At 38.8% G+C, this 61079-nt stretch overlaps 2 protein-coding genes across 5 annotated transcripts; both read left to right on the forward strand.

The window, feature by feature from the left end:
* Nucleotides 1–38747: 38747 nt before the first annotated feature.
* Nucleotides 38748–46793, forward strand: LOC107818339 (7-deoxyloganetin glucosyltransferase). Its single transcript, XM_075248914.1, is given in 6 exon segments — nucleotides 38748–39249; nucleotides 39371–39468; nucleotides 45571–45647; nucleotides 45649–46043; nucleotides 46046–46111; nucleotides 46114–46793. Coding segments are annotated over 6 exon segments (1338 nt in total). The 5' UTR covers nucleotides 38748–38780; the 3' UTR covers nucleotides 46347–46793.
* Nucleotides 46794–47659: 866 nt separating this feature from the next.
* Nucleotides 47660–58158, forward strand: LOC107771443 (uncharacterized). 4 transcript variants are annotated; one of them, XR_012707212.1, is made up of 2 exons: nucleotides 47660–48312; nucleotides 48437–49738. XR_012707212.1 is itself a non-coding variant. In XM_075248913.1 (2 exons), exon 2 carries the CDS (start codon nucleotides 55431–55433, stop codon nucleotides 56202–56204), a length of 774 nt encoding a protein of 257 aa, XP_075105014.1. In that variant the 5' UTR covers nucleotides 47685–48312; nucleotides 53871–55430; the 3' UTR covers nucleotides 56205–58158. The 4 variants fall into 4 exon arrangements, 1 of the variants encoding a protein (XP_075105014.1); XR_012707213.1 differs by having other exon boundaries at nucleotides 48843–49738; XR_012707214.1 differs by having other exon boundaries at nucleotides 48849–49738.
* Nucleotides 58159–61079: the final 2921 nt, after the last annotated feature.

Genomic DNA, 61079 nt, shown 5'->3' on the forward strand with positions numbered 1-61079 from the left:
TTAGCGAAAAGGAAGATTTTTACCTTTCTTAGAATTGTGCCTAGGGTAAAACTCCCCTACTATATAAAGGGCAAGCGGATTATTCAATAGACACACTGTAACACGCACATCAGGGCAATGTACATTTATTTTCTCTATTTCTAAAGGTCATTCAATGTTCTTAATTTTGTTCATAATTCTTCATAAGTGTTTGGCTTTGAACCGAAGGCAGGCTAACTGTTAGGCTCACAACTGAGCTCGGAATCGATACTACCACTGGTTTGGCAATTTATTCTATCTTTAACCTGTTCATCCAACGTTATTAATCGCTTGTATTGAATTAGTCCACATATCCTTAAAACCCCGTATAAATTCAATTGTTATCCATTTTTAAGGGTAAACAGTTTGGCACTCACCGTGGGGCTAAGGATAATAATGGTAATTTGATACAAATTTTCATAATACACTCTATTTTATGCTTGTTCTTTGAGATTTTAATTTCAGGTCAACCTAAAAATGTCAAACTCTCAGTTTACTCATTTGAACATTGACGCCGAATCTTGCCATCACGGCGAAAACAACAATATCGTGCCTAGCAACAAGGTACCCCCTGCCGATCCCAATGGAGCCCCAGTTGCAAACCCAGTTGACGCCAACTCGCATGTGGCCAATGACGTTAACCTGCCAACCAACCCTGAGAAGAGTGTTCACGGAGGAGCCCGACCTACGACTCAAGGTACGCCCGAAGGTGAAGGCGAAAGAATCAATATGCGGGTGATCTTCGAAATGTTATAGACCCAACAAGCGGCAATAGCACAACTGCAAAATCAAAGCCTCGCCCCTAGCAGAGTTGAGCCTGAACCATCCCAGCAAAGCACCCGAAGGAGTGATCACGCCACAGAAAGGCCGGGTGAAGTTGAGCCCCGGGCCAACCCCAAAATAATTAAAGATGCTTGAGGAACTGACAAAGCGGGTGGAATCGGGGGATAAGAAAATTGAGGCCAACGACAAAAAAGTGGAGACCTATAACTCCATAGTCGATCAAATCCCAGGAGCACCCCCGATATTGAAAGGCCTGGATTTAAAGAAATTTGTCCAAAAGCTTTCCCTCCGAGTGCGGCACCAAAGGCAATCCCGAAGACGTTCCGCATGCTCGAAATCTGAAGTATAATGGAACTACATACCCAAATGAGCACGTGACCTCCTACGTGTGCCATCAAGGGAAATGACCAAGAAGATGACGAAATCGAGTCGGTTTTGCTAAAAATGTTCGGGGAAACCCTATCCAAAAGAGTAATGATATAGTATCACAACTTACCCCCAAATTCTATTGATTCGTTTGATATGCTTGCAGACGCCTTTGTGAAAGCGCATGTCGGGGCCATCAAGGTTGAGACGAGAAAATCGGACATTTTCAAGGTAAAACAAAGAGATCACGAAATGCTTAGGGAATTCGTATCGATGTTTCAAATGGAACGGATGGATCTACCCCCGGTTGCGTATGATTGGGCCGTTCAGGCGTTCACTCAATGACTCAACCCCTGAAGCTCCTTGGTTTCATAGAATTTAATAGATTACCCGGTGGTAACTTGGGTCGACGTCCGTAACAGCTACCAGTCAAAAATTAGAATTGAGGATGATCATCTCAGGGCCCCGTTCGGGTCCGTTTATCCCATCAGAACTAGTGACAGGCCTAAGAGAGTCGTCGATCATGAACCGAGACCGAACAGAGATCGGTATCAACTGTATAGTGGGGATCGAAGGGGCAACGGATATTGGCATAACCCCACGAGAAACGAAAAGAGGAAAGATCGAGGCCGGGGACTTATGAGCAAAAACGATTTTGACAGGCCACTCGAGGCACCAAGGTTATCGGAATATAACTTCAATGTCGATGCTACCAGCATTATATATAGCATTGCAGACTGACCCTTCCGAAAGAGACCCTAACTTAATGTGTAAGTATCATGGCACTCATGGCTATAGAATCGAGGACTGCCGACAATTAAGAGAAGAAGTGGCCTGGTTATTCAATAACGTGCATCTCCGGAATTTCTGAGTGATCGAGCCAAAAATCACTTCAGGAATAGGGACTCAAACAAACAAACCGAACCAGAAAACCTCAGCACGTCATCAACATGATCATTGATAGAGTCTACATCCCCCAGGGACCAATGCTATAGCTCACCAAGGTGTCCATCACAAGGGAAAAACAAAACCAAGATTATATCCCGGTATATCTCGGAGGGAACCATTTCGTTCAACGATGAGGACGTTGAAGGCATCGTACAACCGCCTAATGATGCACTGGTAATATTTGTACTTATAAATAAATCTCGAGTTAAGCGTATATTGATTAATCCAGGTAGCTCGGTCAATATCATCAGATCGAGGGTCGTAGAGCAGTTGGGTCCACAAGACCAAATAGTGTCGGCAGTCCGAGTTTTAAACAAATTCAACATGGCTTGCGAAACTACTAAAACGGAGATAACCCTATCGGTGAACACCACCGAGACCTTTCAGGAAACGAAGTTCTATGCGATCGAAGGGGATATGAGATATAATGCTATATTCGAAAGGCCATGGATTCACAACATGAGGACATTACCCTCGACACTACACCAGACACTGAAGTTCCCCACACCGGGAGGGATCAAGATGGTTTACGGAGAGCAGCCGTCCACAATAGAAATGTTAGCAATCGATGAGGTGATCTTGATGTACGCACTCTCGACATCAAAGAACACGGAGCCGGTTAGGAAGGAAGAAACTAAATATAAATCATCGATACCGGATCCGACCGAATCGGATAAGCAAAGAGCAGGCGAGGATGATGATTACGGAGTTCCTAGGTCGTTCATCACCCCTGATGATTCCGATTCCACCAAATCAACGGTCGATGAGCTATAGCAAGTCATATTGATCGAACACTTGCCCGATCGGAAGGTATACCTGGGCACGGGGTTAACTCCCGAGCTCAGGAAAAAACTCATTAAATTCGTTATAGCTAACATAGATTGTTTCTCTTGGTCCCATCTTGATATGATATGGATCCCGCCAGAAATAACCACTCATAAGCTGAGCTTGGATCCGAAGTTCCATCCGGTTAAACAGAAGATGAGCCCTCATTCCGAAGTCAAGCACGCATTCATCAAAGTCGAGGTATACAAACTCCTTAAAATAGGTTCCACTAGGGAAGTTAAGTATCCTTATTGGTTAGCTAACATAGTGGTAGCACCTAAAAAGGGAAATAAGTTAAGAATGTGCATAGATTACAAAGACTTGAACAAGGCGTGCCCCAAGGACTCTTTTCCTTTTCCTAACATCGATATTATGACCGATGTGACGGCCGAGCATGAGATACTCAGCTTTATCGACACCTATTCCGGGTATAACCAAATCCGGATGGACCGGGCAATCAAGAAAAAACTTCCTTTATCACTAAATTCAGCACCTACTATAATAACGTAATGTCGTTCGGACTAAAGAACGATGTTGCCACTTTTTAACGTCTAGTAAACCGGATGTTCGAAGAACAAATAGAAAAATCAATGGAAGTTTATATTGACGACATCTTAGTTTAGTCTGTGCGAGTAGAGAACCATTGGAAAAATTTGCAGGAAACCTTTTACATACTGAATAGATACAATATGAAGCTGAACCCGGAGAAATGCGCATTCAGGTTTGGATCCGGGAAGTTCCTTGGATTCATGGTGTCCAACCGAAGGATTGCGATCAATCCCAATAAAATTAAAGTTATAAAGGACATCACCATGGTGGACATTGTCAAGGTCGTTCATAGGCTAACCGGGCGCAGAGTCGCCTTAGGCTGGTTCATATCGAGGTCCTCCGATAAGAGCCATCGGTTCTTCTCAATATTGAAGAAGAAGAAGAATAACTTTTCTTGGACCCTGGAATACCAACAAGCTTTGGAAGAACTCAAACGGTACCTTTCGAGTCAACCATTGCTTCATACTCCAAAGGCGGATGAGTAGTTGTACCTGTACTTGGGGGTATCCGAGGTAGCGGTAAGTGGAGTCCTAGTCCGGGAGGAGGAAGGTACGTAATTTCCTATTTACTATGTTAGTAAAATTCTGGGGGAGGCCGAAATAAGGTGTAATGACCTGGACGGTCGATTTGAGAATTTAAGTCAGGTACGGCGGCATAAGGACCTGAGCAGCTTCGTATTATGTATATTGACTGAGTGCATGGTTGAATTCAGTTACCGGATGTTTCGGAGTGATTTGGGACACTTAGTCCCTAAAACGGAAACTTAAGTCTTCGGATTTTGAAACCGTAATTGGAACTATGTGAAGACGACTCCGGAATGGAGTTATGTCGGTTCTGTTAGCTCCGTTGGGTATTTTGGACTTAGGAGTGTGTCCGGACTGTAAATCTGAGGTCTGTAGCTGATTTAGGCTTGAAATGGCGAAAGTCGAATTTTTGGAGATTTGGACCGGAAGTACACTTTTTGATATCGAGGCCGGAATGCGATTTTCGAGAGTTGGAACAGCTCCGTTATGTTATTTGGGACTTGCCTATAAAATTTGACGTCATACCGGGTTGATTTGATAGGTTTCGGCATCAGTTGTAGGAATTTGAAGTTTCAAGTTCTTTAAGATTGAATTGGAGGGTGATTCGTGATTTTAGCGTTAGTTTATGTGATTTGTGGTCTCGACTAAGTTCGTATGGTGTTTTAGGATTGGTTGGTATGTTTGATTGATGTCCCGGGGGCCTCGGGTGAATTTCGAGTGCTTAACGGATCAAAAGTTGGATTTGAGTTGTTGCTGAAGTCTTCAGGCATCTGTCATTTTCGCACCTGCGGTGGAGAGACCGCACGTGCGTGATCGCACGTGCGGAGAGTCAAGTGCAGAAGCGGAAAAATGGAGGAGTGCCAGGGGTCGCAGGTGCGAGGTGAATTCCACATCTGCGATGCCCGCAGATGCGGTAGGGTCATCGCAGGTGCGCAATGTCCGCAGAAGCGGAAGGGATTTCCGCAGGCGCGCACGCACAGGTACGGCCCTTTCATCGTAGGTGCGAAGGCAGAGGGGGTAAGTGATTTGCACAGATGCGCACATTTTTCCACACAAGCGCACCCGCAGGTGCGAGCCCAGGCTCCGCAGGTGTGGAAATACCTGGCAGTGGTTAAAACCGAAGGGCTTCGCGATTTTTGTCATTTTTGGACTTTGTAACTCGGTTTAGGGAGATTTTGTGAGAGCACTTTCGAGCGATTTCTTGAGGTAAGTCCCTTATGCTTATTTTTTTATCAATAATCATGCTTCCCCATGTATTTTCCCACCTAGTTAGTGTGTATTTAAGGTAAAAATTAGAAGTTGGAGGCTAGGAATTTGGGAGTTTGAATTGTGGATTTGGAGGACCATTTGGTGTCGGATTTTAGTAAATTTGATGTGGTTAGACTCGTGAGTGAATAGGCTTTCGGATTTTGTGACTTTTACCCGATTCCGAGTCGTGGGCCCGTGTTCAAGTACCCGAATTTCTGATTTTTTGTTAAAGTATTGATTTAATTAATTAGATGAGTCTATTATGATTGTAATTATGATATGTAATTGCTTTTGGTAAGATTTGGGCCATTTAGAGCTAGATATTCGTGGAAAGGGAATTCTTACGGATTGATTGAGCTTGACTCGAGGTAAGTATCTTGCCTAACCTTGTATGGGGGATTTTTCCCTTAGAATTTGAGTCATCTATGTTGATTATAGTCTGTGTACGTGAGGTGACGAATGCGTGCTCGGACTTATTTGTGGAAAGTTGGCCTTTAAGGGTACTTATGTCCTTATATTCAACGTGTATGATATTTTTCTTGATACGCTTGAATTCCTATTTTCTAGTTTCACCTCTACATGTTTTGATCGGAGATAAATGCTTTAGGATTCACTCTTACTGTCTATTTGACCCTTATTCGACTTAACCAAAGATTTTACCTCTTTTATCGTTGTGCTATATTTTTCATAACTGCTTATATTTAATTGAAATCATTATTTTCTCGTCCTATAATTATTTAGTCTTAATTGGAGTTATGATTATCTTCCGCTGCTTATCCTTACTTGAATTGTTGAATATTCCTCGTAATTGCTCAACCTCAAAAGGAGTTTAGATAACCTATATCTTAGTTGACTTGCCATTATTTGGAACTATTTGACTCGTGTTGGCTTCTTATTGTTGACTTGAATATTGTGGAATCATTGCTACATTTTTGTTTTGTTTTCCCTTGTTAAGTTGTTCTCCTTGTGCCTAGCATTATTTACTGTGGTTATTCCTTGTGAATGAGTTCTACCGTTCTTGTGATTTAAATTCTTGAGTTGATTTGCTTGTCGTACTTTGCATTTCTGTCATTGTTGTTTCTGCACTCGTTGTGGTGATGTACGAGGTTTATGTCGTGTTATAGTTGTTATCTCTGTTATTTGTGCTGCATATTTAAATTGGGACTACAGACGTATTCCGGGATATCCCTCAGCATTGCATATTTATTTTTGGACTACGAACGTATTCCGGGACATCCCCCAGCACTGCATATTTAAATTTGGACTACGGACGTATTTCGAGAGATCCCCCAACACTGCATATTTATTTTGGGATTGCGGACGTAATCTGGGAGATCTCTCTGCACTGCATATTTAAATCGGGACTACAGACGTATTCCGGGAGATCCCCCTGTCTTGCATAATTACTTTGGGACTACGGACGTATTCCGGGAGATCCCCCAGCACTACATATTTATTTTGGGACTACGGACGTATTCCGGGAGATCCCCCCCTCCCCCCTGTACTGCATAATTAATTCGAGACTACGGGACAATATCCCGGTAGATTTCCCATGTGGTTATATCTATGTTCGGAGCTGCTAATCTTCCATGCTTAGGTGTCACAGGGTGACTTATACTCGAAGGGTATTACTTGAAAAGTTTATATTTGAAAAGTATTTATCTTGAAGGAACTATGTTTGGAGGATATTTATTTGAAGGGGTTATGCTTGAAAAGTATTTATCTTGAAGGAACTATGTTTGAAGGATATTTATTTGAAGGGGTTATGCTTGAAAAGTATTTATCTTGAAGGAACTATGTTTGAAGGATATTTATTTGAAAGGGTTATACTTGAAAAGTATTTATCTTGAAAGAACTATGTTTGAAGGCTAATTATTTGAAAATTTTATATTTTAAAGGTTTTTATCTTGAAAGAACTATATTTGAAAAATATTTATTTGAAGGAAGTATATTTCAAAAATAATTTCTTATTAGAAAGGATTATATTCTAAAGACCTCAATTTAAAAACTTACGGGTGAAAGTTTACACTTGAAGGATTTGACTAATTTATTGGGGTTTGTTGGCTGAGACCTGATGTGAAAACTATTGCAGCTACTGAGTTACTACTTACCTTTACTGTATTGTGATTTTCGGATTTGGGTTGTGTTTCCGTTCATTCTTCTGTGTCTTATTCTAGTGTTTCGCTGTTACTTGTTGTTTTTCCTTCCTTATTGCAATTGCTATGTCGTTAGCCATATCGCTGGGTCCTTAGATAGATGTCATGTTCTGTCATCCCTATACTTATGCTTGTTCAATTTATTAGACCAGTGGGTGTCTTGACTAGTCCTTGTCACTACTTCACCGAGGTTAGTCTTGATACTTACTGGGCACCGCCGTGATGTGCTCATGCTACTCTTCTGCACATTTATTTTGTGCAGATCCAGGTATTTGTTCGTTAGTTAGCTGTGTGGACTTTTGCAGCGGAGACTCAAGGTAAACCTGCCGCTGCGTTCGCAGGCTTCAGAGTCACCTTCAAGTTTTTATTTTGCACTGTTTATTCTTATTTCTAGACAGTTGTATGTAGAAGTTCTCTAGCAAACACTCTGTAGAGCTTATGACTTGTATTACCGGTTTTGGGAATTGTAAGAGATTCTATTTAAATAATGTTGTTGTTTCAATTATTGTTAGGCTTACCTAGTCCCTAAGACTAGGTGCCATCACGATAACCAAACAGAGGGGAAATTGGGTCGTGACACAAGGTATCCTCACCTGGAAAAATTGGCGCTCGCTTTGTTAAGCGTCTCTAGAAAGTTAAAGCCGTATTTTTAATGCCACCCCGTATGTGTCGTAACTTCTTACCCACTAAGGAATATTATGCACAAACCCGGGCTCTCGGGCAGTTGGACAAGTGGGCCATAGAAATTAGCGGGTACAATATCGAATATCGACCCCGAATCGCCATCAAATCACAAATTTTTGCAGATTTTGTGGTCGACTTTATGCCGGCCTTAATACCCGAAGTGAAAAAGGAATTTTTATTAACCTCGGGGACTTACTCGAGAATATGGACTCTCTTTACGGATGGTGTCTCAAACGCAAAGGGGTACGGACTCGGCATCGTGTTGAATCCATCTACGGGTAACATAGTTAGGCAGTCTATTAGAACTGTGAAATTGACTAACATTGAGGCCGGGTATGAGGCCATGATTTCAGATCTCGAATTGGCTAAAAGACTTGGGGCCGAGGTGGTCGAATCTAAGTGTGATTCCCTCCTTGTGGTAAATCAAGTCAATGGGACATTCGAAGTAAAGGAGGAACGAATGCAAAGGTATTTAGACAAATTGCAGGTAACGCTGCATCAATTCAAGGAATGGACCCTACAACACGTACCCCGAGATCAAAATAGCGAGGTCGGTGCTCTGTTTAACTTGGGGTCATCGGTTAATGATGATGAATTCAGCTCACGAATGGTCGTACAGCTCATGAAATCGGTAGTGGAATAAGGCCATGCCGAAATAAACTCAACAAGTTTAACTTGGGATTGGAGAAACAAATACATAGACTATTTGAAGACTGGGAAGTTGCCCTCGGATCCTAAAGAATTGAGAGCTCTACGCATGAAAGCGGCCAGGTTCAGCCTGTCCGAAGGGACTCTGTTCAGAAGAACATTCGATGGCCCACTCGCGATATGTTTGTGGCCGGGAGATACCTAATATGTCTTGAGAGAAGTTCATGAAGGCACCTGCGGGAACTATTTAGGGGCAGAATCTTTGGTTCGGAAGATAATCAGGGGTGACTATTACTGGGTCAACATGGATAAAGATACAAGGGACTGTGTACGAAGATGTGACGGTTGTCAAAGACAGGCAGCGATGATCCATCAACCCGGAGAGCTACTCCATTCGGTCTTGTCCCCATGGCCGTTCATGAAATGGTGAATGGACATCATCGGTCCCCTGCCATTTGCACCTGGTAAGGGTCAATTCATATTGTTTATGACTGATTATTTCTCTAAATTGTTCGAAGCTCAAGCATTCGAGAAAGTACGAGAAAAATAAGTCATTGACTTCATTTGGGATCACATAATATGCTGGTTCAGGATACCGGCCGAGATCGTATATGATAATGGGAAGCAATTCATCGACAGCAAGGTAAACAAATTTTTTTAAGACCACAAAATTAAATAGATACTCTCCATACCCTATCAGCCTAGTGGGAACGGAGAAGTGGAATCTAAAAACAAGACCATACTCCAAAACTTGGAAAAGAGGTTGACCGATGCCGAAGGGAAGTGGAAGAAAATTCTTCCCGGAGTCTTGTGGGCTTACCGTATAATTTTGAAATCTAGTACCAGGGCCACCCAATTTTCATTAGTCTACGGTACCGAAGTAATAATACCGATCGAAGTGGGAGAGCCGAGCCTTAGTTTTCGATATGCGACCGAAAAATCAAACGGTGAGGCCATGAGTACGAGCCTGGAACTATTAGATAAATTATGAGAGGTTTCCCTAGTCCGGTTGGCCACACAGAAATAACGGATAGAAAGATATTACAACAGAAGAGCCAACCTCCAACACTTCAGGATCGGGGACTTTTGTTAAGAAATATAACAGAGCATACCTGAAACTCGAACGAGGGAAAATTGGGACCGAATTGGGAAGGACCATATCGGGTCGTCGGAATTACCGGCAAGAGCTCGTAGAAACTTGAAGCGGGAAACGGTGTACCGCTACCGAACAATTGGAATGTGACGCACTTAAAGAGGTACTACTGCTAAGGTACGATCTCATTTACTTTTTTTTATAATATTAGAAATAATATTAACACTTGCAGGCCGTAGCCAAAGGAGAATGTGACTATTAGGTATAAAAGCACGCGTTGCACCCTTTTTCCCTTGAACCAGTTTTGTCCCAAATGGGTTTTCTAGCAAGGTTTTTAATGAGGCAGCAGTAAATCGTGCTAACTTAGATTCGAAAGCTGGTATTCAATCATAGTCAATGGGCGCATCAACCACATCCGAGCCCTATCAAAATCGACCTCGAATACTGGGGGCCATCACCCTCGGGCTAAGGTTCTTAGCAAGAAATAAACTTTGTACTTGAACAACTTAGGCTCGGTGGTTAAGATTTATTATACGGGATAAATGGTCAAATGAACCATTCCCACATAGGCCACCTTAGACATAATACAGGCTTTTACAAGCTTTCGGTCATATACTTTATATGGAGAAATGAAAGAAAGTTTCCACCTTGCTATTACGTATTTTTGCCTCTTCAAATATAAATCCTAAGGGCTACCCCTATTCGGTGATAGTCGAGCCTAAGGGCTATCCCTATTCGGGACTATCAAGTCCAAGGGCTACCTCTACTCGGGGACCGTCGTCCGAAATAAGTTCGGGCAACTCAGCCTACCAAATCCTGGAGAAACAAAACCTATTAGGATGTGCCTAAACACAAAAGGCTACGGCCCCACTAAAAAATGACTTGAAGACGTCCGAAGCTCGTAATCAAAGCATAAGGCCTTCGTAAAATTTCAAAACTTGCTAAAAGGTTACCCTCAACAAAAGCATCTTGGGAAAACATCCGGCCACTCCGAATTTTTAAAGTCTCGAGAAAATAAGATTGCATTGAAGTCAGGGTCTGTTCGGACCTCCAAAAAACAAACGGCTTATTACTACATCTGATTCTATGCTAAGTCATTAAAAATATTTGCAAGAGAAGAAATTATGAAAAGATGCTGAAAAAGTAGAGACTTGAAATTGCCAAAAAGGGAAATTTTATATATTCCGGAATGTATTTACTAAGGCCCAACAAAAACGGCCTCAAACTAAACAAAAAGTATATACAAAACAAAAACTAAAAAAGCTCCGAGGCATTTATGCCTCATCTTCGTCGGGGCCCGATTCATCGCCAGAACCGTTGGAGCCTTCGGATCCCTTGGATGCCTCTGTGCCCTGGGGCTCGAAAAGTTTCTTTGCCTCGGCCTCAGGCTTTATTGCTTCCTCGACCTCGGTCGACAGATTGAAGCCTCATGCATTAATTTCTTCGAGGGTCTCCCTTCGAGACAGTCACTTCACATATTCAGCATTGGTCTTCAGGCGGGCCTCGGCTGCTTCGACATAGGCCTTGTATTGGGCCACAATCTCCTAGGAATAGGCAGAGGTTGTCTCCATCTTAGACCTCGTCGCTTCAAGATCTTTACCGAGGGCGTCCCGCTCTGCGGAAGCCGAGCTTAGTTGTTCTTGGAGATCTTCATTCAGTTGAGCCCGCTTATCAGCTTTCTCCTTTGTCACCCAAAGCTGAACCTATACCGAAGAAAACTTTGCCTGGGCAGTTTCCTTCCCCGTGGCTAGAAAATCTATCTTGCTCTTCCACCCATCGGCCATGGCTTGGATCTCGTCCATCTCCTTTCGGAGTTGGTCGACCTGGTCGATCTTCTATTGGACCTATGAGGTTTTGTCGTTAGCCACTACGACTAGTTCCTTGTTTCTAACTTCAAAGAACTTTACCTTTTCGACCAAGTCGGAGTGCTCCCGCCTCAAGGCCGATGCTTATTTTTGAGCCCTATCCAGCTTGGCATGAGGGTCCTTAATGACCTTGTCTTGTTGCTCACTGAGGAGCTTGTACGTATCCGTTTTATGAGCCTGCTCCTTGAACTCAATCTCGAGCTAGTTAACCTCGACACGGTATCGTATGAAGCTTTCGTGATGAAGTATCGAGGCGTGCAAAACAATGAAAGTCATGTGAAATATCCAAAACTAAGTAAAATCCAAAAAGATGTAATGATGACTTACCCGGTTCAGCGCCTGTTGCGCCTCGTTGAAAAGACACAGCACGTCCACCTTGTTCATGTTTGCCTGGTCCTCCTCGGTCACCAGGCATCGGAGGTAGCTGGCTACTCCCATGGGAGCAGATAAAACCCAGGTATCCTCCGGAACAGCAAGGATAACCGATCTCTTGTGACCGGGATCCACACTCAGAGCAGGAAACTGATTAATCAGTTTTGGGCTCGAACTCGACCCACAAGATTCCGATGATGTATCCTTCTTCATGACTTCTAGATTGCCCAGCCTAGAAAATTTTTCCAAAGTAGACGATTCCACGCCATTAAAGAAAGAATGAAATGGATTATCCACGCCATGAACCCCTTCATTGGATTTCTTATTCCCTACTTGGGCCTCCTCGAGCATGGACTTGGTGTAGGAGGGCGTCCCTATAATTTCTATTTCAACGGATGCTTACTTCGTAGCGGAGTCGGCATCCCGGAGGGTCCTACCCCCGGTCTCCATATCGACCTCTCGAGTTTGAGGGAGGTCGGCCTTACGAGTCTCCCCCCAGGCTGCCTTCTTCTCTCCTTGAAGGGTCGATCCATGGGCGATAAAAATGTCGTCTTCTTCCGGATCATCCCTGATATGGAGAAGCGAATCAGAGTCTGGCACCCTGGAGTTGGTGCTCTTCCTGGGATTGCGAGCTACCCTCTTATTGGGTTTCACCTCAGGACCCGGGGAGCCCATAGGTTTTATTTTCCTTTTCTTCTTTTCCCCCACGGCAGCCCCGGGCTAACCCATAACAGAGGGATCAGCAAACAAGGATGTGTCCTCGTCCCATTCTAAAGGCCTAAGCTCGGTGGTCTTAGGCAAACCTATGAAAGAAAGAAGAGAAGTTAGTATGTTGTGAGCTAAGGATACAATAATAGCTATTTGGAGGGGACCATGAGAATGGGCCTCCCATCGGCCCTTCGAAATCTTGCGCCATGAGCGCTCGAAGTATGACATCTGTTTGCATATGCCTTCGATCCACTCCTTAATTCGGAGAACTGCATTTGGGAACCGAGCAACAGCTGCACAACCGCATATATAAATGATAAGGAAGGAAATGAAAGGAAATCGACACTTAGGGAAAGGCCGCACTTACGAGATGCATTCTACTTCACGGGGAATGGCATGAACTCGAGAGGGATAAAGTCCTCGGTCTTCACCCTGACGAAACTCTCCTGCCAGCCTCGGTCTCTGTCATGACCCTCGGAATTGCAGAAGCGGCACAAAGGCCGCAGATGCGTGGATCGCGGGACAGAAATATGAGATTCGAGGGTTTTGATTCATAATTTATTTTGGGATTTAAAGCGCTCGGTTTGAGGAAACTTTTCAAAGGATTTTCAGAGAGAGTTTAGGGGTAAGTAATTCTAACTCATTTTTGATTAATTCACATGAATCTATTGATAATTTCTTCATTTAATTAGTGCTTTGGAGTTGAAAATTGGGAAAAAATGGTAGAAACTCCTTAGGCTAAATTTTCGAGTTTTGAAAGGCGAATTGAGGTCGGATTTGAGTAATTCTTATGGGGTTGGACTCGATATCGAATGAGTGTTTGGATTTTTTAATTTTTGTCGGGTTCCGAGATGTCACATGTTGACTTTTTGGGGAGATTTTTCAATTCTTTACAAATAACATAATTTCATTGTTTAAATTAGTTTCCAATAGTTATATTTATATTATGTAATTTCTTTGGCTATATTCGAGTCGTTCGGAGTTAAAAAATCGAGAGAAAGGCTTTCTAGTTAATTGGTTTAGCATGGTTTGAGGTAAGTGACTTGTCTAACCTTATGTGGGGGAATTACCCCTTAGGATTTAATATCGTTGTGATAATTGTGATATGTTATAGTCATCATATTTAGTCTAATTTCACATGTCTACTTGTCATATCTCTTACTTGCTAATTGCTCTACTTGTTTAATTGAAATTCTTGTTTCCTTATTCCGTATTCACTATTTAACTGTTGAATTCTTACTTGAAATTGCACTCCTTGGGATATCTTGTTGTTGAAATTGGTATTGAGTTGCAAAGGTCGCGATTCTTATTGAGGCAAAGTGTTAAGTTGTGAAATATCACTATATTGAGTTATTCTTCTGGTTTTTATTGTTGAAACTTTGTGTACATTGTGGTCGAGCCGTGGGGATCCTTATTGTGAACTTCTGTTGTTGTTTGGTTTCTATGGCAAATTTTGATATTAGGCAATTGTGGCACGATTTGTGACACATTGTGATATTGATACACATGCGGTGGTATAAGGTCTGAGTGTTGAAATACATGCGGTAAGATAAGGTGGGCTTGATACGAGTGACTAATTGTAAAGGCTCCCGCGGTGATATAAGAAAAGAGTGTGATTTATTTTTTTATGATTTGAGACTACGAGGCGGTACCTCAGTAGTGACTCTTGTTGACATTTCCCCATTCTTTACACTTGTCTTTGATTGTTGTTTCCTTAGCATATTATTATTTGTATTTCTCCGTGTTTTACTATTTTCTTAGCTCTGTGTATTAAATCTTGTTACATTATTTTTTGTTTCAATTTCAATACTGTTTTAACACACTGTTTACAATTGGTCACTCTTTTATTTATTTCCAGTAGGACCATGACCTGACCTCGTCACTACTCTACCGAGGTTAGACTTGGCACTTACTAGGTACCGTTGTGGTATACTCATGCTACTCTTCGACATATCTTTTTGTTCAGATCCGGGTACTTCTTACCAGCCCGGGCATTAGTCGGGATCCTACTGCGGAGACTTCAAGGTATACCTACCTGTGTCCGCAGGTCTCGGAGTCCCCTTCTCTCTAGATCTCTTATTTCATTATCCTTTGTATATATAGACACGATGTATATGATTATCCAGTATTCATACTTGGAGCTTGTGACTTGTATTTTCATCGGGTCTCGGGATTTGTATATGCTGAGTTGAAGCGTTGTTTTATATATAGCTGTTGAGTTTGAGGATTTCATTTATTATTATTTCAATTATTCCGCATACTGTTAGGCTTACCTAGTCTTAGAGACTAGGTGCTGTCATGACATCCCACGGGAGGAAATTGGGATCGTGACAAGTTGGTATCCAAGCTCTAGGTTCATAGGTGTTATGAGTAACAAGTAGGTTTAGTAGAATCTCGCGGATCGGTACGAAGACATCTGTACTTATCTTTGGGAGGCTATGGAACTGTTAGGAAAATCTTCACTTCTTTGATTCCTTATCGTGCGAAATTGTTGACTTCGGGATTCTAAACTTCTATCTTTCTATTCTCTCACAGATGGTGAGGACACGCACAGCCGGATCGGATGACCAGAAACCTGCACCCCCTGGTAGAGCCGTGAGAGGCCGGGGTCGGGGTAGAGGCCGAAGACGTCCACGTGGTGCAGCCCGAGCACCTGCACGAGCTACTACTAAGGAGCCACCAGTAACTCCAGTTGGAGAGCAGGCACCTGAGACGCCTGTTACTGCCCCAGCACTCCAGGAGACTCTCACCCAATTTCTGAGCATGTTCGGCACTTTAGCTCAGGCAGGGTTGATCCCACTTGCTCATGCCGTATCTCAGGCCTGGAGAGGAGCACAGACTCCACCGCCCATACCCTAGAGCAGCGGGACAAAAATACAGTCCCATAATTATCTCCCAAAATTTGTTATTGATATTTGTCTGTGAGATATGCAAGAGGTAAAAAAAATTATTTATTGAGGATTATTAAAAAGGCAATAAGTAAGATATATATAGTCAATTGTAAGCTAGTAAAAGATCACATGACAGTATAACAATACTCATTAAATTACAAGTAATGCAATAACTATAAGCAAAGAATAAAAAAAGAAAATAAAATAAAATAGAAATTATGTGTAAAAATATAAAAGGATAAGACTTACTTTATTTGAACTTGAAATGAAAATAAAGTGATAGTAATAATTTTGTTTAAATAACCATGATAATGTGCTGAAAGACGTGACTCGTTTAGTATCTATATATTTATATATATAAATATAAAAAGCTGGGAATAAGAATCCTATGACCAGCATTTGTATTTATCTATTCTCTCCTATTTTTGACAATTTTCAGTTCTCTTCTTTTGAGGTTTTTGTTCTCCTTCACGTGTTTCTACAATTTTGTTTTTCATGTTGACATTAATTACTGCTTTTGATAGGCAATTTTAGATGCTCCAATTTTTCATCAGTTTCCAACTTGATCAAACGGCCATTAGAATCTACTGAGGTTTAGTGGTAACACATTTTTATTTTCCTTATTTGTTGGTGTATGTATACGATGCTGCCTGCGTTTCTTTGTCAGTATTTATCTATCTATCTATCTATATATATATATATATATATATATATATATATATATATATATATATATATATATATAAAGTGGGCAATAGAAAAGTGAGGTGGCACCTCTCTTAAGCCAAGAAACACATTTATTTTTTTCTTCTTTTTCTGGGTTTTTCATCATTTTTTCCATTTATTTTATATTAAAAATTCTATCTTCATAACTCACGCCTCTTTATCTTCATAACCTATATTTTTAATAATCTCAATAACTCATATGCCTTTCATATTCATAATCTCTAAATATTTAATGTGTAAGTTTATGACTATTTATTATATGTTCCTCCATATGTACCTATATAAGGATTTCTATGTTTTGAACAAATATGATTGATAATAACTTTATATTCTGCCTATAATGGTTGAGCTATCTCTATGTCAAAGGTTGTAGTGGAAAAGAAAAATTATACTAAGATATGGTATAATTTCTATTCTTTGTTTTTTGTTCAAGGTAAATTGACGAAGATATTCCATACATGTGTGAATCTTAAGAAGAATGTTTAAGAGGAAGTGTCAAATAATGAGATGAAGGTCGAAGTAAAGCGTATTTCACAATTCTCATTAACGGTCTTTGATTTTGTCATCTTTAGGTTTATGTTGTATAAGTTGAAGTAGTGATTTTTTTCAAATAATACATAGAGATTTTGATATCTATTTTTTGTTGTATATATTTATACTCTACAATTGCAATAACTTTGAGTCGTGATTTATCCGATGTCGAAGTGAGATTCTAATGTGATTTTCTTTTCTTGTTATATATAGATTTAGCATTATATATTTTTCTATATGTTCTTAATATTGTCGCCTCTATTTCTTTTCTTCAATGAACTTTTTTGATATAAGCATTAATCTATGACATTGATAATTTATAGATAACTTTAAGTTAACATATAATGTAATCTAATTAATTAAGAAATTACATGTAATAATAGGTTATTACCGATCAAAAATTTTAACACTGTGAATGGGTTAGGCTTTCAGTAGTTTAAAAATCACTAGGCAGCGAGCTATTAACTTTATGAAATAAAATATTTTTTATTTTCGGGTTATAGTATCGATGATTGAAAACTTAGTGAAGTTCATAATCAACTTGCAATCAATAATCATTATTCTAATGTTAGGATTTACACACAATTATTTATTAAAAAAAAAAATATTCCTGTGAATGCTTGGTGAATTTTATTCTTTAAAGTGTGACATTATCTCTAATTTAGTATTGCAGTTATTCAATTAAATGTATCCCATAAAAGCATGCTTAACTACCAGAATAATACAATAAATTAACGGAATAAAAGTTTTAACATTTATGTTGCAAAGAAGTAAGAGGAGGAGGTCTTCCTAATGATCTTTTGTCAAAAGGTATATATTTTTTCTCATAAAACTTTTCAGCTTCTCAATATATAATTAAAAATAATTTAATTTATTTTAATTGTGTAGTTTTAAGAATCTATGCAACTTTTATTTTAATTTTAGATTTTGTTTTTTTAGTCTTGGACTTTCTTAATTAGATAAAACTTAAGTAATATTCATTGATAATATACAGTTAACTGTACGTCACATAGATTATTTACTACAAATAAACTAAATTTATGAATTAAACCAAATATATTTTATTTATTGGCAATTTGCTTTCTCATAAAAAGAGGGATAATATCTACATTTGTTATTAACACGATAAATTCTTTTTAAAATTTTTATTGATGTTTCTTAAACCCGCGCAAAGCGCGGTTAAGTTTACTAGTTCTTAAATATTGACCGTGAAACGAAAGTAAATGTTAGTACTAAATTTTAAGGGTTGGATTGCTACAGATATAGAAAAGAAAATGAGTTATCCATTATGAAATTTGAGAAATAATTGTATGTCCTGCTTCTTAATTAATATCTAATGATTATCTAATATTTTTATCTAAAAAGTTTAAATGTTGAAGGTAATTTGCACCTTATCCAATTAACTTAAATCATAATTTGATATATTTTGTTTTCGCACATCGTGCTGGTATTAATATTATTAATGATAAATAAAAATATCTTTTTCTTTCTCAAAGTCTCTCTTGGTCCCCGCAAGATTTTATGCCACACAAATTTCCCCATGTGACAAAAATAGAGTCCCATAATTACCTCCCTAAATTTGTTATTGGCATTTGTCGGTGAGATATACAAGAGGTAAAAAATTTATATTTATCGAGGATTATTAAAAAGGCAATAAGCAAGATATTTAGTCAATTGTAAGCTAATAAAAGATCACATGACAGTATAACATTACTCATTAAATTATAAGTAATGCAATAACTATAAGCAAAGAACAAAAAGAGAAAATAAAATAAAATAAAAATTCTATGTAAAAATGTATTAGGATAACACACAAATTGTTTGGATGGTTGTTACCTATTGTATTGTATTATTACCTTAAATACAATATTTTTTTTTATTCTTATTTAAATTTTATTGTATTGTATCGTTAAATCCGTCGTTACGACGAAAAGTGCCACTTTATGTAACGACTGATTTGGTGTGGTCGCGTCGTTACCTTATTTTTTTTACTCTCATCTTGCCCTTACTTATTATTAAATAATTCTATTTTATCCTTTACCCTACCTTTTATATAATAATTCTACCTTTACGTAAAATTGCAAGTTTATTCTTCATATTATTGGTGCATGATATCATAAAACAACGACAAATAATACAATATGTCCAAATATTGCATACACAAAACGATACAATACATATTATACAATACGATACGATACATTATGAAACGATACATAATAACCAACCAAAACAAGTTATTAGCTTATTTGAACTTGAGATGGAAAATAAAGTGGTAGTAAGATATTTATTTAAATCAATATGATAATGTGTTCAAACAAAATAGATTACGATGTAACCAGGGGCGTACACATGATTTTTCGCAAGTGGTATCGATATTTATAGAAGAGAAGAACAAATAATATTAATTTTCATATTACACAACAAGAAATAGCCTTAGTCCATTGGTTTTATAGAGTCTTAATTTTTTCTTTTTTTCTTTTTTTAGTTAGAAGAGATTGTGAGTTTAATTCTACCTTTCCGTAATTTTAACAATAAAAGCTCTCTCAAATATTTGAAAAAAATATGATCTAGTTGTGGTACCTCTGACCTCTTAGAAAACAAATTAGGAACTTAACCAACGCGCCAAGAAATAATATATGTCAACTAATGTCATTTTCTTTATGTTATTATAACCAGACAGTATTATTACATATATTTGAAAAATAATTCGACGAAGTGGGACGCGTGACACCGCTTAGTTCCACATGCATTTGCCCCTGGACATAACATGTTTAGTATTCTTTAATATTGACCGTAAAACGAAAGTAAATGCAAGTACCAAAATCTAAGAGTTGGATTGTTATAGATGTCGAAAAAGAAAATAGGTTATCCATTCTGAGATTTGAGAAATAATTTTATGTCTTGCTTATTAATTAATATCTAATGATTATTTAATATTTTATCTGAAAGTTTAAATGTTTAAGATAATTTGCACCTAATCCAATTAACTCAAATCATAATTTGACATGGTTTTTTTTCACGCATCGTGCGAGTACTGTTACGCGGCGCCTTCCTGAAGTTCTTTGGAAGGGCGACGTAAGGCTAAGAAACCGATGTCAGTGCGATTGATGTCCGCCAATTGAGGTCCCTTCCGTACGCTAGACTAGATTGTCAGTGCCGTACGGAAAAATCAATGTCGTGATCAATTGAAAGAGAGAGCAGAAAAGAGAATTGAGAATGAAATAAAGCTTGATTTTATTGAATGAAAGTTATTACAAAAAATAACACGGTGTCGGGGGGAGAGACACCAGTATAGAGAATTGTTTGTTTGCTTGAAAGTTTGATTGCTTGGTCCCCTTAATAATGCTTAAAATAAATAAACTAAAGTTACATGACTAGACCTATGAAAGCTAGAAAATCACACTTAAAGAAAATGCAGTAAAACTACTCAATATTTACAATGAAAAGGACTTAGTCTTCTATAAAGTAGAAATAAGTCCGTTGGCAGCAACTTTGTCTTTAGCATCAGGGTCTGGGTGCGCGGCGCTATTGGCATCTGCCTGTGGCTGGGCGCTGGCGATGGCTATCGGTGGGGCGACAGAGGGAGATGCGCACTTGTCACTTGGAGCTGCCGAGACCACGGGGCCGACCGTAGCGACGGGCGTTGGGAAGCTTGCCAGGACGCCACGGAGTGCGTCCAAGGGGTCATGGGACATGGCTGGAAAGCCGCCCATGACATTCTCCCCCACCTGAGTTGGAGACGTCCTCGGCGCCTTCCTTGCAAGTTAATCATCAATAAGGCTCTTGTAGGATTTGAGGTTTGTTCCCCTCTCCCAAGTATTCTCCTCTGCATCACATCCCTGCCATTTCACTAAGAACTCCTGGTGATCTTTTCTTGAGGCGTTAATCACTCGATCATCAAGAATAGCTTCAGCACGCCTTTTTCCGGTTGAATTGGGACCTTGAATACTTGGTATTGTGAGTTGGCTTCGTGAAGGATCCTCCATATCTTCCCGAAAAGGTTTCAGGAGACTTACATGGAAAACATGATGGATTTTTCACCAAGCTGGGGTATCCACCCAGTATGCAACTTTTCCAATGCGCCTTTCAATGGACAAGGGTCCAATATATTTTTGCAATAGGCGAGGGTCATGGACCCCTGCAAACAAGTACTGCTTTGGGATTTTGACCATTACTTTGTCTCCCACTTGGTATTCAACAAAGCAGCGATTCTGATCAGCATGCCTCTTCATCCGCTTTTGGGCTTTAACAAGATAGCTCCGCACTATCTCCAAATTTTGCTTCCATTCTTTTGAGAAGCTAGCATCCTGAGGAGATTTTGACATGTTTGGTGCGTTCACTATGTGTGGGAGTAGCGATTGCTGTCCGGTAACAATTTCAAAAGTGCTTTTGTTGGTACTTGAGCTCTTTTGTGAATTGAAACACAGTTGAGCAGCATCCAGAAGCTTCACCCAGTTCTTCTGTGATCCGGTCACAAAGTGCCGGAGATATTCCTCTAGCATGCCATTGAATCGCTCCGTCTGGCCATCACATTGCAGATGAAAACTTGAGCTATGACTCAATTTTGACCCGAGACACTTAAAGAGTTGGGTCCAAAAATTGCTAGTGAAGCGTGAGTCGCGATCACTAACAATGTCTTTAGGTAGGCCCCAATATTTGTCGATATAAGAGAAGAATAGTCGAGTTGTATCTTCTGCTGATATATATTGTGGGGTTGCTATAAAGGTAGCATACTTGGAAAACTGATCCACCACAACCAAGATAGTTGTGAGATCTCCGACCTTGGGCAATCCGATGATGAAGTCCAGGGAAATGCTTTTCCAAGGTCTTTTTGGGACAGCTAGTGGTTCCAAGAGCCCTGCCTGTGTCAAGCGGTATGACTTATCCTTCTGGCATACTAGACAAGTCTTCACATACTGAGCGACGTCATCGACCATTTGAGGCCAATAATATGCACGGCGAAGCAATGCCATGGTGCGTTCCTCACCGGGATGACCGGCCCACAAAGTATCGTGGCATTCTACCAGAAGAGCTCTACGCAGATCTCCTCCTTTAGGAACATAAAATCGGTTCCCTTTCACTTTTAGGAAACCATCTTCGGTGTAGAACTGGCGAGTCTTGCCCTGTCCTACCAAATCAACCAAATACTGTGCAGCAGGATCCTTGATGAGTAGATCCTGTATCTGGTCTTTTATGGTGGTGGTTACTTCGCTTCCCTTTAGGGCGGCGAGTACACACACCGATGCTAGATCAGCTCTTCGACTGAGTGCATCAGCAACATGATTGGTCTTCCCACTTCGGTACTCCAGGTTGAAGTGAAATTCCGCTAGGAGTTCCTGCCACCTAGCCTGTTGCCATTCAGCTTTGGCTGGGTCATGAAATGGCTAACGGCTGTGTTGTCTGTCTTGACCACGAATGGGACTCCCAGTAGATAATGCCTCCAAAGGCGTAAGCAATGAACGACAGCCAATAATTCTTTCTCATGGGCGGCATAGCGCCGCTCTGCATCCTTCAGTTTACGGCTCTCGTACACTACGGGATGCCCTTCTTGTAGCAATACTCCACCAAGTGCATAGTCGGAGGCATCCGTTTGCACTCCGAATGGCTTGGCCAAGTCAGGGAGGGCCAAGACTGGGCTACTAGACATAGCCATTTTCAAGGCGTCGAAGGCCTCTGCCCGTTTGGGGCCCTAATCCCACGGTGTGACCTTCTTGAGAAGTTTTGTTAGCGGCACTGCAGTGAGGGAGTAACTTTTCACAAAACGCCGATAGAAGTTGCATAGGCTAAGGAATGACCTCAAGGCATGGATATCCTTAGAAGGCAGCCATTCTGTGATGGCTTGAATCTTATGCTGGTCCATCTTGATCCGCCCTTCCTCGATGACATGTCCGAGGAAGTCAATTTGTTTCTGAGCAAAGGAGCACTTGGATAGCTTCGCATATAATTCGTGCTCCCGCAATCGGGCTAGGACCTTCCGCAAATGCTCCAGGTGTTCTTCCAGTGTCTGGCTATATACCACAATGTCATCCAAATAAACCACGACGAATTCATCAATGTATTCTCGGAAGATTTGGTTCATCAAGGTGCAAAATGTGGCTGGCGCGTTAGTCAAGCCAAAGGGCATAACCAGGAAGTCGTACGACCCATATCTTGTCACACAGGTCGTCTTGTGCTCATCATCCTCTTCAATCCGAACTTGCCAATAACCTGTCCTCATGTCTATTTTGGTGAATACCGTCGCACCCCCAGTCTATCAAACAAGTCTGTCATTAGCGGAATCGGGTACTTGTTTTTCACAGTGATTTTGTTTAGAGCCCGGTAATCCACGCAGAGTCGTAAACTACCATCATGTTTCTTTTGGAATAGCACAGGGGACCCGTATGAGGACTTGAAGGGCACAATGATCCCTGTGTCTAGCATTTCCGTTAATTGTCTCTGAAGCTCGGTGAGTTCGGGTTGTGACATTATGTACGGTGCCCGGGCAGGTGGCTTCGCACCCGGCACCAACTCAATCTCATGGTCCACAGTTCGCCTAGGCGGAAGACGCTTTGGCATGTCTTGTGGCATGATGTCTTCAAATTCAAGAAGCAACTCCTTCATGGGTGCAGGAATGGGACCCGAGGAGCGTTCTATATCTTCTATGCAGAGGGTAGCCAGGAACGTGGGTTCATGTCTTTTTACCCCATTCTTCAACTGCAAGGCCGAGATGTTCTTGGCAGCCATCTTCATGGGAATGCACTGAATAATGCAGGGCTTAACTCCATTTTCTTCCATCATCAGTAGCAAGTCTGCATACGGTGCGGGCATGGTATTGGTCTGTCTCAGGAATTCCAACCCCACTATCAACTCGAAGTCATCTATGATCACCACGCGTAGGTTGAACTTTCCTTCATAAGGGCCAAGTTTCACCGGTACTTCTTTGGCTATTCCACCCACTGGCTGAGGTGGTGAGTTGATAGCCTTGACACGACTTTTTCCCTTTCCTACAACTAGGCCAAGGCGCTCCACCTGAGTCGAGGCTAAGTAGTTGTGGGCAGCACCCGTGTCTATCATCGACCGAATGGGCTTTCCATTTACCTTCATATCAACGAACATTAAGGTCCTCTCTTGATGAGGAGGAGTCCTCTCGTTCACCTTCTTTTTCCCTTTCTTGGCGATTGGACAGGGGTCCTTCTTCTTACGGATAATAGCACTGGTTCCCGCTATGGTCTTATAAATAGAGCCAACAATGGCATTGAATGCACCAATTGGTTCAGTATGGTCCGCATCATCGGCATCGTCATCCATCTCATCCTCAAAATCTTGATGGGCGTTCATCTGTGCATGTGGGCATTCATTATTCCAATGTGGTCTGCCGCAATGACAGCATCCTGAGGGGGGTTTCCTCCCTCAATCATTGTTGTTAGATGCAGTGCTAGTACTGTCTGGGGAGGGAGCCTTAGATTTGGTTGCACTCTGGTCTCCTCCACTTCTGCTAGGGCCACCAGTGTTCGGCTGGCCTCCTTTGTATCCTCCTCGGATAGGCTGTTGTGGCCTGTCCTTCCGGGCTTCCACTTGATAATCCCCAAGGCACTCTGCTATTTGGATTGCCTTAGGTAACGTGTGTACCCTTTGTCTTTACAACTCCATGTGGGCATAAGGTTTCAACCCTTCCAGGAAGGTGAAGAGTTTGTCTTTGTCCCCTATTTCACGGATGTTCAGCATAAGCGCAGAGAATTCCCGCACGTAATCCCGCACTGATTTGGTCTGGCGGAGCTCGCGTAGCTTTCTCCTAGCATTGTACTCAACATTTTCGGGGAAGAACTGTAGGCGTATGGCAGCCTTCAGTTCTGCCCATGTCTCGAGGGCATCTTCACCAGCCTTGATGGCTTCGTATTTCACCCGCCACCAGAGTTTGGCATCACCCTGAATATACATGGCAACAGTTGCTACCTTCTTAGCTTCTTCTAGGCCCCCCACGGCATCGAAGTATTGTTCGATGTCGAAGATGAAGTTTTCCACTTCTTTGGCATTCCGAGATCCACTGTATGGCTTTGGCTCAGGAATTTTCAGTTTTTGGGCCACATGGGCGAGGTTCACAATACCCTCGATTTGGTTTTCACCTCCTCGAAGCAGGCCTTGTAAAGTAGCATTGACAATGTTGAGCTGGCCTGTCAAGTTGTCTATAGTTTGTTGCATGGCAGTCACCCCGTCTGCCTCTTATGCCCTGTTGGCTAAATCCTCGGCGCGCTCCTGTTGGAGGACCTCAAATTTACCAAAATTTTGGCTGCCTCTGTGGCTGCCATTTGCCGGTCTTCTTCAGAGTCGCGACTGATGTTTTCTATGTCAACTTCGACCTGGATCAGTCCGCGGTCTAGGTCATCCAACCTTCGCACTAAGCTGGTCTTTAGGTCATGCACCATTTCCACGATGGGCCGTAATGCGTCAACCGTTCCCTCAAGGGCCGCGATGCGATCCCCAAAATTCACCATGGTCAGAAATGGTGGTAATTGCAATGTAATCCCTCGTCCGATGTCAAGCCTAGGCTCTGATACCAACTGTTACGCGGCGCCTTCCAGAAGTTCCTTGGAAGGGCGACGTAAGACTAAGCAACTGATGTCAGTGCGATTGATGTCCGCCAACTGAGGTCCCCTCCGTACGCTAGACTAGATTGTCAATGTCGTACGGAAAAACCAATGTCGTGATCAATTGAAAGAGAGAGCAGAAAAGAGAATTGAGAATGAAAGAAATCTTGATTGCATTGAATGAAAGCTATTACAGAAAAACAACACGGTGTGGGGGGGGGGAGAGACACCAGTACAGAGAATTGTTTGCTTGCTTGAAAGTTTGATTGCTTGGTCCCCCTTAATAATGCTTAAAAAAATAAACCAAAGTTACATGACTAGACCTATGAAAGCTGGAAAATCATACTTAAAGAAAATGCAGTAAAACTACTCTATATTTACAATGAAAAGGACTTAGTCTTCTACAAAGCAGAAACAAGTCTATTGGCAGCTACTTTTCTTTAGCATCAGGGTCTGCGCGCGTGGCATTGTCTACGTGCGCAGCGCTGTTGTCATCTGCATGTGGTTGGGTGCTGGTGATGGCTATCAGTGGGGCGACAGAGGCACATGCGCGCTTGTCACTTGGAGATGCCGAGACCACGGGGCCGACCGTGGCGACGGGCGTTGGGAAGCTTGCCAGGACGCCACGGGGCGCGTCCAAGGGGTCATGGGGTATGGCTGGAAAGCCGCCCATGACATTCTCCCCCACAAAAATGGAGTCCCATAAGTCCCCAAAATTTATTATTTGTTATAAAATAAAGACTGTAAAGTAAAGACAAGTATAGAGAGAAACTGATATATTATTCAAATTTCAAACTTATGTACATAATGAACTGAATTCTCCTCTATTTATAGAAGAAAGGAAGCTGCTGTGTAAGCTGCTACTGCAAGCTGCTGTGTAAGCTGCTTGTAAGCTGCTGTGTAAGCTGCTTGTAAGCTGCTACTATAAATTGTTGTGCCAGATATAGATAATCTTCTATCATGGGTAATATTTATCCATAACGGAGTACCGAAAGGATAAGCTTCTTCAGGAGGCTTATTTTCAATAGAGTACTAAATATATTTATGGCGGAGTTTCATATGGATAAACTTCTTCAGGAAGCTTATTTACAACGGAGTACTAAATGAACATCCATAATATAATATATTCATAACACTCCCCCTTGGATGTTCATTAAAAGATAATGTGCCTCGTTAAAACCTTACTAGGAAAAACCCCGTGGGAAAAAATCCTAGTGAAGGAAAAAGAGTACACATATTTAGTAATACGCATTGCTAGCTGCCTCATTAAAAACCTTATAAGGAAAACCCTGTGGGAAAAAACCTTAATAAGGAAAAAAGAGTACATCGCGTATTTTAATTCCCCTGATAAAAACCTTATTTCAAATATTTAAGTCTCCGCATTCCAATCTTGTATACCATCTTCTCAAAAGTTGAAGTTGGTAAAGATTTGGTGAATAAATCTGCCGGATTGTCACTTGAACGGATTTGTTGCACATCAATGTCACTATTTTTCTGAAGATCGTGTGTGTAGAATAATTTTGGTGAAATGTGCTTCGTTCTATCTCCTTTTATAAATCCTCCCTTCAATTGGGCTATGCATGCAATATTGTCTTTGTATAAAATTGTGGATCTTTTCTCACATTCCAAATCACATTTTTCTCGAATAAAATGAATTATTGATCTCAACCATATGCATTCCCTACTTGCTTCATGAATGGCTATTATTTCAGCATGATTTGAAGAAGTAGCAACAATAGATTGTTTTGTGGAGCGCCATGATATGATAGTACCTCCACATGTAAATACGTACCCGGTCTGAGATCTAGCTTTATGGGGATCAGATAAATAACCTGCATCTGCATAACCAACAAGATCTGCACTATCTTTGTTAGCATAAAAAAAATCCATATCAAGAGTTCCCTTTAAATATCGCAATATATGCTTAATCCCGTTCCAATTTCTCCGTGTAGGAGAAGAGCTATATCTTGCTAGTAAATTAACAGAAAATGCTATGTCAGGCCTTGTAGCATTAGCAAGATACATAAGTGCACCAATTTCACTGAGATAGGGTGTTTCAGGACTCAGGAGTTCCTCATCCTCTTCTGGAGGTCGGAACGGGTCCTTATTCACTTCAAGTGATCGAACAACCATTGGTGTACTCAATGGGTGCGCTTTGTCCATGTAAAAGCATTTTAAGACCCTTTCTGTATAGGCAGATTGATGCATAAAGATCCCATTTGCTAAATATTCAATTTGCAGTCCAAGACAAAGTTTTGTCTTTCCAAGATCTTTCATCTCAAATTCTTTCTTAAGATATTCAATTGCCTTTTAGAGCTCTTCTGGAGTTCCAACAAGATTTATGTCATCAACATAAACAACAAGTATAACAAATTCTAATGCCATTTTCTTTATAAAAATACATAGACAAATAACATCATTTATGTAACCCTCTTTCAACAAGTATTCACTTAGGCGATTATACCACATGCGCCCAGATTGTTTTAAACCGTACAAAGATCTTTGTAATCTGATTGAATACATTTCCCGAGATTTTGAATATGCTTCAGGCATTTTAAATCCTTCAGGGATTTTCATGTAAATCTCATTATCAAGTGACCCGTACAGATAAGCTGTAACCACATCCATCATATGTATTTCAAGCCTTTCACGTAAGGCTAAACTGATGAGATATCGAAATGTTATGGCATCCATAACGGGTGAATATGTTTCTTCATAATCGACTCCAGGTCGTTGTGAGAATCCTTGTGCGACAAGGCGAGCCTTGTATCTTTCAACTTCATTTTGCTCATTCCTTTTTCGCACAAAAACCCATTTATGACCAACTGGTTTTATACCAGCAGGTGTTTGGACTACTGGTCCAAAGACCTCTCTTTTAGCAAGTGCGTTCAATTCTGATTGAATTGCCCCTTGCCATTTTGGCCAATCAGATCTTTGTTGACATTCTTCGACAGATCGGGGTTCAAAATTCTCACTATCTTGCATAATGTTAAGTGCAACATTATATGCAAAAATATTATCCACCACTATTTCAGATCGATTTAAATTAATCCCATCACCAGTAGAACTTATTAAAAGTTCTTCGCTCACTTGAGTCTCGGGTATATTAATTTCTTCAGGAATCTCATAACTAATCAGATCTTGGGTCTCTTCAGGAGATCCCTTCATAATATCATTTTGATCATTTGTCGATTTCGCTTTTTCTAGGATTTCGATCCTTAGAACCCATAGGCCTACCACGCTTCAGGCATGCTTTAGGTTCAGTAGCTCTCATGCTAATAGATGGTCCTGCTGGGACATCAATTCGGATAGGCACATTCTCTGCAGGGATATGTGACTTAGTTATTCTTTTCATATCAGTAAATGTGTCTGGCATTTGATTTGCTATATTCTGTAAATGGATGATCTTCTGGACCTCCTGATTACATATAGCGGTACGTGGATCAAAGTGAGATAATGATGAAACTTTCCACACAATTTCTCTTTTGATTTCCATTTTCTCTCCCCCTAATTGTGGGAAATTTATTTCATCAAATCGACAATCTGCAAATCGAGCAGTAAATAAATCTCCCGTCAATGGTTCAAGATAGCGAATAATAGAGGGTGATTCAAACCAAATATATATTCCTAACCTTCTTTGGGGGCCCATCTTACTGCGCTGTGGTGGTGCTACTGGCACATATACAGCACATCCAAAAATTTGTAGATGGGCAATATTTGGTTCATGACCAAAAACTAATTGTGACGGAGAATATTTATTATAATGTGTTGGTCTGAGACGGATAAGTGATGTTGCGTGCAAGATAGCATGGCCCCAAACAGTAGTGGGCAATTTTGTTTTCATAAGTAGTGGTCTTGCTATCAATTGCAGTCGTTTAATAAATGACTCTGCAAGGCCATTTTGAGTATGAACATAAGCTACCGGATGTTCAACTTTTATCCCAATTGATAGACAGTAATCATCAAAAGCTTGAGATGAGAATTCTCCAGCATTATCAAGGCGAATAGCCTTTATAGGATAATCTGGGAATTGTGCCCTTAATCAAATTATTTGGGCTAATAACTTTGCAAACGCCAGGTTGCGAGATGATAATAGGCACACATGAGACCATCTTGAAGTTGCATCTATAGGACCATAAAATATCTAAACAACCCATTTGGTGGGTGAATAGGTCCACATATATCCCCATGTATACATTCTAAGAAGGTAGGGGACTCAATGCCAACCTTCATTGGTGATGGTCTAGTGATCATTTTGCCTTGATAACAAGCATCACAAGAAAATTCATTATTTGCAAGAATCTTCAGGTTCTTTAATGAATGCCCACTCGAATTTTCAGTAATTCGTCTCATCATTATTGATCCAGGATGGCCCAAACGGCCATGCCAAAGCACAAAAGTATTTGAATCAGTAAACTTCTGGTTTACGATAGAGTGTGCTTCAACTGTACTAATCTTTGAATAATATAAGCCAGAAGATAAAGTTGGTAACTTTTCTACAATGCATTTCTGGCCAGAAATATTCTTTGTAATACAAAGATATTCCACATTCATTTCATCTATTGTCTCAACATGATACCCATTTCGGCGGATATCTATAAAACTCAACAAGTTTCTTCGGGACTTGGAGGAGTACAATGCATTGTCGATAATAAGTTTTGTTCCCTTAGACAGAAATACAATAGCTCTTCCGGAGCCTTCAATCAAACTTATATTACCAGAAATTGTAAAAACATTTGCTTTTTCCTTATGCAAATAAGAAAAGTATTTCTGATCTTTGAATATGGCATGAGTTGTTCCACTATCAACTACACAAATATCTTCATGATTGATCTTTGATCCAAACATAATTTGAGGATTATTCATATTCTTCAAAATGACATAAACAAAATAAATATGATAGTAAACATTATAACTTTTATTTATGTACAACAATTACATAACTAAGCTATCTACTACAAATAATAAAAATTAAAATATTTACATCTCAATAGATTCACTACCGATCACATGACTTGTTTCTCCTTCTGGGAGTGCAAAGTAATCAGCTACATCTAAATGCATGAAGTCTAAATTATCTTCAGAAATAAAATTTGCTTCAGCATTTTTCTCTGTCTTCTTCAGGGAAGCTTGATATAGCTCAACCAGGTGCTTTAGCGTACGGCATGTACGTGACCAGTGCCCTTTTCCTCCACATCTATAGCATGCATTTTCTGGCTTTGCTGCTTGCACCGCTTCATGCTTTTGTTCCTTCCTTTTCCACTGCTGGTGGTGAGAAGGGTTCTTTGGTGCATTATTATTACCACGATTAGAATTTCCTCCCCGACCATGGCCATGACCACGACTGGGGCCACGTCCTCTTCCACGTTTAGCTTGGTGGAAGTTCGTCTCATTCACTTCAGGGAATGGACAAGAACCAGTAGGTCGGCTTTCATAATTTTTCATTAATAGCCCATTATGTTGCTCGGCTACAAGAAGATGTGAGATAAGTTCAGAATACTTTTTGAATCCCATCTCTCGATATTGCTGCTGCAGGAGCATATTCGAGGCATGAAAAGTGGTGAAAGTTTTCTCCAACATATCATGATCAGTAATATTATCACCACATAGTTTCAATTGGGAAATAATTCTGAACATAGCAGAATTATACTCACTGATAGATTTAAAATCTTGTAGCCTTAGATGAGTCCAATCATAACGTGCCTGTGGAAGAACGACCATCTTCAGGTGTTCATATCTATCTTTCAAATTACTTCACAGTATGACTGGATCTTTAACAGTTAGATATTCTATTTTTAGGCCCTCATCAAGGTGATGGCGTAGGAATATCATTGCTTTGGCACGGTCTTGGTTTGATGCATGATTTTTATCTTTGATAGTGTCTGCCAGACCCATCGCATCAAGATGAATTTCGGCATCAAACACCCAAGACATGTAGCTTTTGCCCGAAATATCCAGGGCTACAAACTCAAGTTTAGAAAGATTTGACATTATTTAGAAAAAGAAAGTTCGTACCTCTTATACTTTCAAAGTATTTTCTCGAGATGGCAGAGTCTCGTGCTGATAACGTGTTATAAAATAAAGACTGTAAAGTAAAGACAAGTATAGAGAGAAACTGATATATTATTCAAACTTCAAACTTATGTACATAATGAACTGAATTCTCCTCTATTTATAGAGGAAAGGAAGCTGCTGTGTAAGCTACTACTGCAAGCTGCTGCGTAAGCTGCTTGTACGCTGCTGCTGTAAATTGTTGTGCCAGATATAGATAATCTTCTATCATGGGTAATATTTATCCATAACGGAGTACCGAAAGGATAAGCTTCTTCAGGAGGCTTATTTCCAATAGAGTACTAAATATATTTATGGCGGAGTTTCATATGGATAAACTTCTTCAGGAAGCTTATTTACAATGGAGTACTAAATGAACATCCATAATATAATATATTCATAACATTATTGGCATTTGTCGGTGAGATATGCCAGAGGTGAAAAATTTATCCACATCAAGTGTTTTCACCAGACCAATAGATGCATGATAATTTGCACATATTAACATATACCTTTTTCACTAAAGTATGTTTTATTAGTGCGCATTTTCATCTCATCAAATTATTTAATGGCGATAAGTTAATAAGTTTTGGCGTAAAAATAATCTAAATAAAAAATGACAAAGAACTTAAAATGTGTTCTTAACAGCCACTCGTTCTGCTCTTGAAGGATCCTCCGTCTGTCCTTTTTATCGACTTAGACTTGCAAAGCTACAAAACAATTCCAAAAATATTCGGAGAAGCACGATATACTGTCCAAGGGATAAATCAGCAGTTCAAATCATTAAAAGTAATTAAAACATAAATATACAAATTGTCACAACCCAATTTCACTTATAGATCGTGATGGCGCCCAACACTACAGCTAGACAAGCCAACCAGTAATTTAAAATAACCAAGAAAATAAGCAACTCTTAATTCAACCAATGTGTGTGCCAAGACCTGGTGTCACAAGTGTATGAGCATCTAGTAGATTATAGAAAACTCCAAATACTGTCTGAAATAAAAATAGATAGAATAAAAAATACAAGAAGAGGCATTGGTAGCTGCAGGACGGCTCAGAAAGGCAGCTCACCACTACGCCCCTGGATAACGAGGATGTGCGATGATAGGTCCTCCACTAGTATCTGTATCAGATCCTGCACAAAAAGTACAGCAAGTGTAGCATGAGTACGTAAACAATGTGTACCCAGTAAGTATCAAGACGAGATGACCGACTTTGACACTCACTATGGGTCAATAATAAAAATTGAAATAATACTAGAATATCTAAATCGACATGATTCACTGAATTTACAATAATTTATTTAACCAACAGAAATAATTAAATTCCTTCAAATGCAACAATTCTCAATATATTAATTAAATTCCTTCAATTCCAGTAAATTTCCAATTTATCAATTAGTCTCATTTACAGGAATAACAATAATTCCTTAACAAGCAGGAATAATAATTCTTTAAATTCCAAAGATTTTCAATTTATCAATTAACTTCGCAAGCTGCAATAAACTATCAAAGTATCATGTAATTATTATTATTAAGCACGATTTCTGTCGAGGTCGTTCGGCCCAATCCAGAGTATTGTGTACACTGCCGAGGGACGTGCGGCACGATCCATAGATGCATCTATCCTGCCGAGGCGTTCGTCCCGATCCACAAGAAAGGAGGACATTTTCTTATGTACCTCCGGAATAAAAGTATTTATTGTAAAATTTATTCGAGAGGATAACAATTTATTTCAACAATTAATTAATCTAAACAAAAATTAAGCATATGAAAATTTTATCTTTTACTATCTTTCATAACAATTCACAATATATACATCAAATAATTTAATTAATAAAGAATACAATTTACACAAGTAATTCATGCTTTGAGTCCTAAACTACCCGGACTTTAGCATTAATAGTAGCTACGCACGGACTCTCGTCACCTCGTACGTACGTAACTCCCACAATTAGCAATAATTATTCAATTTAATCACTTATGGGGTAAATTTCCCCCCTCACAAGATTAGACAAGAGATTTACCTAAATTTGCTCCAATTTGATTCACTAGAAAGCCCTTTCCTCGATTATCTAACTTTGATTGGCTCGAATCTAACAAAAAATAATTCGATAGAATCACTAAAATTTATAGGAATCAATTCTATAAGAAAATACTACATTTTCAATAAAATCCTGAAATTAATTAAAAATTTGTCCGTGGGGCCCACATCTCGGAATCCGGCGAAAGTTATGAAATTCGACAACCCATTTAATTACGAGTCCAACCATACCAGTTTCACTCAAATCCGACTCCGAATCGATACCGAAATCTTACAAATTCGTTTCTATGAGATTTCTAAAATTTCCCAAATTTCAATCTCAAAACACTAATTTATGGTGAAAACAATGATATACTTGTATATGTAGACCAAATCCGAGTTAGAATCACTTACCCCAATATTTTTCCCTCGAAAATCTGTCAAAAGTCGCCTCTGCTCAAGCTCAAGTTCATCAAAAATGGCAAATGGGACGAATGCCCTCTTTTATAAACTGCCGAGGCAGCCTTCGGAATTGGGCCTCGATCGTGGCCCTCGAGCCTGGGCTTCGGTCATGGCCTCGATCAAGGCCTCGAGCTTGGGACTCAGTCATGGCCTCGATCATGATTTCGAGCCTGAGACTCGGTCATGGCCTCGATCATGGCATTGAGCTTGTGTCTTCGATCGTGACCCTCGATCTTGGGTCTTGATCCTGGCCCTCGAGCCTTGCCTTCGATCATGGCCCTCGAGCTGGACCTTCGATCGTGGCTTTGAAACACAAGCTCGATCCTGAGCTTCGTCAACCTTGGGCTCGATATCTAGGCTCGATCACAACCCAGAATGTCCAACAGAAGAGGAAAAATTGCAGTAGCTTTTTAAGTCAAACTTTTGATCCGTTAACCATCCGAAACTCACCCGAGGCCCTTGGGACCTAAACCAAATATACCAACAAGTCCTAAAAAATCATACGAACTTATTTGAAACCTCAAATCACATAAAACAACGCTAAAATCATGAATCATGCTCCAAGTCAAGCTTAATGAAACTTAGAATTTCCAACTTCTACATTCGATGTCGAAACCTATCAAATCAAGTCCGATTGATCTCAAATTTTGCACACAAGTTATAAAAGACATAACGGAGCTATAAAAATTTTCGGAACTGGATTCCGACCCCGATATCAAAAAGTCAACTCCCCGGTCAAACTTCCAAACTTTAAATTCCTATTTAAGCCATTTCTAGCCTAATTTAACTACGGACTTCCAAATAAAATTTTGAACACGCTACTGAGTCCAAAATCACCATATGGAGCTGTTGGAATCATCAAAATTCTATTCAGGGATTGTTTTCTCAAAATGTTGACCGAAGTCAAACTTGGCCTTTTAAAGCCAAATTAAGAAACCAAGTGTTCTGATTTCAACCCAAACACTTCCAAATCCCGAACCAACTGTAACGACCCGGCCAGTCATTCCGAGAATTATAGCCCTGTTTCCCCATTCCTGCTTCTTTATGTGTTGTTCAACAGTATTGAGTTGTATCGAGTTGGTAGGTTTGGGTCCGAAGTAGTTTTGGAGTGAAATGAACACTCAGTCTCTTAGTTAGAAAGTTAAGTTAGAAAAGTCAACCAGAAGTCGACTTATGAGTAAACGAATTCGGATATGGATTTTTATGATTCGATTAGCTTCGTTGGGCGATTTTTGACTTAGGGGTGTGTCCGGAATATAATTTGGAGGTCCGTGATAGAATTAGGCTTGAATTGGCGAAAATTGAAAGTTTAGAAGTTCTTAGGCTTGAATCCGAGATTGATTTGGTGTTTTGGGTGTTCCGAAGGTTCGACTAAGTTCGGGTAGTGATATATGACTTGTTGGAATTATTGGTTGAGGTCCTGAGGGCCTCGGGTGAGTTTCGGATATGTTTGGGTTGTGTTGTGCTCGTTTTTCTTATGTTTTGACGTCGTTTCTTCAAGCATAAATGATATTATATTGAACAAATGAGCTCCGATTTGTTTTTTTATTGAAGCATTAGATCCGTATCATAATTACGGACACGTAGAAAAAAGAATCGTCAAATTTAGACATCGTATGAGGATTTTATGGTCATTTTACTAAGAATTAGGTTGTCAGATTTGTCAGATTAATTATGAAATTGCCACTGACGGTGTATTTAAAAATCTGCACTATTTGTAAATATTAAAACATACATATCTCCTTCATTATAAGGTTAAATTGAGTGATTGAAAAGCCTAACTTGACTAATATTTCACAAGGAATCCATTGGAGGCATAAAAGGCGAGTTTCGAAATCGTTTGGCATGAGAAACGTGGCAGAATAGCTGGCAGAAAAATATATAAAATGAGGGTTTGTTCATTCGGTCATATTTTGAGTTGGGGAGCTCGGATTTGGGCGATTATGGGGGCGATATTCACCATAAGGATTGGGGTAAGTGTTCTCTACTCAGCTTTGGTTATATTTCATGAATCCATCTTCGTTTTTTGGATTTGATTGATGATTTCAAAGTGAAATTGAGGGAGTTAGGGTTTGAGTTTTGGAGAGTTTAAGTGAGGATTTGAGGGACCAAACGGAGTACGATTTTGATGAATTTTATACGGTTAGACTCGAGAGAGGACGAGGTTTATTATTCGGCCATTTTTGACTGATTTTGAGACGTGGTCCCGGGGGCCGGGTTTTGGCCGATTTCAAAATTTTGGCATATTTTATAGTTTTTATTGTGGAATTTGATTCGTTAGCCTATGTTGATGGTATTAATCTGATTATGGTTTGATTTGGAGCCTTTGGAGACCGAGTCCAGAGACGAGGGCATCCCAGAGTAGTATTTTATGTTGTTGAGGTAATTAACAGTTTTAACTCTGGCTTTGAGTGTATAAACCCGGAGAATTTGATACCGTATGACTGTTTGGAGGTGATACCCACGCTAGGTGACGGGCGTGTGGGTGTATACCTTGAGGGATTGAGACTTGGTCCGTCCCATGAGGCCTCATGGCCATCATCTGTGTTTATGTAGTTACTTTTTATTGAACTTGTCTGCCTTCATGTTAGAGATCATGCTTAGGCTTTATTCATGCTCACATTATTTGTACTAAATCATAATTGTACATGTTTACCTTAGTCTCTATTATTTGCTAATCTGATGTGATACTTGATGTGGGATATGTTCCCTTATTTGTTATATGATGGTGAGGCTAGTGAGGTACATGATTGAGTGAGGCCGGAAGCCTGGTTGTGAGGATATTAATACCATAGCGCATGAGTTGTCCGCGTATCACGTGAGTTGGCCGTGCAGGTCCAGGTATTGATACCATAGCACGTGAGTTGTCCGCGTAGCACGTGAGTTGTCCGTGCTTAGCGCTTGGGCTTTGGGAGCCCATCTGGAGTCTGTACACACCCCCAGCGAGCGCAGAGTGTTGAGTGTTGAGTGCGAGTGATGAGTGATGGAGTGACACTGCTGTGAGGTTGTATTTATTTGTGTTGTTGCTGCATTTATCTGTTAAACTTCTTTGTGGCATTTACTGAGTTATGGAATTTACCTGTTTATTTCTGTTTATTTTTAAATTGTGAAAATAAATAATTAGACTGTTTTACTTAGCTCGTCACTACTGCTCAGTTCCTTAGTTATTTATGTTACTACTGAGTTAGTTGTACTTATACTACACCATATACTTTATGTGCAGATCCAGGTGAGTTAGAAAGCGACGATCGTTGAGTTCAGGCTGGCTATCTTTGGAGACTGTAAGGTAGCTGTTAGCGTCCGCAAGACCTTGTTACTCCTCTTGTCATTTCTTCTTTTGGACAGTTAGACAACTTATATATCTTAGTTCATAGTTTTAGATGCTCATGACTTAGTGACACCCCGATGTTTGGGGCTCGTTTTCGTATTTTCTATATTATATTTAGAGTTGATTTAGTTGATGAGAAATTCAAATGTTGGTATTGTTTTATTAAATTCTTATAATCGATTTAGTAGTAATATTTTGGGAAATAGGATTGTCTTGTAACACGATAGGTGTCATCACGATCATGGTTAGATTTTGGATCGTGACACCAACCATCCCCGCAAGTCATAAATCATTAAAAGCACATACAAGAAATTTTATTTTAAGAAACGGAGTTCTAAAAGTTAAAATGACCAGTTGAGTTATTACACAAATTTACTACTACTAGTTTCTTTCAAATATGAGATGCTTTCTCTGTTTTTGATGTCTGACTTTGATTAAATTTGAATAATGACGAATTTTGTGGTCCAAGACTTGCCCAAATTCAAACTCCAATATATGATGATTTACTCTCCATAACAGATAAACTTACTTGCGACTTCATGCTTCACGAAAAATCTCACCGAAATAAGAAAAAATTTAAAAGTAATGAGCAAAATATAAGGTAAAAGAAGTAAATAAATAAATAAATAAATAAACTTATTTAGTAATCGTTTTCCAAGTACTGAGAAGTACAATGCTTCATATATCGTAGCAAAAATTAAAATACAAAAGTGAAGAAGCTAAGTTCTAACTTATACAATGTGTGAATGAAGAAAAGAATGGTCAATTAAGTGAGGAGAGTTGATGAGTTAGTCTAATTTCTTAATATTGGATATTCAAATGATGGTGATCTTGATATTTATTTATAAATTACAAATATTGGATGTGGTTTAGAAGTGGGAAAAGCTACTGCCCTATATTTTAGGAGTCTATTGCAGTCGTGACATGTAGTAACCATTGTGATTTTACTTGGCTAATATATGGCATTGTTAATGGATTGGTGAGTCAATGATTAAGTGTCAGTGTCGTGCCTGCTCTACAATATTTGAAGAAATCTAGTCACTAATTTAGGCCATATGTTTGTCAATAATGCTAGCGTATCCGAAAAATAAACGCATACCCATGTCTAACATTTTTGGGGGAGTGGCCATAATTTTGCAACGCAGTGGACAATTCAATTCTTGCCAAGTAGTGGGGTTGTCCTTATTTCGCGCCGTTAGCAAAATGTCCTGCAGATGTGGACAATATCAAAAGTAAGGCCATTATGTCATAGTGCTAACATTAAGATTTAATGTAAATTAGGAAGGAGTATAAAGATGTTGCCTCTTTTTATATCGTCTATAAATATATGCATCCTCATCCACTTGCCAAAGTCATACCAATCTTTCGTATTTCTGTTTGAAAGAAAGATAACTCAATAAGGAAACTAAAGAATGTGTTCCATTAGTGCTAATGATTTAGACAAGCCTCATGCAGTTTGCATACCATATCCTGCCCAAACCCACATTAGCCCTATTTTAAAATTAGCCAAAATCCTCCACCACAAAGGCTTTCATATTACCTTTGCAAAAACTGAACACAATCATAGGCATCTTCTTAAGTCCAGAGGCCCCGATACGCTAAAGGGATTGCCATCCTTTCGTTTTGAGACCATTCCCGATGGCCTCCCGCCATGTGACCCTGATTCTACCCAAAATATTTCTTCTCTTAGTAAATCCACTACCACCTCAAACATGCCACCTGTCTCGTGCATCGTTTTTGATGGTGCTATGAGCTTCACTATGGATGCTTCTCATGATTTGGGAATCCCTGAAGTTCTCTTTTGGAATCCAAGTGCTTGTGGTTTATTAAGTTACATGCATTACCGTGATCTTGTTGAGAAAGGATACACTCCATTTAATGGTATACATTTTTTCCCTTTTAAAATGGCCTTGCCTATTAGTATCTTTGGGCCTTAACCTTGTTATTATTATCTTTAATTTGGTTCTTATCTTTGGTTTGTTAATCTACTTTTGGACTGCAGATGAAAGTTGCTTGACAAATGGGTACTTGGAAACGATTTTGGATTGGATACCAGGCATGGAAGGCATAAGTTTGAGGGATCTTCCACGTTTCATTAGTGTTACACCTGAGTTTCAATGATGACAATAATGTAAATCTAACTGTATCTATTTAATTGTAAGAAATTAGATGGGCAGTACTAAATCAAAGGAAGTCAATATGTTAAAGATATCAGAAAGGAAACAAAATCAAATGCAGCAAGGACAATGCTAAATCAAATGATGTCAAGGCCATAAAAAAGGAAACAAGATCAAGTGCAATGATAGTCCCTACTTCAAGGATTGATTTGGAATCAGGAGATTCTGAATATTGATCGATCAAGTCAAGCCATAAATCACTCCCCTGATTATGAATACGAAAAGGAAGGACGTAAGTGTCACGCCTCAAAATCGTGGAGCGCGACCGGCGCTCAACCAAGTGAACCCGACCGAGCAAGCCTGTTAGATTTCTTCTACCCAAACTCATTCATGAATAAAAAGAATACATTTTTCCTTAATTAAACAATAAAGTGGTCGTGTCTGCAGTTACCAATTTTTTACCATAAGTTTCACCATTTTTAAAGTCTCAAATGGACAAGTAATACAACCACAACATAGCATAGTTTGTCTTTTCCAGTACCAAAACACAACCCACACTATATCTACGGAGCCTCTATAGATAAAGAAGAGTACAATGATAATGCCGGCAACAAGGCTCCGGCTATACCTCAACCATAATACATAAAGATCAAAAGATACATGACCCCGGGATGAAGTAGGGCTCACCAAGTCAGCTGGGAAGAAGGTGTACTGCTATCTCTGAACAATGTCTCCTGCTGTGGAACCACCTGCATCCATTTAAAGATGCAGCACCCCCGGCAAAAGGGACGTTAGTACCGTCGAATAGTACTAGTATAAAAATTAAACACCAATTTAAGAATTTAAAAATACAAGATAATTATGATGAACCAGTGCGGCAATAGAATAATATAGATAGTTGTCTCAACCATAGCAAGCTTATTAAAAGCTATCAACAACATTTATAGGATTTAAGATGAGATACAATATAACCATCTTCACACAGAGCGGCCCCGCCGCCTTACCCGATGTATGCAGGTGGATGTATAACCATAGTACCAAGAACCTACACAAAGCGGCTATGCCGCCTCACCCCAATGTATGCGGGTGAAAATGCATCAACGAAACCAATACCAACACAAAGCGGCTATGCCGCCTCACCCCAATGTATGCGGGTGGTGGTACCACAACAATACCAAAACCATACACAAAGCGGTCGTACCGCCTCACCCCAATGTAATCGGGTGGAGGTGCAGTCCCACAATATCATAATCCCTACACAAAGCGGTCATGCCGCCTCACCCCAATATATATGCAGGTGGAGGTTTTATCATAATCACAATCTCTACACAACTTGGCATAATACCTTTCACATAAATCATGACTAGAAATTATAACATGTGGATACGTAATCCATAGTTTGGGACACATCCTCAATTTATAATGCAATATGATAAGAGCATTTGAAATACGAATTGAACATATATCTTCATCACAAAACTTATCAAAATACTCGATTTATAATCAACATCTCGGAACTTATAAGGATAATGGGAATTCCAATTCTTAAAGAAGAGTTTAGCCAACATACCTCACTTGAGCTTCCTTACACTCTAAATGTTTCGAAATTCTTAGCAACTTCAATCTATTTTAGAAATATAACAAATTGAACCAAAATTAGGAAGATGATCATGGTTCTAGCTCATTTGAGCATTTTATCAAACACAAGGTGTGCATAAGGTTTCAAGGTCCCTTTTATGGAGGATTCCATCATCCCACAACTCAATCTTTACCATGCTTAGTTAAACAATCTTCCTACACCCCTTGATATCACATGCATGTAAAATAATCAACTCTCATGCCCAAACATTATCTTGCTAATTACCCATGTTCAGATGATTTCGAAATTAGGGTTTAGGGTGTAGAATCTTACCTCTAGGATGAAGACCTAGTGAGCTTGCCTTCTTAATCTTCCAAAACTTGAGCAAGAATTGAAGAACAAATATTAGAGAACACCTTCTCACTCTAGGGCACCCTCTCTCACTCTAAAATGTCGGATAATAGCTCAAAAATGACCCAAAGAGTGTATTTAACGAAATAGAGCCGGATTTTAAAAACCCAAAAATAAAGCTCCGGAACAGGTTCTGCGGTCGCATATGCGACCGCATATCGGTCGCATAATTGGTTACAAAAAAGCCAAAAGAACTGCATGTGTATGCGGTCACTATACGGTCCGCATAACTGTTATGCGGTCGCATGCACCGCATAACAGTTATGCGGTCGCATAGTCGACCGCATAGCTGCTTCCAGAATAGCCCTCTCCTGCTCACTTCTGCGGCCGTTATGCGGCCCGCAGAGTGATTATACGGTCATATAATGGACTGCATAAATGCACTTTTCCGGCAAAAAATTTCCTTTACTTTCCTGTGCATTGTTCAACCCAAAAAGTCCGAGCCGCGGCGAGCAATTTCTATAATCCTCAAACACGTAAGCCTAGTCTGGCACCATGAAACATTATTTTCTTTGCAAATTTTACCAGGCCTTATACTTAAGTACTTTGAAATTTTTCGGGGTGTTATAGTAAGTGAATCCAGCTGTAACGATACGACCGGTTATTTTGAGCATTTGCACTTCGCTCGGTAGTTTTCGGGCATGAGTAGCTCTGTAATATGCATTATGACTTATGTGAATCGTCGGTTTTGATTTTCAGGTTATTCAGAATCGAATTGGAAGAATGGATTTTTTTATTGAAGCTTTGAATTGGGGGGTTGATCAACTTTGACTTTTTGTGAATTTTAACCCGGAACGGAGTTTTGATGGTTCCGTTAGCTCCGTTGAATGATTTTGGGCTTAGGAGCGTGTCCGGATTGTGATTCGAAGGTCCGTAGTGGAATTTGGCTTGAAATGGCGAAAGTTAAGGTTTTAGAAAGTTTGACCGAGAGTGAACTTTTTGATATCGGGGTTGGATTCCGATTCCGGAAGTTGGAGCAAGTCCGTAATGTCAAATGTGACTTGTGTGCAAAATTTGAGGTCAATCAGACGTGATTTGATAAGTTTCGGCATCGGTTGTACAAGTTGAAGTTTCAAAGTTCAATAATTTCAAATTGAGGTGTGATTCATCGTTTCAATGTTGTTATGTGTGTTTTGAGGCCTCGAGTAGGTTCCGTGTTATGTTATGGGGCTTGTTGGTACATTTGGACGTGGTCCCGGGCGTATTTCGGATTGATTTCGTAGCATTTTGGAAATTTTAGCAAAGGTTCATTGTTGTTGGTTCTAGTGTGACCGCACCTGCGGCTGGTTTGTGCAGGTGCGGTGGTCGCATAAGTGACAGTGGGTCCACAAAAGCGGCGAGTGGAGCATAAGCGATGGTTGTTGGCGCACTTGCACGTCCACAAAAGTAAGGGGTTATCCGCAGGTGCGGAAGGACCAATCTCCATGGGCTTCGCAGATGCGAGGCATCATCCGCAGAAGCGGTGGTCGTAGATGCGACAATTTGACCGCAAATGCGGATTCGCTGGGCAGAATGTTATAAGTTCGAGGGTTGGTCATTTTTATCACATATTGAGCTATGGACTTCGGAATGGAGCGAGTTTTGGAGCAAATTTCATCATAAGGATTTAGGTAAGTGTTCTCTACTCGGTTTTGATTACATTTCATGAATCCATCTTCGTTTTTAGGAATTGTTTGATGAATTTAAAGAGGAAAATTGGGGGTTTTAGCTTAAAGTTTCATAATATGAATTCTTGAGTTTTGAACATCGAATTGGAGTCGAAATTGAGTGAAACAAGTATGGTTAGACTCATAATTGAATGGGTTGTCGGATTTTATGAGTTTTGTCGAGTTTCAAGACGTGGGCCCCAGTATGAATTTTGGCCGATTTTGGGCTTTTGATTATTCGACCTTTTTCGATTGTGATTGGTTCCTTTAGCATTGTTTGATGTATTTGAGTTGTTTTTAGTTAGTTTCGAGCCGTTGGGAGGTCGGAACACACGGGATGGCATTTTGGAGCATCACTTGGCTTGCTCGGTATTGGAATTGGCTTGTTCGAGGTAAGTAACTCTTCTAATCTTGGAGCTGAGGGTATGAAACCCCGAAATACATGTTATGTGATTTGTGTTGAGGTAACGCACATGCTAGGTGACGGACGTGTGGGCGTGCACCATGTGAATTTGGACTCCGTTGTTTCCATGACATTGTATAGTGGCCTTATTTTTGTTGATATCAGTGTTTTCACCATGTGATAAAGTAATTGAGCTGCCAATCATGCTAGATATCATGTTTAGGCTTTATGCCGATACTGTTGAGACCCATAGTGGTCGTTTCTTGCTGTCATCTCACTGATTTCATTGATATTTCGTACTCTGTCATATTCATGTATTCATATCATATCGCAGTCTCAGTTGTTATTTATTGATACATCATATCATTGTTGTCATGATAATTTCATGACGTTGTAAGCCCGTGAGTGAGACTGGAGAGATTTATGACTGAGTGAGGCCGAGAGCCTGATTATGAGTGACATTTATGGGATCGGGCTGCACGCCGCAGCATGCTATATTGATTTATGCCTGGATCTGGCTTATGATAGAGCTTGGGCTGTAGGAGTCCCTCCGGAGTCTGCACACACCCCCAGTGAGCGCGGTTGATTATATTGAGGGATGAATCTTCCCTGGACATAAATCTTGTCCGAAGCATTATATACCTGGAGATGGATCTTCTCCATGGGGCCGGATTGGCCTTCCTCGGTACTGAGTGACTGATGTTCTGTGATGTATGTATTCCAGGATGGATCTTCCCTAGGCCGTATGGGCCATATACAGTACCGAGTGGTTGAGCATGATGAGTGAAAAGTGTGAGACAGTGAGATTGAGTACTCTGAGAGTATGAGTACATGATTCATCTCTGAGATACATGGCATTAGCATGCACATATGACATATATACATAGAGACGCTTTTTTCCTCATTCTGTGCGGTATCATGTCATTTATGACTTTTACACACATTAATATGTGAGCATAGAGAGGTATTTCACACTTGCTATCTAGAAAGAAAATGAAACATCTTACTTATTTTTGGAAAGGATTTTTGGAAAAAATTACAGTTTTCAAATTATCTCATACTTTTCGACGATTTTGGTAAAGGATTTGGGTTTTCACTATTATTCTTGAAAAGCGGAACTATTTTTGGGAAATTATGATAAAGTTGAGCATTTTATTTCAAATTGCTTTCTTATTTATATGCCCTACGTTGTTATGAACTGCTATTGGTTATTGGTGTTGGACCCGACCTATATTCTAGCTCGTCACTGCTTTCAACCTAAGGTTAGGTTTGTTACTTACTCAGTACATGAGGTCGGTTGTACTGATACTACACTTCTGGACATTGCATGCAGATGTTGGATGTTGTTGTTATTGTGCTCGATGGTTGCCGAATTTGAAGATGTACCTGCGTTCCTATTGTAGCTGCCTCTTGTTCATGATAGTCTTAGATTTATAAAAACTTTGTTTATGTACTTTTCAAATAGAAGATGTATTTACTTCATATCACCTTTGTAAATTCTATTCTTAGAAGCTCACAATTTGTACTACCAGTTCTTGGGAAATGTATAAGACTAAGACTTTTCATTACTTAATTGCTTCATAAATTGTTATTGGAATTGGTTAGTGGTTAACTGGCTTACCTAGCGGGTTGGGTTAGGTGCGATCACGACTAGTCGAATTTTGGGTCGTGACCCCAGCCCATCTCTTGAGCAGGATTCGGAGGCACCCCTTAGGTCAAAACTCTTAGAATATTTTGTGCCTCAATCAAGGGTCAATATGAAACGGCTACTCAAGACTCTCGTAGAAGACGACTGGCAGACTCATGAATTCAACTACGCAACTTATCATTGTTTTCTATGTCTTCCTAGTTCTTAGCACAAATACTGTATTCCTAAGTTTACTAGTATCTCAAAAGATAGGAAGTGTTAGGAAGAAAAACAAAAGTTGTGTCAAGTTTATAAAACATTATTGCTGAAAATCATTGGTGGTGTCGACTAAGTCTCTTCTAAGTCGACTAAAATTTTAAATTAGCTGTAATTCATCCCCTCTTGTACTTTCAATTAAGACTACAAATCGAGATGAATACATGGTCAAATTTTTAATCCAAGAAACTGAGAGAAGCAAAATGGCTTCTGCTATTGTTCAATACATTTGAGAGATTAGAGAGAGAAGTTCTTGAATCACTTCAGAGCCTTCTTTTACCGGTTTATGCCATTGGGTCGTTGCACCTTCTTATGAAACATGTCGATGACAAGACCTTGGAGGACCTAAGATCAAATCTTTGGAAAGAAGAAAACAGGCCTCTAATGTGGCTTGATTCCAAGAAACTAAATTCTGTTGTTTATGTCAATTTTGGAAGCATCACTCTTATGACTCCGGGCCAACTTATTGAATTCGCATGGGGACTTGCCAATAGCTAGCTGGATTTTTTGTGGATACTTAGGCCTGATATTGTATCAGGCGAAAAAGTAGTTCTTCCACCTAAATTCCTGGAAGAAATTAAAGAAAGAGGGATGTTAGCAAGTTGGTGCCCACAAGAGCGGTTGGAGGTTTCTTCACTCACGGTGGATGGAATTCGACACTCGAAAGTATTGGCAGTGAAGTGCCAATTTTTGTTGTAGGCAATGGGGAATAGGAATGGAGATTGACAATAATATGAAGAGGGATGAAGTTGAAAGCCTTGTAAAAGAGTTAATGACAGGGGAAAAAGGCAAAGAGATGAAGAAAAAGGCATTGGAATGGAAGAAATTGGCTGAGGAAGCTGCTCAAAAACCAGAAGGATCATCTTATGTGAACATATACAAAATGGTCAACAAAATTGTCCTTTGCTCCAAACATTAGGCCATAGTACTAATCGATTGCTGTTTGATTTCATCTTCTTCCTTTGTTGAGATCCTATCAGATTTTCTAAGTACTTGTTTCCCTTCTTTCAATATAATGTATGATTAATAAAAGTTCTTACTTGCATTCTCAAAGTCTTTTGGTCTCCACAGGCTACTGTGCCTTGCAAAATTTCTCACCTATCCTGAAAATGCTAACTGACAAGAGTGGGTTGCTATAGTGGTGAGCACCTCCCATTTCTAACCAAGAAGTTATGAGTTCGAGTCACCCCAAGAGCAAAGTGTGGAGTTTTTGGAGGGAGAGAGCCGAGGGTCTATCGCAAACAACCTCTCTATCCCAGGGTAGGGAAAAGGTTTGCGTACACACTACTCTCCCCAGACCTCACTAGTGGGATTATACTGGGTTATTGTTGTTGTATCCTGAATATGCTAACTGAAAATATATATATAGAAGTACTCCCCCATACTTCTCATAAGAAGGAGAGAGAACAAGAGTATTCATAAACTTGATATCTGAGACAGTATGCACGGAACGGACTAATTATGTACCACGTCACCACAACTCTAAATCATGATTCTCACTTTTACTATTACTAACATGAATTTAACATCTACTTGCCGTATTTCTATTGAACTATTTGTCATCTTTTTTATCCATTTTTCATTGACAAGCAACTTACTGCATGTAGCCGTCATAAATAGCAACATCGTGCTTATTTTTATCAGTTTCACACTATGAGTCAGCACTTTGACTTCATTTGGGTGGTACACTACAAGATGCTTTAGTCATTAGCTGCAGAAAAAGTTTCTCACTTTCAAAAACTTCCAAATTTTGCTGAAACTATCAAGATAAGTAGGAGATAATGCCCATGGGATAGATCAGCAGTCCAAACCATCCAAATAACAAGTAATTTATTTTGAAAAGAAAAATGTGTGACTGTATGAGATGTTTCCTCCAATATCTTTTTATATGTGTGAGCCTTAACCAAACATACAGATCAAACTGATAGTAGAACAAAATTTTCCATTAGTGATTAGTGTTAGACCCGATTTCACTTATATTTTTATTTCTTATACAGGGATATCTTTCTTTTTATAAGTTTGATCTCTATGTTTATTCTTTTAGGTGACCAAGTAATTAGACCTTGATATTAAACACTCACGCATATAAATATATGTGTGTATTGCTCTCTGTAAGTCATTTACTTTATACATATTTGCTAATTTGTTACGTATTTGAAGAAAAACAATTAACTCTACCTTCCAACAAATTTGTCTAGTTGCATGAATCACCTCAGCAAGTGACATATGACTTGTGAGATGGGATAAACTAATCAGGACGTGAAAATAAAATATATTGTCGCATTCCATTTTCAAGCTTTCTTGTCCTTTTCCATCGGCTTCTGAATTCTTACATGTTGCATTCTCTTACGTACTCCTTCATAAATTATCTATAAGTTTCTGCATATTCTTCCTCTTGCTAAAATAATACATATCATTCGTTTCAGTTTGAGCGAATCGAGAGAAATAAAGAAAGAATGGCTTCACTAGTGCTGAACTTGATAAGCTTCATGCAGTTTGTATACCATATCCTTGCCAATGTCACATAAATCCCATGTTAAAGTTAGCCAAAATCCTGCATCACAAAGGCTTTCATATAACATTTGTCAACACCGAATACAACCATAGATGCCTTCTTAAGTCCCGAGGCCCCGATAGCCTCAAGAACTTCCATCTTTCTGCTTCGAGACCATTCCCGATGGCCTCCCATCATATAATGCTTAATAATACTTCCTCTGTTCCAACAGTCTTATGCATCATTTTGGATGGTGTCACAAGCTTCACACTCGCTGCTGCACAAGAATTGGGCACCCCTCAAGTTTTCTTCTGGATCTTCGCTGCTTGTGGTTCTTTAGGTTATATGCATTACTGCAACCTTCGTGAAAAAGGATACACTCCATTTAAAGGTACATATATATATATATATACGTGCTTTAATTTCCCATGTTTTAAAATGTTCAGCTTAAGTTTTTTTTCTTCCCCTCTTTTGAAGTATCGTTTTTGTTAAATCTTCTTCTTCTTCTTCTTGAGAATTCTAGATAAAAGTTACTTGACAAATACTTGGAGATGACTTTGGATTGGATATCAGTCCTGAAAGACATACGTTTGAGGGATCTTCCTAATTTCATAAGAACTACAAATCTAGAGAAGGAAGTTCTCTAATCGAAAAAAGAGAGATCGAAAATATGCTTCAGCTATTATTATCAATACATTTGAGTCATTAGAGAAGGAAGTTCTTGAATCACTTCAAACACTTCTTCCTCCGGTGTATGCAATTGGACCATTGCATTTGCTTGTGAAACGTGTTGACGACAAGAATTAGGAGGACTTAGGATCAAATCTTTGGAAAGAAGATGAAAAGTGTCTTGAATGGTTAGTGATAGGTTATAAGTACCTTTGTTTTAATTTTTGATGATCTAACAAACTTAATGTCAAGAACCAGATGAGGAACGTCATCCACATTGGTTTACATTCCCAAGTGCATGTAAACAACCAGACTTAAGCCGGAGATGTTCGTCAGTACATAAGAAGTTAAAGAATCAATAAGGGGAACAGATGGTCTTCAGTTCCCCTGGTGATTGTACCAAGTCAACTCTCCAACAGCTGGAAAGTGATTGACGGCACACGCAACAGTACAGCACAGTGAAGCAGCCACCTCCATTGGGAAGGACCTTATACCCAAGTTGCTTATATCATTCAAGTGATCTCATCAATATTATATTAACATTAAACCAATGACAAAACATTACATAGAGAATTTACTCAAGCACTCCAACAGTGATTAAGCCTCCAGTCAAAAATTCTCAAGTGCATCAAGAACAAAGAACAATACGGCTAAGGACCAGTTCCCATATCAAGTGATTATATGTCCTTAGTTGAATTGTAACTTTGTTAAAGTTCTCAATTGTAATTCCTATTTAGCTTGTTTAGAAGCATTGCGTAGGAAACTCTTTGTAAATCATAAACCCTTGTGTTTGTGTCTTGGCTAGAGTTAATCAAGTTGTAAAGTCTTTGTAATAGAGTTATTACAAAGTGGCTTGTAATAGAGTGTTACAAGTTAGTCATGGATTAAGAGGTTAATTCCTAGGTTACATAGGTTGTAATCTGAAAGTTGCTCAGTAGTGAAGTTGAAATCCTATAAGGGTAGGTCGTGGTTTTTAATCCCGTTGAGATGGAAATTTTCCACGTAAAATTCCTCCTGTCATTTACTTACTGCAGTGTGCGTGATTTCTGTGGGAACTTATAGAGAACCTAGTTCTCTATATAGTTTGGTGGGCCTTTAAATTCTATCAATTGGTATCAGAGCAGGTTCTTTCTATCATCCTAACACCTAGAAAGAACCATCATGGCTGCTCCACCAAACTTTGAAGAAGGTCAGTCTACCTACAGGCCACCAAGGTTCAATGGCCAGTACTATGGATGGTGGAAGACTAGGATGCATGACTTCATCATAGCTGAAGATTCAGAGCTATGTGATGTTATCTGTGATGGACCCTTTGTTCCCACCAAGAATCTTGGCGACCCAGCTGTATCCATTCCCAAGACGAGGAAGGAATTTAATGACGCTGAACGAAATGCCATAGAAAAGAACTTTCGTGCAAAGCAAATTCTTGTTTGTAGCATTGGTCTTGATGAATATAACAGGATATCGGCATGCCAATCAGCAAAAGAAATCTGGGAGGCTCTTCATACAGCTCACAAAGGAACAACACGGGTTAAGCAATCCAAGATCGACATGCTCATAATTGAATACGAGCTCTTCAGGATGAAAGATGATAAATCTATCCAAGAATTGCATACTCGCTTCACATCCATCATTAATGAGCTTCACTCTCTTGGTGAAACTATTCCAAGAAACAAGTTTGTCAAGAAAATCCTTAGTGTACTGCCCAGTTCTTGGGAAAGCAAAGTGAACGCCATTACAGAGGCGAAGGACTTGCAGACACTGACCATAGATGAACTTGTTGGCAATCTGAAAACATATGAAATGAAAAAGAAGGACAATGAAAGAAGAGAACCCAAAAGGGAGAAGAACCTGGTCCTCAAGAAAGACAGCAATGATTCAAGCGGTGAGGATGGTGATATGGCTTACTTGACAAGAAGATTCCAGAAGATGGTTCGCAGGAATGGAGGCATTCCAAAAAATTATGACCTCTATCATAAATGTGGCAAGCCAAGACACTTCATCAAGAAGTGCCCTATCCTAAAGCAAGATCAGTACAAAAACAACTTTGACAAAGCAGCCAAGAGGAACCCGGTTCCTGATAAACGCTTCAAGAGAAAGAATGTCGTTGTCAATATTGTAAAGCAAGCTCTTGCTGCATGGGGAGACTCCTCCAGCTAATCTGAAGAAGAAGATGATCATTGTGATAGTTTAATGATGGCAGTGGAAAGTGAAGCAACTGTGTACGACTCAATCTTTGCCTTGATGGCTCAGTCTGATGATGATGATGATGATGATGATGATGATGACGACGATGATAAGGTAAATTTTCTGGATGTTCAGAGAAATCTGAAATCTTATTCACCTAAAAAAACTCATGTCTTTGGAAAATGTGTTAATTGATGCTTATCACAATCTTATAAATGATAAAGATGCTTTAATTGCGGAGTTAGGAGAAGCAGAACAAATCAGAGATGAATTAGTAATCGTTGTTGTTGATTTAAAGGAAAAAATTGAGAATCTGAAGAAAGAGAAAGATGCCTTAGATGAAAAAATTGAAAATATAGAACATGAATGAGATGATATAATGGTCGTTATGGTAGACCTAAAAGAGACCATTGAGTGTGTCAAAAAAGAAAAAGAAACCTTAACTGAGAGGGTTTCTAACATTGAGCATGAGAGAGATGACCTATTAGTGGTGGTAGTGGACTTGAAGGAACAATTGGGGAACTTAAAATGGAGAGTAGGCCTGAAAATTCTCAAAAGGGAAATATCTCGACCCAAAATCCCACCACAGGCGTCGTGATGGCACCTAGTCTCTAAGACTAGGTAAGACGATTTCTATTACATTTTGAAGCCATCGAGGTATACAACCTCCCAAGACTAACAGCGGACTGAAAGTAATAGCGGAAATAATTACAGTATACAACCTCCCAAGACTGGTACTACTGAGTCACGAACTCTAACTGAATACATAGAATGATCACGAGGACTGAATATACAATACTGTTTGATTACAAGTTAACAGTACAATGAAATGAAAAGACTCCAAGGGACTGCGACGACCAAGCAGCTCTACCTTGAATTCTTACGATCCTGCTTTAACTCTGCTCAAGTCCGTTATCTTCAATACATGGTTCTGCACAAAAATGTGTAGAAGTGTAGTATGAGTACGCCACGGTCGGTACTCAGTAAGTATCAAGACTAACCTCAATGGAGTAGAGACGAGGTACAGTCAAGACACTCACTAGTCCAATAACTTGTACAATATAATATACAAAATAATAGGAAACAATAACAATAGGGCCACATGAAACAACCAGTGATATGCACAGCAGACAACAAGAATACCACTAATATCGCTCAACAATTAATATGTACAATTACACTCAATTAAATCAAGTCCTTCAAATAAATGTCTTTTACATATAATTCTTCCAGATAGCTCTCTTTCAAATATAATTTTCTCAAATAATTATTTTTCAAATATAATTCCTCAAATAAATATCTTTCAAATACAATTCTTTCATATAATACTTTCTAAGTAAAATCCTTCCAAATAAATATTTTGAATATAATTCTTTCAATAAATCTTTTCAAATATAATTTCCTCAAATAAATATCTTTCAAATACAATTCTTTTATATAATATTTTTAAGTAAGAATCCTTCCAAATAAATATTTTGAATATAATTCTTTCAATTAAAAAGTCACCATGTGACACCTCATTTCATATTTAGCCATAACCAAATTTTAAAGATATAACAAAATCAATTAATTTCACAACAAATAGCCCAAGGCTCCACACAATGTATATAACACCCAAAAACAATCAATAGAGATAGAAATTACTCAGCATAAAGCAAAACCTTCATTAATGCAAATTTAGATAATTATATTAACATTTATTCTTAAGCTCGCTTAAATTAATTATTTGCATAAGAAGATTCATATTGGAATTAATTTCCAATAAATATTAAACCAACAATACTCACGAAATTTCATAAATATTTCAAGTAACAATCACATCGAATTATCATATAAAAACAAATTAAACAATAAGGATTTAGGCATGGCAAACAGATAATTTAATAATTTTCCATAATTTCTCAATTTACTACGCAATAATGCCTAAGACTTTATTTCAATGAATTTTGCACGTATAAGCCCAAGTACGTACTCGTCAAGAGCATCCTAAGCATATATTCAAGCTGGACAAGGCATTGTATGGGCTAAAGCAGGCTCCCTGGGCTTGGTATGAAAGATTATCAAAGTTTCTTCTAGAAAATGGCTTTACAAGAGGGAAAATTGACAACACTCTTTTTCTGAAGAAATGAGGGAGGAACCTGCTCATTGTTCAGGTATATGTTGATGATATTATTTTTGGAGCCACAGCTGACTCTTTTTGTGAAGAGTTTGCAAAACTCATGGGGAGTGAGTTTGAGATGAGTATGATGGGAGAATTAAATTTCTTCCTGGGACTTCAAGTGAAGCAATCTCAAAAGGGAACACTGATAAGTCAGCAGAAGTACATCAATGAGCTGCTAAAAAGGTTTGACATGGAAACATTAAAAGTTATTGACACTCATATTGCCACAGCTACTCGTCCAGACATGAATGAACCTGGTTCTCCTGTAAATCAGACCGTGTATAGAGGGATTATAGGGTTACTCTTGTATCTCACTGCAAGCAGACCAGATATTGTGTTCAGCGTGGGCCTTTGTGCAAGGTTTCAATCCAATCCAAAGGAATCTCATCTGAAGGCTTCCAAGATAATATTGATATATCTCTAAGGAATGCAGGACCTGGTTCTTTTCTATCCCTCAGGTGACAGCTTTGATCTTATTGGGTATGTTGACGCTGATTATGTAGGATATCTGATGGACAGGAAAAGCACGTTTGGAATGGCACATTTCTTGAGTTCTTGCCTAATCTCATGGGGTACAAGGAAGAAAACTCGGTGGCACTTTCAACTGCAGAAGCGGAATATGTAGCATCTGCCTCCTGTTGTGCTCAATTGTTGTGGATCAAACAGCAGTTGAAAGGCTTTGGAATATTCTCTGATTGTGTGACCCTCTTGTGTGACAATGCAAGTGCACTCAATATGGACAAAAATCCAGTCCAACATAAGAGGACCAAGCACATTTATGTACATCATCACTTCCTCAGAGACAATGTTGAAAAAGGGCTCATCTGTATGAAGTTTTGCAGCACTGAAGATCAGATTGCAGACATCTTCACTAAACCTCTTAGCTAAAAGTGTTTTCTGGCAAAGTCTAACTCATTTCTATATCGTTACAGGTAGACACGCATGATGACTATAGAGCAGCTGATATAATGCATGCTGGTAAAAGGGATTAAGCTTACATTTGCAAGACCTGTCAGGTAACCTGGTTCTCCTAAAACAGGTTAGTAGCTTCTTTGTTTTCTCATACACAATTTAGAACGGATAAAAACAATGCCACATCATCATTGTGGCAGTCTCTTTACTTTGCGTCTTTTGAACCAAAACGTCTTACCTGTTACTGAACGACCCAACTCCCAAAATAAAACTGCCGCATTTTCTTAACAGGTCCTTTATCTCTCATAAATGCATCTATCAAGGTCAACTCCTCACATCAAACTTCAAACTCTTCACTTCCCATTCTCTCTTCTCAAACCACTAATCTCTCTAGTAAACTCCATCATGACTGAGAATCAAGAAAACTCTGGTGCTCTCAACAATACCCCCATCGAGTGCACACCAGCTGAAACTCCAATAATATACTCCTCAACAAATGCCACCACCAGTCCAAACCCTAGAGCGGAGTCTCCCCCACACTTAGTCTCCTCACCTACCCACTCAGGTTCTGGTTCTCATCGAAGTCGCAAAACCTCGACTCCAAAAATGTTTGTGGCTACCAGCTCTCCTCCATTCTCGCTGGTATGACATAGTGAACAGGGTGAACATGGTAACCTGGTCCAAGAGGGAAATCAGGAAACATCAAATCTCATTATGGAAGAGAACTCAAGTGCAAACCAAGAGGCTAGTCCTGACAATGCTGACTCAACCATGACAGGTCGTGAGTCTACAGGTAACACTCATTATTATGTTGAGATTTCCATGGAACCACAAGAAAAGAAGGCAATAGAAAATATGCTCTCCATAGCTGGTGAAGGGGTTTATGTTGAGGAAGGTGTAGAGGGGTCTGAGCCTCATGAGGAAGAGCCTCAGGCCATAATAGATGGGAGAGAGCTTGTGCCATTTGAAACTTCAGCACAAGATGATACTAATGTGGTCCCTAATGATGGACCTGATCCCTCCATGGAGGATCCAGTCCAGGGGTCATCTCTCCAGGTCAGTATTGATCCTGCTTCTTCTCCCCATTTCTATGATGAACCCCTGTTTATGGTGGTGCGTGAGATATGGTGTGATAGTGAAGAAGATTTAGAGGATTTGGTGATTGCTAGCTTTATCAGGGCTAGGAGTAAGCTAGTTGCAACTCCTGAGCCAACTCCTAAGCGACCCACTATAAGGTTTCAAAAGAAGGAAGCTCTTGAGTCTGCTCTTAAGAAAATCAATGGAGTCAAAGAAGGAGAAAGTTGGTGAAGGATGGCAAAGCAGTACTTGAAAAGGTTGTTCCTGTTGTCAATGTGGATAAGGAAGTAGAAGAGGAACCTAGTTCCTTGACTCACAAGCCCTCGAAGCAGAAACACTCTCTCTCCAAATCCAAAAAGAACATTTCTGTAAGTGTTGGGAGTCCAACCAAGAGTGTTGATGCTGTTTCCAATGAATAGTTTGTGGAAAAGACTGGTGAAAAGACAGTGAAAGAGAGTGGTGGAAAATCTGATGATGAAGTAGTGGAAGATTCTGGTGAACATATGCCTGAAAAATCAGTAGAGAAGGGAAAGTCTACTCTCAAGTCAGTGAAAAGAAAAATGGATGCTGATGAGGAACCTGGTTCCTCTAAGAAAGCAAATGTTGAAGAATCAGGAAGTTCTAGGAAAGGAAAGTTGAGAAAATCGAAGGTACTGTGGGGCCGCACTTTTGCCCCTGACATTGTGGAGCTTGTCGGGATGCGGAAGTTAGTGGAAATTTGTGATTTTCAACAATGGACTCATTTGTTTACAAATGATATTCCAAAAGTGTATGAGGAGGAAGTGCGGAGCTTCTATGCCGACTTCTTCAAAGTTGAAGATGATCACATCTGTGTGTTGGTGAATGGGGTTGACATAGTGATGGATTCTGCCTTGTTGGGGTCAATTATGGGTGTTCCTGCTGAAGGGTTGTCATCTGTTCAAGGCGCCTACTCTTCCTATTTCATAAATGCCATAGTTAAGGACAAGGCAATCCAACAGGGGGAACAAGTGCATAAGAAGGCACTCCTTCCAGTATATCAGTTGCTCTTTGAGATAGTTAACAAAGTATTGCTTCTCCGTGCTGAGAGGAGATCTATTACATCCAAAGCTGACCTAGTCCTTATGAAAGCCTTGGATGGCTTCACCACCATCAATCTGCCTGGGATAATGATTGAGCATATGCAAACAGTGGTAGACTATAAGGATTGGAAACCATGGGCTACCTTATGGGTTTCTTCTCACAAAGGTCTTCGAGTTCTTCAAGGTACCTCTGGGACATGTCAAAGTGGGCACTAAAAAGCAAACATTCTCCAAGACCACTCTTGATTAGTGTGAGCGTATTGACAAGGTCGGAGGAGTTGGAAGCACCTCTACTATCTCTCAACTGATACATGCTCAGAATAGTGCTACAGAGGAGATCCAGAAGTTAAAGGCAATGAATGCAATTCTTGAGAGTCAGCTATAAGAGGCACCTGGTTCCGGTAGTTCTCACAGCTTAGAGGTTACCCGCCTGACTAAAGAGAATGTTGAGCTCAGGAAACAAGTGGAGGACCTGAAATAAAGACTGCTCAATGAGCACATGTCCGCGAATGCTCGCATGGATCTTGTCCTTAAATCCCATGTCCCTTCCTCTAAGCCCTCTTCCTCCAGTGCCCCCTAAACAGTGTCACCTTCAGTGTCCAGTTTCCAGTGTCCGTCTCTTATGAATATCTGTGATGATGCCTTTTTTGTTATTGGTACATGTTTTTTTTTTTTGAATTGTGGATGGTAATATTGAATCTGACCATGTTTGTAAAGTCCATATTGTTTAATGGAAGCTTTTCCCCATTTGCCGTGTATGATATTGTTTCTTTGTCTCTGTTTTCTATCATGTTTGTGTGCACACAAGTGGCATGAGTTAACCACGCTAGACTTCTTTTTGCTACTTACTTAGTACTCTTCTTTTTATGATGCCAAAAAGGGGAAGATTTTTGCATAATTGAATAATGATGTGTGCACTCATTAAGGGGAAATATAGATTCAGGGGGAACTAAATGTGTGCACTGATTAAGGGGGAATACAGATTCAGGGGGAACTAAATGGGCGTCCTGTTTCTGGTTTTTGTAGCTCTTCGTAGGATTTTCATTATAAGTTTGTCATCATCAAAAAGGGGGAGATTGATAGGTTATAAGTACCTTTGTTTTAAGTTTTAATAATCTAACAAACTTAATATCATGAACCGGATGAGGAACCTGATCCACATTGGTCCACATTCCCAAGCATATGAAAACAACCAGACTTAAGCTGGAGATGTTCGTCAGTACCTCAGAAGTTAAAGAATCAACAAGGGGAATAGATGGTCTTCAATTCCCCTGGTGATTGTATCAAGTCAACTCTCCAATAGCTGAAAAGTGACTGACGGCACTCCGACAATGATTAAGCCTCCAGTAAAAAATTCTCAAGTGCATCAAGAACAAAGAACAACACTGCTATGGACCAGTTCCCATATCAAGTGATTGTATGTCCTTAGTTGAGTTGTAACTTTGTTAAAGTTCTCAATTGTAATTCCTACTTAGCTTGTTTAGAAGCATTGTGTAGGAAACCCTTTGTAAATCATAAACCCTTATGTTTGTGTCTTGGCTAGAGTTAGCCGAGTTGTAAAGTCTTTGTAATAGAGTTATTACAAAGTGGCTTGTAATAGAGTGTTACAAGTTAGCGAGGGATTAAGAGGTTTATTCCTAGGTTACATAGGTTGTAATCTGAAAGTTGCTCAATAGTAAAGTTGAAATCTTACAAGAGTAGGTCGTGATTTTTAATCCCGTTGAGCTGAGAATTTTCCACGTAAAATTCCTCCAGTCATTTACTTACTGTAGTGTGCGTGGTTTCTGTGGGAACTTATAGAGAACCTGATTCTCTATATAGTTTGGTAGACCCTTAAATTCTATCAGTTAGATTCCAAGAAACTGAATTCTGTTGTCTATGTCAATTTCGGAAGCATTGCTGTAATGATTTCGAACCAACTTATCAAATTTGCTTGGCCAGTGGCGAAGTCAGAAATTTCTCCAAGGATGTTCAAACTTAAAATTGTCGAAAAAATTTTTCCGACAAAGAGTGTTCAGTATATGTTATATACCTCTATAACCTAATATTATTCCTATATACGCAATGTAAGTTTTCAACGAAGGGTGATCAATTGACCACTCTTTAGGACATGTGCTTTCGCCCTTGTGCTTGGGTACTTGCCAATAGCCAGCTGAAATTTTTGTGGATCACTCTTTAAGATAATGTATTAGGAGAGGGTTGAAAATCATTTACATCCCCCAAGTTTGCTTTAAAAATCAAACTCATCCTCCAACTTTGAACAATTATCATTCTACTCCTCATATTAAAGATGACTTCTTAAAATGCCTATTCTACCCTCTACAATTTTTATCTCTTATTTTTATTCTTTAATATAATTATATTTTTTATTTTAATTTATATTATCAACTTACCTATAGGAAAATTTTAAAAACTTTTTCGTAACCAAAAAGAGTGAGAAGTAGTAGTCAAGCATATAAGTTAATGATGTTCAATAGTGAAATAAATGAGAAAAATAAAAAAAATACAATAAATAATTTACTTGTATAGGTAATTTTATTAATAGCAATCAAAATTTTATTTACAAAATTGAGAATAAAAGAGAGTAAAAATTCTATAAATTATACAATGCAGGTAATAAAAAAATAATGGGCGTAAAATAGAGGTAAATTTTATAATAAATTTTGCAAAAATTATCAATTTAAACTTTACATGAACTTTAGTTATAATTTAAAAAAATCTAGTAATAACAATCAAAACTCAAAAATTTATATACACCATAGATAATAATAAATAGTGGAACTGAAAATCACACGCACACACCAACATACATTATATGCATTTTAATATACATAATATTAAAATAATAATAATAATAATAATATTAAAAAAAACTAGCAATAAATTTAGTAATAAATTCATAATATAATTATTTTATTTATAATGCTAGTGAACTTAGATTAAATTATATAAATAAGATATAGTATTTTTAACTTATGAATAAATACATGCATTAAAAAATATCTAAATAATATAAAAAAGGTATTAAATATATGGAGAGTTGAAATTGTCAAGGGTAAAAAAGATATTGTGTAGGACGAAAGGATGAAAATGATAATTATTCAAAATTAGAGGATGTGTTTGATTTTTAGAGTAAACTTGGGGGATGTAAATTATTTTCACCGATCAGGAGAACAACCAATTCTTCCACCTGAATTGGAAGAAACTAAAGACAGAGTGTGCTAGCAAGTTGGTGTCCACAAGAACAAGTCCTTGTGGATATTCGTCTTGATTTTTTTATTTATAAATGTTGGATCCGGTTTAGAAGTGAGCAAAACTATTCCCCTAGATCATGTTAGTACTACCAGATTTTTGTTCGGGAATTATTACATACTTGTTCTATCAATAGATTTTGTGACACATCTAATAAAACAAACTATATGAAATGTCTCAGCGCCACTACAAAAGTTATCGTGTAATTAACAAATGAAGTCGAATTGCCGATGAGGAAGATTAGTATTCGCCGGAAATAAAAATCTATATTTATATATTATTAAAAAGAGAGGAAAGAGTCATCTCCTTAAGCCAAGTAGCGGCCTAGAAAAGGGTCACATGACATAATATTAAATATTGAATAATATAATTTAAAAAAATACCGAACAAGCCTATTATTCGATGCCTATATAAGTTTCATTAATTTAATAGAGATTTTATTCATTAAAATTCAGATAATATTAGTGAGAACAATAGGATAAATTTAAAATAAAAAATATTTCAAGAGTAATAAAATATATATCTTCTATTATATTATAAAAAGAAAGTAGTAGACAAAACTATTAAATAAAGTAATATGCTAATAAAAATTTCTATTAACAATGCAATAATATTAAATATTGGATAATATAATAAAGAAAAATACAGAACAAAAAAATTATTCAATGACTATACAACTCTATTTAGTTTAATAGAAATTTTATTCATTAAAATTCAGATAATATTATTGAGAACAATATGAATATATAATAAGGAAAAATACATAACAAAAACGTTATTCGATGACTATATAAGTCCCTTTAATTTAATAGAGATTTTATTCATTAAAATTCAGATAATATTATTGGCAACAACAGAATAAAATTTAAAATAAAAAATATTTCAAGATTAATAAAACATATATATCTTCTCTTATATTACAAAAAGAAAGCGATCAAACAAAAATATTAAATAAAATAATATGTTAATAAAAAGTTCTATTAACAATGTAAAAATACTAAACATTGGATAATAGAATAAAGAAAAATATAGAATAAAAAAGTTATTCAATGACTATATAAGTCCCTTTAATTTAATAGATATTTTATTATTGGTATATCATATTGACAAACAAAATGACAATTAAAATTTATTAAATCAATACGATCTAATATGTTCAAACAAATCCGGTCACAATTTAATTTAATTAATATTTTTTAATATTGAAGCACGGTAGAAAAATTATTCAATGACTATATAAGTCCCTTTAATCTAATAGAGATTTTATTATTGAGTATATCATATTGACAAATAAAACGACAATTGAAATTTATTAAAGCAATACGATCTAATATGTTCAAACAAGTTCGATCACAATTTAATTTAATTAATATTTTTTAATATTGATTGCCCATCGCGCTGGTACAACTACTAGTATATATTAATAAGACAAATAATATTTGGATATTCCTATGATAGAAGTTTATTTTGGAGCTCATCAACTCTTTAAATTCTTTCATCTTTCAGAGAGTTAATAATTTTAGAGAACAGACCAATGGCATTTTCAAACTCGATTCATCAAACTTTAATCTCTGCATGGTTCACACTCACTCAATCACAGAAGAAACATAAATGGAATACAAATGAAATAACAGGATTACAAGAAGGTATTGCTACCAATATTGGCAATCTAAGTTCTTCAACATTTATTTTGTTCTTCAATCATTTTACAACACTCAGGTGTGTGAGCACGTGATTTTTGCCCGACGAAAATACTCCTACAAAATCCAGAAAAATAGATTTTTATAATTATTTTTTAGTTTTTATAGAATTTTTAGGAATTTCCTGTTAATTAATTGT

This window comes from Nicotiana tabacum, unplaced genomic scaffold (assembly GCF_000715075.1).
Source record: "Nicotiana tabacum cultivar K326 unplaced genomic scaffold, ASM71507v2 Un00342, whole genome shotgun sequence".
NCBI classification, from domain to species: Eukaryota; Viridiplantae; Streptophyta; class Magnoliopsida; order Solanales; family Solanaceae; genus Nicotiana; species Nicotiana tabacum.

Coding starts and splice junctions, on each gene's coding strand:
- LOC107771443 (XM_075248913.1), top strand. CDS start 55,431: ATGCCTGAAAAATCAGTAGAGAAGGGAAAGTCTACTCTCAAGTCAGTG.